The sequence below is a fragment of the Mesoplodon densirostris genome, chromosome 1 (genome assembly GCF_025265405.1).
Source record: "Mesoplodon densirostris isolate mMesDen1 chromosome 1, mMesDen1 primary haplotype, whole genome shotgun sequence".
Classification (NCBI taxonomy): Eukaryota; Metazoa; Chordata; class Mammalia; order Artiodactyla; family Ziphiidae; genus Mesoplodon; species Mesoplodon densirostris.
The window spans coordinates 90,064,858-90,136,946 of NC_082661.1; the positions used below are offsets into that span (position 1 = coordinate 90,064,858).

The 72,089-nt window shown below is 36.5% G+C and overlaps 1 protein-coding gene across 2 annotated transcripts; it reads right to left on the reverse strand.

The window, feature by feature from the left end:
- Positions 1–14,723: 14,723 nt before the first annotated feature.
- ANKRD50 (ankyrin repeat domain containing 50) lies at positions 14,724–58,605 on the reverse strand. 2 transcript variants are annotated; one of them, XM_060105740.1, is made up of 4 exons: positions 58,528–58,605; positions 29,395–29,624; positions 19,464–23,011; positions 14,724–17,729 (listed from the first exon to the last, which is right to left on the reverse strand). In XM_060105740.1, exons 2-3 carry the CDS (start codon positions 29,597–29,599, stop codon positions 19,467–19,469), a joined length of 3,750 nt encoding a protein of 1,249 aa, XP_059961723.1. In that variant the 5' UTR covers positions 29,600–29,624; positions 58,528–58,605; the 3' UTR covers positions 14,724–17,729; positions 19,464–19,466. The 2 variants fall into 2 exon arrangements, with proteins under 2 accessions (XP_059961723.1, XP_059961713.1); XM_060105730.1 differs by lacking the exon at positions 58,528–58,605 and adding an exon at positions 56,050–56,564.
- Between the last annotated feature and the right edge of the window lie 13,484 nt (positions 58,606–72,089).

Below are 72,089 nucleotides of genomic sequence, written 5' to 3' on the forward strand. Positions count from 1 at the left end.
TTGCAGGTAAAAAAAGTCTTCGTGTTTGTTGTTTCTTTACCTACTGAAATCTGCTTATGAGGTTATTAAATCAACATCAAATCTCATAAAATCACATGGCTTATTTTAACATCTACCTTCACAAAAAACATTTTTTTCAGACACAAGAGGTTTACATGTAGATATTAAAAACACACATGGATACATTGGTTCTTGTCCCTACTAAGAATCGCAGAGAAGCACAAACAGGAGCCACATTAGTGACAACACACGCTTCTTGTTGAAAACCCATCTACCTCACAGTTATAGGAATGTGAAAAAAAAAAAAACTTCAATGGGAAAGTCTTGAAACTCTATTGAAAAATATCTTGAAAATGGTTATTTCTTTGGCAATGATAGCATACCGTTCTATTATACATCCCTTAAAAGTTTGACACCACTGCTAAGTAGTAGTATCATATTAGAAGTTTTCCCTAAAGGAAATTGAGTTTTCCATTACTTGGAACAAACCAGCCAGTTTCTCAAAATGATTTGGATCTCCTTAAGTGTTAATGATTTGTGTGAGTGGGTGTATGAGTTTGATCTATCATTATTGTACCTATGTGGATATACCCTCATGTTGAATGCATGTTTTGTGCACACCATGTATTATTTTCTGAACTCCATGTATTGAGTTGAACATTCATGCACATATAACTAACTTGTGGTTTTTCTTCATATATAGTTAATCAAAGTAAAGAAAATTACAAAATTCAACTTATCTTGGAAATTCTGATAAAAATGTAATATTAATATGAGAAATTCTCTTAATTATTATGGCTAATTTACTTCCTTTATCACGTTCTTGAATTCAATTTTTTAAAAAAATTTACTGTATTAGTAAGGATACTTTAGAGAAATAGAATAATAAAAGAAAGACAGAGACAAAGAGATACAGAGATATTTTAATAAATTGGCTTATACAATTATGGGACTGGCAAGTTTGAATTCTGCAGATCAGACCAGCAGCGTAGAGAACAGGAAAGACTGATGTTTCATCTTGAGTCCAGAGGCATCTGGAGGCAGAAATTCTTCTTTCTCAGAGGACCTCAGTCTTTTTCTCTTAAAGTCTTCAACTGATTGAATGAGGTCCACCCACATTATGAAGGGTAATCTGCTTTACTCAAAGTCCACGGATTTAAATGTTAATCACATTTAAAAAATATCTTCACAGCAACATCTAAACAGGTGTTTGACCAAACATCTGGGCATTATAGCCTAGCCCAGTTGATACATAAAGTTAATGTCATATGTAATAATGGTGCTGTAGGTGTCTAATATAAAATTCATCCTCAAATTCTTAAGAGAAAATGTTCAGATTCAAAGTAATGAACAAATACCCACTATGTTCCAATTCCTAAACTATTGAACTAGGCTAGATCACAAAGGCTAGGTGTGGTTAAAAGACTGACAAGAATGATGAGTCATCTGTTTACCATTGTTTCCACTTAGATTTATTACCAAATCAATAAATAAGCAGTTCTGGAAGTACTCAAATCAAATATGTGAGCAGACATGACTCCCAGCATCTCCCTTTCCTCCTACAAAAGCATGACTGATGTGATCTCAGGGTGTAGTGTGTTTGCACTCTCAGTGCTGCTCAGAGCCACACACTCACCTTTCACAATATTGGCCTTGGAGAAAGCCACATCCACATTCAGTGGTCTACTTTATTATAAGGAATTTCTTGCTGTGCCATTTCCATGTGATAATTCTTATAATGTCTGGCCATGGCTGATCTTTACATTTAAAAAGAAATACTTCAAGATTCAGAGTGGTGATAATAGTCAAAACCTAAGAATCTGTTAATGTTAGATACATATCTAACACTATTATCACTAATGGGATTTTGAATAAGTCCACAAACACTCTTTAAAATTTCCTCCCCCAAATTATGTTATTGTTTTTAACATAGTACATTATTAAATAGCAGATTTAAATATGAGTATTTTCATAGAGGTTAAAATTAGGTTCAGAGTGTTGAGTAAAGATAATCAGATGACTGAATGGAATCTTCAGGAAATTTTAAATAGGTTGCAGCAAGCAGGTTATTAAAGAATTATTTATTAAGACTTTTAGCCTAATACACTGAGAAAACTTAACAAATATTCCATTTGCCATAATGATGCATTTATCAAGTATTTTTGGTAATTGTTAGAACCTTAGGTCTAGAGAATCCTTTGACCTAGTATTTGGGTATTTCATAATACATAAAGGTAGAGCTACTTTTCATTTACAGCAAGGTAGTATAGCCACAATGATTAGTCATATAGGTACTAAAGCTAGACTGCTGGGGTTCACTTCTAGCTTTTTGACTCATCTACTATATACTCTTGGGCAAATTACTTAAACCTCAGTACAAACCTTGGATGTCTCATATGTAAAATGATGATGATACTAATGCTTACCTTTATTGTGAAACTTAAATGGATATATAATATAAAATATTCAAGCCAAGTTACAAGCTGAAATTGCATATTTTAATATATAAAAACCTATAAGATTCTTCTGAAATAAAAACCATGAAAATTAGAAATGAAAATTTCTTTCAACAGGATTATTAGCAGACTGTATACTGCATAAGAAAGAGTTAATGAAGCTGAGGATGGTTCAATAGAAATTATTCAAACTATAAACAAACATAAAAAATTAGTGAAAATAAAACCACAGAATAGAGTATCCAACTCTGGGACAATATCAAACAGTCTAATATGTATATAGAATTGAAGCCTCAAAAGAAGAGAAAAAGGGGACAGAACAAATTTAAAGATGGTCTAGTCAAGATTTTTCCAATAGTAATAAAGAAAAACAAACCATATATATGCAAAAAGCTCAGAAAGTTCCAAGCAAAGTAACAAGAAAGAAAAACACATTTAGAGACATTCTCCTTAAAATACTAAAAATAATATGTAAAAAGATCATCTTAAAGGCAGCCAGAAGTTGCTGGGGGGAGTAGTGGGCAGGGTGGTCAGGGGAGGAATTAAATACAAACAAAGAATGACAGTGTTTCCCTCACTAGAAACTTTGGAAGCCAGAGGACAATGGAGCAACATCTTTAAAGTACTGAGGGAAAAAAAAAATCAACACACAGATGTATATACTCAGAAAAAATATCTTTCAAAAATTAAAGTGAAATAATAACTTTTCAAACAAATGAAAGGTGAAAGAAATAATTGCCAGAAAACACAGGCTATAAGAATTGTTAAAGGACTTCTTGATCAGAAGAGAGATGATAATAGATAGGAAATTGTATCTAAAAACAAAGAAATTGTTGTTTTTCCCTTGCTTTTAATATTTTTCTTTGTATTTAATTTTTGATAGTTTGATTAAAATGTGTCTCAGCATGTTTCTCTTTGGGTTTATTCTGTATGAACTCTCTGCACTTCCTGGACTTGATTGACTCTTTCCTTTCTCATGATAGGGAAGTTTTTGACTATAATCTCTTCAAATATTTTCTCACGCACTTTCTTTTTCTCTTCTTCTTAAAAAACACAAATACATGGAGGCTAAATGGTGTGCTACTAAATAACCAATAGATCACTGAAGAAATCTAAGAAGAAATAAAAAAATACCTAGAAACAAATGACAATGAAACCACGATGATCCAAAACCTATGGGACACAGCAAAAGAAGTTCTAAGAGGGAAGTTCATAGCAATTCAAGCTCACCTCAAGAAACCATAAAAATCTCAAATAAACAATCTAACCTTACACCTAAAGCAACTAGAAAAAGAAGTACAAAGAAAACCTAAAGTTAGTAGAAGGAAAGAAATCATAAAGATCAGAGAAGAAATAAATGAAATAGAAACAAAGAAAACAATAGCAAAGATCAATAAAACTAAAAGTTGGTTCTTTGAGAAGATAAACAAAATTGAAAAACCTTTAGTCAAACTTATCAAGAAAAAAAGGGAGGGGACTCAAACCAATAAAATTAGAAATGAAAAAGGAGAGATTACAACTGACACCACAGAAATACAAAGCATCCTAAGACACTACTACAAGCTACTTTATGCCAATAAAATGGACAACCTGGAAGAAATGGGCAAATTCTTGGAAAGGTACAACTTTCCCAGATTGAACCAGGAATAATTAAAAAATGTAAACAGACCAATCACAGGTATTGAAATTGAAACTGTAATTAAAAATCTTCCAACAAACAAAAGTCCAGGACCAGATGGATTCACAGGTGAATTCTATCAAACATTTAGAGAAGAGTTAACACCTACCTTTCTCAAACTCTTCCGAAAACCTGCAGTGGGAGGAACACTTCCAAACTCATTCTGTGAGGCCACCATCACCCTGATACCAAAACCAGACAAAGATATCACAAAAAAAGAAAATTATAGACCAATATCACTGATGAACATAGACGCAAAACCCCTCAACAATCAGAGAAGAAAACGAAATAAAAGGAATACAAATTGGAAAAGAAGAAGTAAAACTGTCACTGTTGGGCTTCCCTGGTGGCGCAGTGGTTGAGAGTCCACCTGTTGATGCAGTGGACATGGGTTTGTGCCCCAGTCCAGGAAGATCCCACATGCCGCGGAGCAGCTGGGCCCGTGAGCCATGGCCACTGAGCCTACATGTCCAGATCCTGTGCTCCACAATGGGAGAGGCCACAACAGAGAGAGGCCCGCATACCACAAAAAACAAACAAACAAACAAAAAGAAACTGTCACTGTTTGCTGATAACATGATACTATACATAGAAAATCCTAAAGATGCCACCAGAAAACTACTAGAACTACTCAATGAATTTGGTAAGGTTGCAGGATACAAAATTAATGCACAGAAATCTCTTGCTTTCCTATACACTAACAACAAAAGATCAGAAAGAGAAACTAAGGAAACATTCCCACTTACCATTGCAAAAAAAAGAATAAAATACCTAGGAATAAACCCTACCTAGGGAGGTAAAAGACTTGTACTCAGAAAACAATAAAATATTGATGAAAGAAATCAGAGATAACATAAACAGATGGAGAGATATACCATGCTCCTGGATTGGAAGAATCAATATTGTGAAAATGATTATAATACCCAAAGCAATCTACAGATTCAATGCAATCCCTATCAAATTACCAATGGCATTTTTCACAGAACTAGAACAAGAAATTTTACAATTTCTATGGAAACACAAAAGACCCCAAATAGCCAAAGCAATTTAAGAAAGAAAAACGGAGCTGGAGGAATCAGGCTCCCAGACTTCAGACTATACTACAAAGCTACAGTAATCAAGACAGTATGGTACTGGCACAGAAACAGAAATATAGATCAGTGGAACAGGATAGAAAGCCCAGAGATAAACCCACGCACCTATGGTCACCTAATCTTTGATAAAGGAGGCAAGAATATACAATGGAGAAAAGACAGCCACTTCAATAAGTGGTGCTGGGAAAACTAGACAGCTACATGTAAAAGAATGAAATTAGAACACTCCCTAACACCATACACAAAAATAAACTCAAAATGGATTAAAGACCTAAATGTAAGGCCAGACACTACAAAACTCTTAGAGGAAAACATAGGCAGAACACTCTATGACACAAATCACAGTAACGTCCTTTTTGACCCACCTCCTAGAGTAAGGGAAATAAAAACAAAAATAAACAAATGGGACCTAATGAAACTTCAAAGCTTTTGCACAACAAAGGAAACCATAAACAAGTGGAAAAGACAACCCTTAGAATGGGAGAAAATATTTGCAAATGAAGCAACACACAACGGATTAATCTCCAAAATATACAAGCACCCCATGCAGCTCAGTGTCACAAAAACAAACAACCCAATCCAAAAATGGGCAGAGGACCTAAATAGACATTTTTCCAAAGAAGACATACAGATGACCAACAAATACATGAAAAGATGCCCAACATCACTAATCATTAGAGAAATGCAAGTCAAAATCACGACGAGGTATCACATCACACTGGTCAGAATGGCCATCATCAAAAAATCTACAAACAATACATGTTGGAGAGGGTGTGGAGAAAAGGGAACCCTCCTGCACTGTTGGTGGGATCCTAAATTGATACAGCCACTATGGAGAACAGTGTGGAGGTTCCTTAGAAAACTAAAAATAGAAGTACCATATGACACAGCAATCCCACTAGTGAGCATATACCCTGAGAAAACCATAATTCAAAAAGATGCATGTACCTCAATGTTCATTGCAGCACTATTTACAATAACCAGCACATGGAAGCAACCTAAATGTCCATCAACAGATGAATGGATAAAGGAGATATGGCACATATATACAATGGAATATTACTCAGCCATAAAGAGAATCGAAATTGAGTTATTTGTAGTGAGGTGGATGGACCTAGAGTATGTCATACAGAGTGAAGTAAGTCAGAAAGAGAAAAACAAATACCATATATTAACGCATATATATGGAATTTTAAAAAGCGGTACTGATGAACCTAGTAGCAGGGCAGGAATAAAGACACAGACATAGAGAACGTACTTGAGGGCATGTGGGGGAAGGGGAAGCTGGGATGAAGTGAGAGAGTAGCATTGACATATATACACTACCAAATGTAAAATGGATGGCTAGTGGGAAGCAGCCACATAGCACAAGGAGATCAACTTGATGCTTTGTGACCACCTAGAGGGATGGGATAGGGAGAGTGAGAGGCAGGTCAGGGGAGGGGGAATATGGGGATATATGTATATGTATAGCTGATTCACTTTGTTGCACAGCAGAAACTAACACAACATTGTAAAGCATTTATACTCCAATAAAGATATGAAAAAAAAATAAAACAAAGAAATGAAGAGTGCTTGAAATGGTAAAAAAATGTGTAAATATAAAGTTTTGGTTTTTTTTTAATCTTTAAAAATAGCTGAATGTCTAGAGCAAAAATAGTAAGGATACATTGTGGGGTTTAAGTCACATGTAGATATAAAATATACGATAACAATAACAAAGTGTGGGAAAGAGAAAATGGAAACATATTATTATAAGGTTGTTAAACTATATGTAAAGTGTAATCTTATCTGAAGGAACACAGTGATAAGTTAATGATGTATACAGTAGACCCTAGAGCAATCATTAAAAAACAAAATTAAGAGCTATAAATAATAGCTAATAGTTGGAATAACATGGAACCATAAAATGATACTCCAAAATAAAACAGAGAATAAAGGAGCAAAGAACAAAGGAGACAAACATAAAACAAGTAGCAAGACAGTTGACAAACAGTCATATTAGCTATATTAAATGGAAATGATTAAATATTCCATTCAGAAGACAGATTGTTAATTGGATAAAAAGAAGCAAGGACCAACTATATACCATGTATAAGAAATCCATTTCAAATATAAATAAATAAATAGGTTAAAAGTAAAGGAGATTAGGATTGACATATATACACTACCATGTGTAAAATAGATAGCTAGTGGGAACATGCTGTATAGCACAGGGAGCTCAGTTTGTTGCTTTGTGATGACCTAGATGGGTGAGATGGTGGGGGAGATCCAAGAGGGAGGGGATATATGTATACATATAGCTGATTCACTTCATTGTACAGCAGAAACTAACACAACATTGTAAAGCAATTATACTCCAATAAAAAAAAAAAAGCAGAAAGTAAAAGGATGGAAGAATATACCAGGAAAAAAGACTTCAAAGAAAGTTGTAATGGCTGCATTAATATCCGACAAAAGAGACTTCAGAATAAGGAATTTTGCCAAGGATAAAGGGGTACATTGAATAAGGATAAAGGGGTCAATTCATCAAGAGGGCACAATGGTTCTAAATTCATAAACAAAATCTGAAAGATCTGAAAGGAGAAAGACAAATCTGCAATTATAATTAAAGATTTTAGTGCTCCTTGTTCATTCATCAATAGAACAAGTAAACAAGAAAACGTAAGAGCTTAACAATACTTACTTAACCAACTTAACAATACTTAACCAACTTGACATAATTGGCGTATATATAACATTTCATCCAACAACAGTATAAGTGTTTTTTTTCAACTGCACATACATGAAACATTACTAAGATAGGTGTATTCTGGGCCATGGAACAACCTCAACAAATGTAAAAAGATTAAAGTCATAAAAAATATGTTCTCTAATGACAATGGAATAGCCAAGAATGAATCAAAATGTATTTTTCTAGAAAAATCTGAAAGTATACCCAAATATTTAGAAAGCAAACAATACATATCTAAATACACTTGGGTCAAAAAGAGAAATCACAGGGTAATCAGAAGATACTTTTGACTGAATGCAAAAGAAAAACAATATGACATTTGTAGAATGTGGTTAAAGCAGTGCTTAGAGGAAATTTTGTAGCATTAAATTATTATATTGGAAAGAATATCTCAAATAAATCTAATGCAAATATTTTTTTCTGTAAATGGAAAGATAGTGAGTAATTTTGGCTTAATGGGTCATACATACAATCTCTGTTGCAACTATTTAACTATATTTTCATAGTGTGAGACCAGCCATAAGGAATATGTAAAACATGGGTATGACTATGTTCCATCTTATTGGAATAGAAAGTTCTTTGTCAGACTTTTAAAAAATTTTAGCCATTCTTGTGGATATATAGTTAAATCTCATTGTGATTTTAAATCAGTTTCTCCTACAGATTAATGTTGAGCCTCTTTTCACGTTTACTGCCATCTGTATATCTTCTTTAATGTAGTATCTTTGAATATTTTGCCCATTTTTTCAACTAGGGTGAAATTAGGTTTTCTTATTATTGTGTAGTACAAGTTCTTTATTTTAGACACAAATATTCATTTGATGAAAATACTATCCTTTCACTATTGAATTATTTTGGCATTTTGTTGAAAGTCAATGGAACAAATATGTGTAGATCTGTTCATGAACTCATTTCTGTTCCATTGATCTATCTCTATCATTATGCCAATACCATACTATCTTGATTACTTTTACAGTAAATCCAATTTTTTTCTTTTTCAACAATATTTTGACTACCCTAAGTCCTTTGCATTTCCATGTAAATTTTCAAATCATTTTGTTAATATCCACACAAATACCCTGCTGGGACCTTGATTGTTATTTCACTGAATCTCTTGATAATTTGGGGAGAATGCACTTCTTATGTATATTGAGTTCTCTGATTCATGAAGACAATATATCACTCTATTTCTCTCAGCAATATTTTGTAGTTTTCAGTGTATATTTGTTGCACATATTTTGTTAAATTTATCCCTAAGTATTTCAATTTTTTTCTGATGCTTTTGTAAATAGTATTTTTAAAATTTCTTTTTCCAATTGTTTGTTGCTAGTATAAATAATATTTTTGTGTTTGTGTACTGACCTTGTTAAATTCACTTAAATAAAAATGAGTGAATTCTGAAAGATTACCCATAAAAATTAGTACACTAACAAAGAACATGGGTAAACTGAAATTAAATGCTCAATCTATAATTGCTTCAAAGAACATGAATTATTTAGATATATACTTAACAAAACATTTACAGGATCTGTAAATGAAAAATTACAAAAGCTGATGAAAGAAATCAAAGATCTAAATAAATTTACTTAGCTCTAGACTAGCTAAAATTTCCACTGAGAGGCACAGGCCCTAGAAAATCTGAAAAAAGTAATATGGGAGGAATCATGATACTTTATATTAAGGCTTACTATATATCTACTGCAATCAAGATAGAGCAGTATTGTCAGAGTAAGAGACACACAATCAAATTCAATCAAATTGAGTTCAATCAAATTGACACAATTCTATCAAAAGAACAGAATAGAGAACCCAGAAATAGACCCACACAAAGATGCTGAACTGATTTTTGACAAAGGTGCCAAAGCAAATCAGTGAAGGAAGAATAAACTTTTCGACAAAAGTTGCTGAAGTAATTGGACTTTCATAGCCAAAAAAAAGAAAAAAAAAAATGAACTCAACCTAAACCTAAATGTAAAATGTAAAAACTGTAAAACATTTAGAAAAAAAGGACAAAAGTCTTTGGGGTCTAGGGCTAAGAAAAGAGTTCTTAGATTTGACAGAAAAAGCACAATCCATAACAAAAAAAAAATTGATAAATTGGAGTGCACCAAAATTTTAAACTTTTGCTCTGTAAAAGAGTATATGAAAAAAATGAAGACAAGCTACTGACTGTGAGAAAATATATTGCAAACCATGTATCTGACAAAGGATTAGTATCTAGAACAAATAAAAAACTCTAAAAACTCTACATTAAAAACCCCCAAAAAATCCAATTGGAAAATAGGCAAACAACACAAACATTTCACTGAACAGAATATATAGATGGCAAATAGACACATGAAGAGATGTTCCACATCATTAGTCATTGGAGAAATTCAAATTGAAACATGAGCTACTACTATATATTTATCAGAATGGCTGAAATAAAAAACAGTGACAACAAATTCTGGCAAGGATGTGAGGAAATTGGAGCACTCGCACATTGCTGATGAAAATGTAAAATGATATAGTTACTCTTGAAAAGTGTGGCTGTTTCTTATAAAATTAAACATGCAATTACCATGTGACTCAGCAATTGAAGTCCGGGCATTTATTCTAGAGAAATGAAACCTTATATTCACAAAAAAATCTATACACAGATATTGATAGCAGCTTTATTCATAACAGCTCAAAACTGGAAACAGTCCACATGCCCATCAATGGGTGAATCGTCAAATAAACTGTGGCATGTACACACCATGAAATATTCAGCAGTAAAAAGAAAAACAACTACTGACACACGCAACTTATATAAACCTCAAGGGAATTCTGCTGAGTGAGAAAAGCCAAGCCAAAAACATTACATATGCTATGATTCTATTTATTTAACAATTTTGAAATAATAAAATTATGAAAATGGAGACTGGATTAGTGCTTGCCAGGAATTAAGAATGGAGGGGCTGGATAGGAAGCAGGTGAGTGTAGTTATGCAAGCAACACAAGGGATCCTTGTAGGCACGGAACTGTTTTGTATTTTGACTGTTGTGTTGGATATAGGAACATACACAAATGATAAAACTGAATGGAACTAAATGTGCGCATGTGTGCATGCATGCGCTCACACACGAGAACATGTAAAACGGAAACTGGAATAAGATTGGTGGATCTTATCAATGATAATATCTTGCCTGTGATATTGTTCTGTAGTTTCCCCAGATGCTACCATGTGAGGAAATTAGAGAAAGGGTACATAGGGTATCTATTATTTCTTACAACCGCATGTGAGGCTACAGTCATCTTAATGACAATTTCAATTAAAAAGACTGACAATTCCAAGTGTGGGTGAAAATGTGGAGACACTGGCAATCTCATCCACTGTTGGCGAGAATGCAAAATGGTAGAGCCACCTTGTAAAGGGTTTCATTAATTTCTTATAAATGTGAAGGTATACGTACCTTGCAACTCAGCAATCCCACTCCTAGATATTTACCCAAGACAAATGAAATCATATGTTGACACAAATATCTAAATGCAAATAAGCTATTTCTGAAAAGGCAAAACTATTAAGAAATCAGACCAGTGGTTGTCAGAGGCTGGGGGTGAGAAGAGAGAATTGATTTCCATAGGACATGTACAAAGGAACTTTATGAAGTGATGGAAATATTCTATATCTCAATTGTGGTGGTGTTGATATTGTATACATTTGTCAAAACTCATCAAACTATCCTTAAAAAGGATGAATTTTATTGTATGTAAGTTACACCTCACATTAAAAAATTCAGCAAGACTTATGAATACATGATCAATATACTGAAATGATTTCTATATATAACAAATAGAAAATGAAATAAAAATACCATTTACAACAGCATCAATGAGCAACAAATTATCTAGGAATACATCTAATATATGCACATACCTCTACACAGAAAACTAAGAGACATTACTGAAAATAATGAAAGATACACAAGTTCATTGATTGGAAGACTAAATGTATAAATGGATCAATTCACCCAGCTCCAAATTGATCTGCAGATTCAATGCAATCTCAGTCAAAATCTCTCGGCAAGTTTCTTTTTGAAATGACAGCTGAGAAGCTGATTTTTAAAGTTCTATAGAAACGCAAAACAATGCTAAGAAGAGCCATGGCAATCTTGAAGAAAAGAGTGGGAGGATTCACACTACTAGATATTAAAACTTCTAAAGCCACAGTAATTAAATTTGTCTGATATTGGCTCAAGGATGGACAAAAAAGATCCACCCATATAAGAATACATGATTTATGACAAAATGATACTAAAATACAATGAGAAATAGATAATGCTGGATTAATTTGATAATTCATCAAGGTAAAACAAAAACCTATTAGAAGAAAACATAGGAGACTATCATCATGACCTTGGGCCAGGCAAATATTTATACAATAGGACACAAAAAAGCATTAACTTCTAAAAAATATTAAATAAGAACCTCTATTAAAACATGCCATTATGAGAGTGAAAGGGCAAAACACAGAATCAGAGAAGATATCTGCATTGTATATATTATAACAAGGATTTATATCCAAAACATAAAAGAATTTCTAAGAACCAAGAAACCTAAGGGGGAAAAAGGGCAAATTTCTTCACAAATCAGCATATACAAATAGACAAAAATCATATGTAAAATGTCCAATTTCTTTAGTCATCTGGGAAATGCAAATTCAAACCTCAAATGTAATACTAGAATACAATCAAACAGAATGACAAAAAAAAAGAGAAAAAAAGGAAGAAAATTAAACAATACCAAGTATTGACAAGGATGTAGAGCAATAAGAGACTATTGTATATGGCTGATGTGTGTAGAAATTGATACAATCACTTGGGAAAATTGTTTGACATTATTAAAGCTAATCATACACATACCATAAGATGCAGTAATTTCACTCATCATGAAAGAGAAATGTATACATATGGACACCAAAAATATGCACAAAAATGTAACTGCCTGCAGAATTTCCGAGAGCCCAAAACCAAAACAATCCAAATACTCATTAGTAGTAAAATGGATTTTTGAAAGTATGGTAAATTCACACAATGCAATATTATACAACAGTTATAAAAGACAAACAATACTATAGCAACAAAAAGGGGTATACCACCGTTACATAGTGTGGATAAATTTTAGAAACATAACATTAGGGAAAGAAAATGCACAAAAAGGACGTATTGTTTGATTCCATTTCTATGAAGCTTAAATAAATAGTCAGTACTAATCTATCGTGAAGAAAGGCAGAATAGTGGTTTTCTTTGTTGGGGGTAATGTCTAGGAAGTGGCAAGGGAGGTTTCTGAGAGTATGATTACGGCCTACTTCTTGATCAAGGCGATGGTTAAACAGGTCTGTTCACTTTATAAAAATGTATAGGACAGGAACTTAGGATTTGTGTTTCTTCCTGTGTATATGTCAACCTAAGTTTACAAACAAAGTAGGAGTAACAGACACTCATTAAAATTGCAGCATCAGTTCTTTTGGGACATACCTTTGTATCAATTTAGAACAAGAATAAGTAGAAAGCTAGATGTACACAGGGGCTTTTTCTAAACATTAAAAATATATTCTTCTAAGAATATGGTCATTAGAATGTAGCTAAATTTTGCCAGTGTGGTAACGACAGTGTGTATTTGAGTAGAAATCTAAATATGCAGTAAATTTCAAATGACTCCATTTTAATATTGGATAATTCTAATTTTACTATATTAGCAAGACAAGCAAGCAGAGACCCTATCTTAAAGATGAGATTAGTGCATATATTTGCATGATGAATAAAATTTTCCCAGAAATTTGGGAATCTATGCCTTTGATATGTATCTCACTACTATTAGTTGGATTCCTTCCAACTGTTAGGGCAAAGGAGTTAAAACATTACTCATTGCCAAGTTCCCAGTGTATTTCCTTGGACCACCAGCTAGAAAATTCCATGTAAGTTTATTTACTCAACCAGTCTGTTTTAAAATTCCTCTATGTACATCACCCACGTTTAAAAAAAAATTAAAAATTTTTTATAAGACTTTTATTATTCCAACAATTTTATAAAGAATGTGAGGTAAAGACTATAGAACCCTGTAATTATTGTAAAATTACCTAACAGAACATGCCTTGTTGGCCCTTTTAGAAACCTCTGTGGAGTACAGACACACACACACAATACTGTGTTCTGGTGGAAGAAGCAGAAGGTCTTGAAGAAGTGACTTAAGTTTACTGAGTGAAGAATACATAGAAAATTATTTAGAAAATGAATGACCATTGTTTGCACTAAAACCCCAAAATATCAAATTTAAGATGCCCATGATATTCTGAGGATCAAGGAGCACACACACACATGCACACAATTTATTGGATTACTGCAATTTCAGAGGCAGGAAACCTGACATGGTGAGATACAGTATGTTTTTGGGGGTGGGGGGAGAATATTAAGTCCTTATAGAAACTTTAGGAAGATACTAAGGCTAGATCTTTTTGTTTTTCTACCTTCCTTTGAAAGGTTTTATATACCATTTCTTTGTGAAATGTTTCCAAAATTCATTTGCTCAGTATGTACTTAAAAGAAGTTAACTTAAAACAACTAGCAGTTGTTTTTACTGCAAGCAGGTTCAAGGATGTTCTATTGGTTCAAGGATAAAATTAAAACAAGATATCCTCTGTAAAGCAAATATATTTATTATGCACTTTCATATACATAGGGATTTTTGCTTAATATAATACAAGGAATAAAATAAAACTTTTACAATGTGAAATTCAATGTACATTTTAGGCTATTTACATACCCCAAACCAAGGGAAAAATGAAAAAAGAAAAAGTATTTGTCTGAAACTACATTTGCTGAGAAGTGTAAGTGGAGGACATTTAAGTAAAACAAACATTTGCATAGGCAAACAACATTGGAAAAAGTACTTACTCCTGTTTTTTTAATCAGTGAACTATTATTGGTGAGGATCCCAGTAGGCATGGGGATGAGGGTGAAGGACATGACATAACTGGCTGTACCTTGCAGGACATACTGAGTTCTGGTCAATTTTCCTTCCAAAACCTTTCCTACAAACATGGAGATTTTATTTTTCATTGCTGTATTTTTTATCACTTCCTTTATTATCACCTCACGACTGTTAGGGAAGCACACATGGAATGGTATAAAACTGTTATAAGCACATGGCATCATGGTTGGTTGTGGCATCAGGTGATTTACAAAATTTAAACATTTTTATTTTAAAAATAGCTATTTAGGAGTTTTATATTTGTGGGACTATTTTTACTCTTAGTGAAGCAGAAGCTATTGTCGGTCATGGTATTAAATAAATCCCCACAGAAACAAATAAGCAAAGTAGGGCATCTTCAGCCCCCTTTTCATCCATATTCTAACTGAAAGCTATTGCTGTTCTATTCCAAAGCTTAATTAATATAAAAACATCCAGAGGAATATTTACTTTTGAAAATCATATTTTTCCAACAGGTTCTCTTCCTACCAACTGTTTCAAGTGTATATAGTATGGATATGAAAACATTTAGCTCTTCAGAAAACATAAATCCCTTATGTAATGAGTCATAACTTTGCCCTTTGGCCACAAGGTGCATTTTTGTAAAAACAATAAAATTAAATAAATACAATTCCAATAATTCTAGGTTTACTAGAAAAACTGGCAGCTTTCAGGGTTCTCTTTCTAAAGAAAAATACACCTAATAAGAAATTGGAGCTTCATCTTCTAAAATTACGTAAATGTACTGTATTTGAGATATGAGTAAAGTTGGTTATAATAATAGGATGTGTTCATATTTATTAACAGAATCATTAACACTTTTAAGGCTACTTTGCAAGAGTCCTATTAAGCATATTTAATAAATGTCCCATAGGGACAAAAATTCAATACTTGAAACATTCACATTCGAGTTATCAATATTGCCATGTCACCTTAATATTAACTGAACTTATCAACTTACCTCCTATTCTTGATTATGACTTACTGATGACATAAACACATGAGTTTTGCTGACTTTAAAAAACAGAAGCAAAAATAAAAGCCTTATAGGAAGATCAAGTGAAACATTTATCACAACCAATTATACATTTCTTTTTCTGTGAACAATGTATCATATGTCCTTCATATATGAAGATGACATTACTGATCTGTTACTAAGACATTTTCTAAAGATTTTTTCCAGTAGCAATGGTTTTGTGCTGAATCTCCAAATTCTCTTCCCTTATTCCTCCTTATGCACATAGAAAGAACAGAATTTCTGGGTTTTGTAAGATCCCAGGGCTTTTTCAAAGATCAAACCTACAACCTTGGTTTCTAAACAATAAATTTTCATCTTTCCAGACATGCACACAACCCACTAAGCTAGCTCAACTGGTTTAGAGTCCACCCAGGAGGCTAAAGCTCTGGGTCACATGCCCATTTTAGCAGTCAACTTTGTTTTCCTTGGTTACAGACTTCACCCTTAACCCTGGCATCCATCATTCTGGAAGCGATTGTCCAAAGAGAAAAATGGGAAAGAGTATGTGGACAGAAAAGTGCAAATCCATCACTACCATTTATCAAATAGCAGTAAAAAAAAAAAAAATACACTTGTGCTATGGCCGACAGGTTAGTGGTGTCATCAGTGAAGGAAAACACGTATTATATTCATCAAGAATATTCATCCAACTAATCTCTAAAATTGATCCAGTTGATTTTGAGTGGGGGCTATTTTGGTCATGCAGTGATTTACAAAATAGAAACAACTGAGAGAGAAGCTACCATCACAATTTACAGTGGTAGATATTTTATTTAACTGGATGGAAGAGAGAAAGGGTAGTCAATGAATTGTTCAGGGATCAAAAATCTACCCTCAGATAGACAGGTGCATCTCCCTCTACACACATGCCACTGAGGCCTGGCTCTGTCCCTGAGAATTTTCATGCCTCAGGAATGATCATCTGTCTTCTTAGAGGTGGAATGACAAGTGAGTGCAAGGTGAAACTGCATCCCAGTGAATGAAGCAGAACTTTATTCTGCCTATAGTCTGTGTGTGTGTGAGTTTTCTTTTCTTTCTTTTTTCTTTTCTTTTGCTTTTTTCTTTTTTTCGACACCTTTAGCCGAAGATTAGGAGGATTCTACTGGGAAATCCAAATATAAACTACTTAGAGCAGACCCCTAAAATACTAGACATTTTAAAAATCTTTCATGAAACTTTTTTCACCTCAATGTGGCATTAAATAGAAACACATTTTTAACCAGTGCTGAAGGTGTAGTGAACATAAAATAGATGCATGATTTATTTTATTGAGTGACATTTTTAAGGATACAGGAAACAAGCCATACACTACAACAAGGCAAATACAACTGAAACAGTATGCTTAAGTTTTGTTTGCCACAGAAAGAAAAAAATAAATACAAAGAACACTGCCTTTTCATATATATTTGATCATGGCACATGCACATTTATCAAATCTTAACTTAAAATACTTTACTCAAAATCTTTTTCAGCTTTTATCAGGGAACTGCAGTATGTATCTGCATTTTAAAAAAAAAGTGCTTACTCTTGGGTAGTGAATACAAAGCACACAAAATGAAATTTTTTTAAGTACAGAGGGTTACACTGAGAAGGCAGCCTTACTATTTAGGCACATTACAGTATTTAAGGTAACTGTACTGCAGATATCACATTCTTCATTTTTTTTTTTTTTCAGCAAATCAACAGGCATTTTATGTTTTCATCCAGTAGCTGAAGAATCACTCCAATCACAATGTCTTCTGTTTCACAGAATAGGAAACTAATGCAAAAGTTAAAAAAAAATTAATTTCTATATTATACTTATTATGTAACTACATCTAGTTTTAAAACCCTACAAAAGAATATATACATATATTTACTATGTAAAGCACAAAAGTAGACCTTTTAGAGATTCATTATTTAATGTATAAATCACTTTTAAAGATTCCACAAAGTGTTTACCTTAATTCATATGTTTTACTGTATAATATATATCTACAATTAACCTTTACAAAAGATAGAATGAGTTGGAGGGCTGTACCATCAGAGCTAAATATTTTTAAAATAAATCACATTGGAGAATGTATCAACTACTTTTAGACAAATTATTGTTGAATGAGATTTGACTTGTCTGTAGATTCACAGTGAAGGGTGTTTATTATTAGGAGGTATAGGAAATGTATTTATAATAATGTTTTACCTAAAACATCCCTAAAAATTTATCTCCAAAGACAAAAAAGCAAAAGAAAGATTTCAAGTTTGTTAAAGAAAAGAGTACAATTTTGTTAGAGGATGAAAAATGATTAAGCAAAGTGGGATAAATATAATTGTAGTATAAGTTAGCAAAAATTCCTAGTGAAATCTGAATTTATCCCAAATATGAGAAATGTACTTCAGAAAAAGTATCCATAATATAAAATTATGCATGTTTTCCCATTAACTTCCCCTATGTAATTACTGTAGCATCCACTGTAGTGAAAAGGAGAAAAAAAATGTTTTTATTTAATAAATATAACTTTGAGGTTTAAACATTTAATTCTTATGTCTAAATATACTGGGTCCTAAATACCCTCTTGCCAATACATCCATTTATCATCTTTCCACACCTTTTTTTTTTTTTTTTTTTGCGGTATGTGGGCCTCTCACTGTCGTGGCCTCTCCCATTGTGCAGCACAGACTCCGGACGCACAGGCCCAGCGGCCATGGCTCACGGGCCCAGCTGCTCCGCGGCATGTGGGATCCTCCCAGACCAGGGCACGAACCCGTTTCCCCTGCATCGGCAGGCAGACTCTCAACCACTGCGCCACCAGGGAAGCCCCACACCTATTCTTGATATGTGTAAATTTTACTTGGAAGATTCTTAAGAGATCTGTCATAATAAAAATTACCTTTCATGATTAAATCTTTTATTTCTTCCAGGGTGGAAAAAGGAAGGAAATTAACATTCACTAACTACCTACTAAGCACTATATACACTACCTTATTCAAACCCAAAAGGGAATATTACTGAAATAGCCCCTGCCTCTGTTACCATCAGAGAACTTTTAAGAGGGGAAATGACTGTATAGGAAGGAATTCTTAATCTGAGATCCATAAATAGCATATTAATTCACCCACTCATTCATTCACTTACACAACACATTTCTACTGAGAAACTACTATAGGTCCAAGAAGTATTCCAAGTACCTGGAATACAGTGGTGAACAAAAGAGATAAAAATCCCTACTCTCACAAAGCTTACATTTCAGTAGAGAGGAAACAAATAATAAACATAATAATAAGTAAAATATATAAAGCATGTTAAATAGTAAGTACTGTGGCTAATGTAAAGCAGGAAAGGGGGAAAGGGAGTGCTGGAGGTGGGAGAATTCAAATTCCAAAGAGTGACGAGAGAGGGTCTTGCTGAGAAGACGACAGGAATAGTGATGAGGTGGCCGTGTGGATTAGGGAAGAGTATTCTAAGTAGAGGGAACTACACTTTGGACATTTATTCTTTATGCTGATGAAATGTTACCTTTTATAACGGTGTTTCCTTTTTATAGTTGAAGCTTGGGTCAGAACCCTCAATCTGAAGCTTCAGGGCTTGTTTAAGGCTTAATTCCGTCTCCGAGGAAGGATATCCTTCCAGCACTTCCTGATGCCCTCTATCCTGTACTGTTCGTGGGACTGAAACCCTACCAAGAAAAACCTGGTTGCTCTGAAGATGATAATTTGGATTTGTCATTATTCCGTTTCTCTTCTTCTGTTCCCCACTTTGTTGGTGAATAAGAAACTGCTGTTGCGATCGACCGATTTCTTGCTGAGCTGAAGGTATAATTTTGCACTGCGATTCTGCTGGCATCTGTTTAGATGGTGCACTAGTCCCAGATTTGGCTGTAGGTCCTCTTTTATCAAACTGAGTCATTTCATATTCTAGAACCTTTGGCTGTGAAGAATTATTTTGTTTAGTTTTTTTCCCAGCTGACCCAGATTTGTTGGCATTTTCTGATTTCCCCCCTTTATTTGTTTTAGTTGACTTCAAACTGGGCTTTACTTGACTCCACTCAAACTCACTGCTCGGTGAATGATGGCTCTGTCCCAAGGACTGTGTTGTGGAAGACGGGGAAACAATTGACTGTCGACTTCTACTGCGCGGCAACGAATGCTGCTGAATTTGTTCTGTAAATGACAAGCTGTGAAAGCTGTCAATTGGCACTGTTTGAGCCGTTGCTGTAGATGAAGTAGTTCTCAAAGATGAATTTTTTGAGCTTTTCAGGGAATTATTTGACAATGACGACTTCTGCCGATCAACTGTCGAGTCTGGCGATTCTGAAGGAGAACTGAATGCGTGAGCTGGCCCATTCGGTAACCCGCGCAGCGAAGGCTGCATGTCCCCTCCACCAGTACTGCCAGAGCTATTTGATTTAATTGTTAATGACTGCATTTTTGAAGACACTGACTGTAGAGGCTTTTGCTCCATTGTGTGGACAGGGGATGGAGAACAGCCATTCAAACTGGATGCACCATATTTTTCTAATAATTTAATTATTTGAGAATGTCCATTTTTGGCTGCAACACGCATAGCAGTGCGCCCAAATTGATCAGCATGGTTTGGATCAGCACCGTGCTCTAATAAAACCTGCACAACATCAATGTGCCCTTCCTGGGCTGCAATGCAGAGCGCAGTTGCACCTTGATTACAGGTATGGTCCACCATGGCGCCATGCTCAATCAGAAGCTGGACCACTTTTACATGGCCTTGCCAGGCTGCAGACTGCAGAGCAGAGCGCTTTTCATTGTCTGCAGCATTGACGTCAGCATGGTAGGTGATCAGAACCTGCACCATTTCCAAATGGCCTTGCCAGCAGGAAACATGAAGTGCTGTCCTTCCTTCAGCATCACTTGCTTCTACATTTGCACCATTTTCTAAAAAATATTCAGCCATTGTAAGTTGGTTTTCTAAGGCCAAAATATAAAGTGTAGGCCTACCATCAGCATCTTTGTAGTTCACATCAGCTCCGTGGCTAAAAAGTAATTCAACAATGTCCCTGTGTCCTTCTAATGCAGCAACCCGCAGTGCATTTCTTCCATCATAACCTCTGTGATCAATGTTGGATTTGTTTTCCAATAATACTTGAACACAGTCATAATGACCCTCTTGCGAAGCTAATATGAAAGGTATCCGCCCATCATTATCGATTTCATTTGTTCTAGCACCTTGTTCAATAAGTGCTTCACATATTAATCTGTGACCTTCAAAAGCTGCCATGTGCAAAGGTGTCCATCCAGCATCATCCCTGTGATTTTCATCTAACCCCCTATCCAGTAGAGTACGTACAACTTCAACATTTCCTTGGGCTGAAGCTATGCTGAGGACTGTCCTCCCTTCACTATCAATGCTGTCCACAGCTGCACCCCAAAACAGAAGTGTGTTTACAACTGAAGCATGACCCATAGAAGCTGCTGCTAACAGGGGTGTACGACCATTGTTATCTGTGTGGTCGACATCTGCTCCCCCTTCTAGAAGCAAGTCAACCACATCGACGTGTCCTTCATAGGCAGCCACCAGCAGTGGAGTCATACCATCTTTATCACAATGATCCACTTCAGCACCTCGGTCGATTAAAAGGCTAACAACCGATGCATGTCCTTTACTTGCAGGAACACAAAGTGCAGCCACAGAGAGTGCAGTCCTGCCATCGACATCCTCGTGATTCACTTCTGCTCCATGGTCCAGTAGGTGTTCCACAATCTCCCTATGTCCCATGTAGGCTGCTGCTATCAAAGCAGTTCGACCTTCATTATCAGCTTTGTTGACTTCAGCACCATGTTGTAGCAAGTTAAGTACAATATCCTCATGTCCTCCCCAGGCTGCTGCTCTCAAAGCTGTTCGGCTATCAGCATCTGCACAATCCACTTTGACGCCAGCATACAGTAGTGCAGAAACGACCTCAGTATGACCACCCCAAGCAGCGGATCTTAATGCTGTCCAGCCATCCTGATCAGTATGATTAATATTTGCTCCACAACCAATCAAACAATTAACCACCTTGGTATGTCCTTGTCTAGCAGCTAGGGTAAGTGGTGTGTGCCCATGAGCATCTTCTATCTCTAAATCTGCTCCCCTAGAGACGAGTAAATTCACTACATCAAGGTTGCCACTGTAAGCAGCATTAGCCAGTAATGTTCTCCCATTTGAATCACACTGATTTACTGATGCTCCATTATCTAATAATGTCCGAATGGAATCCTCTCTTTCTAAGGCTTGTCGGACTATACATGATGTGCGATCATCTTCACTGTTGACATGAGCACCAGCTTTCACCAACAGCTGTAGCACTTCTTGCTCCTTGGGTATTAGTGTAGACAGGGAGTCTCTGACAGGTGTACCATTCCATATCATCCACAGAGCTAACTCAGCTGTCTCTAACTGTAAGTTTGAATTAATTAAGTGCAATGCAAATTCTTGTGCTTCCAATGGTGTTAAATTCTTGGCTTGACAGGTATAACTCATAGCCAACATTCGGTGTCCTTCTGCTGCATTACATAAATACTTCTGAGTGCAGTGTTTCACGTCCAGAAGCCACTCTGCAAAACTATAGTGAAACAGTATTTTAGTGTCTCCTAGTCCATCAACAAGAAGTTTGGAGAGGATATCTAACTTGCGCTGAAAGTCTTCCAAGCTTAATGACATACTTTTGGTCCATACTGCATGATATAATTCCGTTATGGTCAGAGGTCGGCAGGCGGCAAGAATCACATTCAAAATAGGCTGAACCTTTGCAAACTGTTTTCTTACAAAAAGTCTCTGACACAGCCAGAGATACAGACCATTTAGAGTTCCTGGGATGTCACGAATCTCTCTTAACATAATAAAATTTTCTACAACTCCATCGAGAACTCGTTCTAGATAAAGAAAACATCCGCTGCTCTTAATGTGCAGTTGATTTAACATCTCTGCAGTTTCTTTTGTGAGGTGTTGTCGCAAAGCTTCTTCTTGATCTAAGCGATGAAGAATGTACTGCTGAACATCCTTAACGATATATGCCTTCCGAAGGTCATCTAAACTTATTTTTCGAAAACCTAAGGACAAAAAAGTAGATGTCAATTGAAAATGATTATCAAAGTTGCCACATATTCAAAGAGAATGTCTTCAACATGTGACAAACTGAGAAGCAAATAAATCAATAATAAGTCAACTGATACTAATAAACCAGTCAATAGATACCTAGAAGTATATGAGTCAGTTTTCTTTTCCTTCTGGAAAAACACACTGATGGTAGATAAACAATTTCATTTTTCTATCCACAAATGGAACTATTTCTTATTCGTTTAGTGGCTCAGTGCTCCTCTCAACTTCCATGATAAGAGATACTAAATGAGCATTAGACATCTTACATACATAGCCAAGAACATCGGGAAGATTTTCTGATCCCACAAATGATTAGGAAAAAAAGTTGCAGGAGACATAAATAAGGTTTTTTTGTTTTTATAAGCTGATCTTTTCCATGTGCAAAATTTACATATTTCTATCCACATAACTGAAGGTACACTAGTCTTAATTATGTAATTGAATATTTGCATACAGTTAGAATATCACCTGTCACTGCCTTTAAATTACATTATTTTACATGTTACCAAATTAAAATAATTAAATCTTAGATTGTCAATAAACAGCTTGAATCTGAAGATGCAACTTGGTCAAATTATGCTAACAAAATTTCAGCACTGTGAAAATAAAGCAACTTAATAAACTTCAAACCAACCTAAAACCATACTAGTTACAGCTATTCAAAACTCACTTTAAGTACTTTAAAGGAAACCATCATTTTCCGAAGGGAGATGATGTCCTGTTTTATAGACATGGATATATTAGACAACTGTGTAATTCATCTTCCAGAAGAAAAAAACTGCTAAGTGAATGAACTCTCTTAAGAGGAATAAATCTAGAAATTCAGCAAAGATTAGTGATGGTCAATTAATACTGAGTAAAGTACTCTTACTCAATTGAATAAAACAAATGTATATATCACCTACTATATGCCAGGTACTATGTGAGGAAATGAGACTTTCACTTTGTGGTGAGAAGTCAGTGAGGACCAAGGCAGATCCGCATTCTGAAAGACTATTCTAACATCACTAAAGACGAAGTCAGGTGGCAAAACCCCTTATAGAGGCTGTGATAAAGTCTACATAAGAATCACTAGGACTTCACTAGTGACGCAGTGGCTAAGAATCCGCCTGCCAATGCAGGGGACACGGGTTCGAGCCCTGGTCCGGGAAGATCCCACATGTCGTGGAGCAACTAAGCTCATGCGCCACAACTACTGAGCCTGCGCTCTAGAGCCCATGTGCCACAACTACTGAAGCCCACGCACCTAGAGCCCATGCTCCACAACAAGAGAAGCCACCGCAATGAGAAGCCCGTGCACTGCAACGAAGAGTAGCCCCCACTCACCACAACTAGAGAAAGCCCACACACAGCAACGAAGACCCAATGCAGACAAAAAATAAATAAATAAATAAATAAATATTTTTTTAAAAAAGTGGTGGTGGTGGTGGGATGAATTTGGAGATTGGGACTGACATATATACACTAATATGTATAAAACAGATAAGTAGGGCTTCCCTGGTGGCGCAGTGGTTGAGAGTCCACCTGCCGATGCAGGGAACACGGGTTCGTGCCCTGGTCCAGGAAGATCCCACATGCCATGGAGCGGCTAGGCCCATGAACCATGGCCACTGAGCCTGCACGTCCGGAGCCTGTGCTCCGCAACGGGAGAGGCCACAACAGTGAGAGGCCCGCGTATCGCAAAAAAACAAACAAACAAACAAAAACCAGATAACTAATAAGAACCTGCTGTATAAAAACATAATAATAAAATAAAATTCAGAAAACAAAAAAGAATCACTGAAAACCTCAATAACCAAAGCAGTAGCAGCAACAGATAAAAATAAAAGTTGGATCTGGAAATTACTAATAAGAGCTAGATTGCATAGAGCTTAGTAAGTGTGGAGAAGGAAAGAGAACAGGAGTCAAAGTTGACATTCATTTGTGGTGTGGCCAAAAGCATGGAAAAAGAGACCACTAAAGGACAAATAACAGGTTTGGAGAGAAAGTTGATAAATTCAGTTTTGTGACACTAATCTTGAATTACTTAGATGAAATGGACAGATTTATTGAAAAACACAACCTACCAAGAATGACACATGAAGAAATAACAAATTTGCATACCTCTAAATCTATATAAAATGGAATCTGTAATTATATATATTTACATACATTCAATTGATTGATTAAACATATAACTGATTAGTCTCAACAGAATTAATTTCAAATGATAAATTTTAATTACACAAAAAGACACTCCTGATCTGAAGAATTCAAAACATGCCTAGACGTGTATAACATTCTAGATTTATCAGTGATATAAGATAACTTGCCTCCAAACCTTTTTTGTGTGTTCATTTGCTTTTGACTTTATAAATTCATTAAAACAATTTAAGCTGGAAAACACCTGGCATGTTGCTAATAAAAAGGATTTTAAAAAATAATAACTACCACCTTACATTCTACAGTGTTTTAAAGTTTCCAAAGTGATCTTGTAGATAATGATTGGCATGAAAGATCATATTGCCTATTATGAATAAATATCTGTAATTTAAACCTACGTAACTAAGATATCATGATTGAAACTTGAGGTAATTAAGACAGAATCTAGGCTAACCCTCCACAGTAACAGGTTTGGTTCTTGGTTTGGTTCTAAAAGAAATATAAGAGATCAACATTTATTGAGAGTCAATTATTTTTAAAGCAGCACTTCCAGTACTTATCATACATAACACTTCTTCTTATGTCAAGCCTGTGAGATAAGTTGCACCTGCCAATTCTAATTTGGAATGCATACATCTCAATTCAAAATCCATATATTTCATTAAAATATCAGTAGAAAGCAGAAACACGTAGGACATAAGGAACGCTGAAACAATTTTTTAATGAGTGAAAAAATTGCTATGTTCATGGACAGAAGAAAAGCATATTTTAAATGTCAAACTTTTCCTAAATTTTAACTAAATGTAATAATTTTTTGTTTACATCATTAGTAGTTATAATTTTTAAAAAGCTGTTCAAGTCAATCTAGTGGAATAAAAGTAAAAACACATATTTTAGAATAATATTGATAGCAAGGATGACTAGGAAGTAACCATACAAGAAAATTTAAAATAGTAAACCAATGTGACAGTTGCATAAAAATGCCAACAGACAGTTTAGAAGAGCAGACAGATGGTTCAGAAATACATCAATAACACACACACACACACATATATGCACATACGCCTACACTTAAGATAAAAGAAGCACTGACAACTAGTGGCACAGGGAGTTAATAAACAGTGCTGAGAAGATCTGTGATTTGATAAAGTATCCAGATAAGAGTCTTATTTCACACCATTTGGTAGAATATATACTATAAGGATAAAAATCACTAAATGTAAAAATAAGAATATACAATAGTAAAGGACAATACATTAGAGTGAATATAGGGACTTCAAAAGAATTACTACAGTTTTAAAAAGCTGAAGAAAATAGTTGCAGAGAATAAAAAAATATGAAATAAAAGCCCTCTTAATAATCAATAAGAATATCACTAACTTCCTGGAGGAAACCTAGGTAAAGGTGAGAAAGTAATAATACAAAGGAAAAAAAAGAGACAAATTGATAAATTAAGCATAAGGGGGAAGAATTCAATAGTAAATAAGAAGTATAAATAAAAATGAGATACTATTTTTCACACACTAAATCTGCAAATATGAAAATATATAATTCAATACTGGTGGAAGTCCCAAGAAACCAACACTCTCAGGTAGAAATATATGACATATATCTTTCTGGAAAGCAACTTGAAAATATGTATTCATAACTTTAGTAATCTTCAACGTTTACTCCCAAATTCCAAACCTATCATCAACAGAGATGTGATCTGATGCTTATTACAGCTCAGCATTTTTTTTTTTTTTTTTTTTTGCGGTACGCGGGCCTCACTGCTGTGGCCTCTCCCATTGCGGAGCACAGGCTCCAAATGCGCAGGCTCAGCGGCCATGGCTCATGGGCCCAGCCACTCCGTGGCATGTGGGATCTTCCCAGACAGGGGCACGAACCCTCGTCCCCTGCATCGGCAGGCGGACTCTCAACCACTGCGCCACCAGGAAAGCCCCAGCTCAGCATTTTTAATAATCAACAACATTTTAGAAGGAGGAGTATGGTAAGGGAACAAGACCATATTCGGTTCCTCCTTATTCCTTCTTGGTTCACTGCTTCTTCCACCAAGACATAGTTCAAAGAAACACAAATTCATTTATTTGCTTTGTTCCAAGCTCTGATCTAGATGTTGAGGAGATACAGTGGTGGACAAGACGAGCAAATTTCCTGGTCTTATGGAGGCTGTATCTTAGTGGAGGAGACACCCAAGTAAGAAAACAAATGTAAAATGTAAACAATTTTAAACAGTAATAAGACATAGGAAGAAAAATGTGTGACTAAGTAGTTGAGGTGGCAAAAATAGAAATAGGATAGAAAAGCATGGAGAAGCCTGCAGGAGACTGGTATTTGAGAAGAGATCGAAATGTTAAGATAGTAAGAAGTTCAGGAGAAGGTCATTCCAGTCAGAGGGAACACCAAGCGCAAGCCCCTAAAGCCGAAAATGCAGATCTGAAAATAACAAATGTGAACTGATGAAAATATATAGACAAGGGGAAATCTCATGTGTTGCTGGCAGGAGCATAAATTATTTCAAGCACACCAGATAGCAATTTGGCAAAATTAACTAAAGCTCAAAATGTACACACTCTATTCTCTAGTAATTCTGTCTAGGTTTGTAATGTAAACCTTTAGCACACGTGCACGCGATGTGTTCGGGTACGTTTATGAAGCATTTTTTGTAATAATGAAAAACTGAAATAATTAAATGTCCATGAATAGGATAATGGAAAAACTGGAGATTTATTCATGGGAAGGAATAATATACAGCAGTTAAAACCAATGAACTGGGTTTATAAGTAGTAATAGGAATAGGGCTCAAAAACAATGCTATAAAACAAAAGGATATAGTGATAATAATAGCAGCAATACACTTACGAAGCACTTATTATGTACTAGGCATTGTTCTAAGTGCTTCACATGTAATTTGTCATTTAGACTCACAAAAACTCTGTGGGGAAAGTAATAGGAATGTGTAATCCTCATTTTATAGATAAGGGCACTGAGCCACAGGTCATATTGGTAAGCTGCATAAGGTCACATAGCCAGTAAATGGGAATAGCTAGGATGGTGTATGCAGTGTTTCATTTATGTGAACTCTAAAAATATACAGAATACAAATATGAGTTGAAAGGACAGAAAATAAACTAATAATACTGGTTGTCTCAAATGAAGAAGGGAAAGAAATGGGATGACATAGACCAAAAGGGGCTTTAACTTTATCTGGACCTGACATACTAAGAGCTACATTAAGTATTAGCTGTTATCCTGTTAATCCCCCAACTTTTACCAACTAGGTTTTCAATAACAACAGAACAGAATAGTATAATGGAAATCAAATCAAAAGTGCTGTTACTAGTGGCAAGGGAATCTAAAAGAGGGAATAAATCTGGTTAAGGAAACCATTTTAACAAATTAGTAGGGTTTCACCATTCTGTAAAATGTATAGAACTATTTACAAGTGATATGGCTAATTAACCAATAACTTAATTATCTCTCCAATTACACTATAAATTCTGTGAGTGGTCCTTGTTTTATGCTCCTTTTACTTCCCATAGCACAAAGAAAAAAAGGGCTTTACATAATCTAATAGGAGTAATCACAACTTTATTGTGGGAGTAAAAAAGTAGAGTCAGGAAACAAGAAAAGTAAAGGAAGAAAAAAACCTGATCAGGTACTTCTATACATTGTATAGACTGTTTTCTCACACATCAGAAAAGGGTTAAAAAAAGGATCTACTTCAAGAGGTATCCTAAATGGCTGTTGACTCTGTCTCTCCTCTTAAACCAGGAAAAACGTCTTAGAGAAACTGCCACTGATTTTTAAATAGGCATATTCACTACTCAGTCTATTTAGAAGAAATATCATAAGCTGATGAGGACACATCAGCATAAAAAAATACAGCCCTACAGATATAAAGCAGCTAATATGGCATGAAATACTCGTAACCTTTACTAAAGATGTTAGATAAAGAATCTTGAAAAAAAAAAGGTACTATTAAATGATCTTGAAATATTCTATGGCTTGTTTTTAATACAACTTTTAAAAAGTACAGTTGAAAACAGCTGATAGAACAGATAGAACAGCTGACAGAATAGCAGAAGCAATGACCAGATTTTCAACTGAGTACTCTCCTCTAAGAAAGAAACACATGTATTATTTAGTTCATCAATGAAAAACATTTGAAGATGGCAGGAATTACGCTTACCGGTAAACATTTTAGTAACAGCTTTGCTCTGTTTCCGGGCAGAACAGAGAAGTAATAGCCATGGTGGAAAGAACTCGTGGTGACCAGCTAAAAGCTCTGCCACAGTCCCAGATAAGCTGGTAGACGTCTGTTCACCTTCGGTAACATTACACCCTTCATCCACAGAATCCACAAGCAGATAGAGGCTTTGCTGGGGAGGCTTCATTCCCAAAAGAGGGAGCAGGACACACCTGTAAAACACATCCATATGAGCATTTTGAATGTTATTGGCTATGATATTAAGGTTTATTATCCAAACATTAGAATTACAGGTTATAAATATTGTTTTAAGAAAAAAATTAATGTTTTAGAATAAAACTATTGTACAAGTTTCAATTCCTTACTTTAACGAGAATACTGGTCTTAAATAGTTCACATTTCCAATAACAACATTTTCCACAATAAAGTGTGTGTGTGTGTGTGTGTGTGTGTGTATTATTGATTCAGCATTCTTAAGAAGGGCAGTAGGAACCTGAAACAAGATTTCACTATTCCTTTCCTGAAATTTTTATCAATAATAGAAGCTTGAATTCTTTATCACAAAGCTAAAAATGTATTGGAAAGGAAAAAGAAACTGGGGATCACTTCAGCAATAGAAAAGATATCAAGAGTTCTCTAGAATTTAGAAGATTTTATCATCATGTCTCTCACAAAATGACTGCACTTCATCTAGTTTGTCATACACAAGTTTTATTTTAAAAGACTTTTCAAAGATAAACTACAGTCTAGATTCCATTTGATGTATGTTCAAATTTCAATGTAAAGAACAAATTATTAGGTTTAACCCCAACACATTTCCTACTCAGATAATTTATACTGAAGTTGAATGCAACTTTTTCATAACTGAAACAATACTCATTCATTTCCAACAAATATTTACATGAGCATTCCATATGCTGAATGAGGTACTGAAAGATACAACGGTGAAGAGGACAGAATCCATCTAATTACGAACACCAGAAATGTACAGATTATCCTTTCTACAACTCTCTTCTTAATCTTTCAATCCTGATAGCAACCAAGATCCAATGTATCACTAAGTCCTGTCAATGCTTCTTTATAAGAGTCTTCAAACCCACCCTGGTCTGTATCATCACCCTACTCCAAACTGCCTTCGTCTCGTTCACCCAGGAACCACACGTGCCTCCAGCCACTCCCTCCAGAGCTCCTACTGCAGCAAATCAAACTTTTCACAATGTTCCCCCAGACATACTAGCTTTTTCCATGACTTTTACTAGATACAATTACACAAGGGCCTTTTGGTTTGCAGTCTCCTCTGCCTGGTCTGGGCTTCCCTTCTCTCTTTATGTAATTAACTCCTCCTTGGTCTTCAATGGTAAGCTTGAGAGTCACTTTCTCAAAACCGAGACCCTATAATATGCTTTCACAACATCAAGTATTTCTCTTTCACAGCATTATCAAGTTTGTAATGTTAAACTTACTCACTTAATGTCGTTAATCCTTATCTCTCTCTTTAGAGGTTAAACATCAAAAGAATGGGGACTATGTCAGTCTTGCTCATGAGTATAACCCCAGAACCTAGCATAGTGCTGTACCCATAGGAGGTCCTAAGTAAAGACTTCACACTGTTGTAGCCTAGACTGGAAAACAAATAACTTCAATGTAGGCTGCTCAGTGCTACCAAAAAAAGCAGTAAAATTACTAACACAGTGGATAAGAAATGATCAACTCAAGGGAAGTAGATAAGAAAGGAAGAAAATGTCAGAGAAACATTCAAATATTAGGTGCTCAAGATGAGCTAAGTTTTGAAGGATCAATTAAAATTCTCCAGGAATAGTAATAAATTTTCAATAAATTTTACAATAAAGGCAAGGCAGGGCCATCCTGGCAGAAGGAATGTTATAAATTTAGGAAAATTTCCTTTATTGTACCTTATGTATATAGTTCCTCTACTATGAGAACAAAGAAGGTTGACGTAAAACCAGTGTTATATATTTACCTACGTATATAGTACATATGCACATATACAGTATATATATATATATTTATATATATAGTACATATAAAATATACTATCATAATATACTATAGTAATATCCTATAATCAGTGCCACTTGAGAGAGACCATAACCTTAACTACTTTTTTTTATTTTATTAATTTTATTAATTTATTTATTTGTGGCTGTGTTGGGTCTTCGTCGCTGTGCGAGTTTTCTCTAGTTGCGGCAAGTGGGGGCTACTCTTCGTTGCGGTGCACGGGCTTCTCATTGCAGTGGCTTCTCTTGTGGAGCACGGGCTCTAGGCGTGCAGTCTTCAGTAGTTGTGGCATGTGGGCTCAGTGGTTGTGGCTCATGGGCTCTACAGCACAAGCTCAGTAGTTGTGGTACACGGGCTTAGTTGCTCCACAGCATGTGGGATCCTCCCGGACCAGGGCTCGAACCCATGTCCCCTACATTGGCAGGCGGATTCTTAACCACTGCGCCACCAAGGGAGCCTCCACCTAACCTATTTTTGATCAGGATAGGGTAGGGGGAGAGGTCAGCAAAGTTAGGAGAGGAGCTTAGTCAGGAGAAAGTTCTAGAGTAAGGCAACAGACACAGGAAAAAAAAATCTAGTTAAGGCAATAGGACATGCACAGGCTGGGGGAAGAGAAAGACCAGTGAACAACATACCGAAGAAAATTACTGAAAGAGTAAATGCTGGGCCTTACAAACTTTATTTTGAAATGTGAACTCTGACCTAAGGGTACTAAGGAGCCAGTGAAGTACTTTAAGCACGGAACTGATATGTTTATATCTGTGTTTAGAACGATAAACTGGCTACAGTTGAAGGAAAGCCTGAAACAGAGTAAGTCTAGAAGGAAAGAGTGTGATAGGAGGCCACTGCTCAGAATTTAAGGGAAAAAAAGAAAAAACAATCTCCATCCTGAACTACCGTTACCAAGGCCATCACTGCTAACTTTAATTCAATGCTTTATTGCATTTAAGTACTTCACATTCGCATCAACTCACTTGATTCTCACATTAAGTTTTTAAGATGGGTACTACTGTAATACCCATTTCCAGATGAGGAAAACAAGGCACATGAGGAGAAGTCACTTATCCAAAGCTCAAGGAAGGGAGTGAAGTTCAGGGTCTGGTTCTAGAACCTACACAAGGGTAGACCATTCAGCCTGGTTTGCCTAGGACTTTACCAGTTCTAAGTGTTGAAAACCAGCCATTCCTCCTCCCTGTCCATGCCCCCCATGCCCCACTCCTGGGCAAACCAGGATGGTCAGTCACCCACTAGTCTACACTCTTATCCACGACAGTCTACTGTCTATCTAAAACCAATGTTATAAATAAGGTAGTAAGCAGCAAAGTCAGAATAAAGTAGACAGATCTGAGGGAAACTTGGTGGGTGAAATTGATAGGAATTGATGATTATTTCCGTCTTTTGCTTACTCCAGGTTGTGTGTTCTTCTTTTCCTAGTTCCTTATAATACAAACTGAAATCATTGTTTCATACTTCTAATATAATCCTTTAATGTCATGAATTTCCCTCAAGTATTTTTCACTATCATCCAATTCAAAATAATTTCCCTTTGATTTCTTCTTTGAAACAGGTTACTGAGAAGTGAATGGTATAGTTTTTAAATATTTGGGGGCCTCCCAGGTATTTCATGTTCCTGTGTTACCATTATTTAAATTCAATTGTGATCAGTAACATACTTTGTATAACTTGCACATATTTAAATTTATTAAGCGTTGTTCTATGGTCCAGAATGTCTAACTTAGTAAACGTGTGAGCATTTGAAAAGACTGTGTGTGCTATTGTTGGATGGACTGTTCTATAAATGTCCATTAGGTCAAGTGGTGATAGTGTTGTTCAATTGTTCTATATACAACTGACCCTTGAGCAACTTGGGGGTTAGGGGCACCGAGCCCCTGTGCAGTTAAAAATCAGCATACTGCTTAGAGAGGGTATGGAGAAAAGGGAACCCTCTTGCACTGTTGGTGGGAATGTAAATTGATACAGCCTCAATGGAGAACAGTATAGAGGTTCCTTAAAACACTAAAAATAGAATTACTATATGATCCAGCAATCCCACTACTGGGCATATACCCAGAGAAAACCATAATTCAAGGAGACACATGCACCCCAATGTTCATTGCAGCACTATTTACAATAGCCAGGACAGGGAAGCAACCTAAATGCCCATCGACAGATGAATGGATAAAGAAGATGTGGTATATATATACAATGGAATATTACTCAGCCATAAAAAGGAATGAAATTGGGTCATTTGCAGAGACGTGGATGGATCTAGAGACTGTCATACAGAGTGAAGTAAGTCAGAAAGAGAAAAACAAATATCGTATATTAACGCACATACGTGGAACCTAGAAAAATGGTACAGATGAACCGGTTTGCAGGGCAGAAATAGAGACACAGACGTAGAGAACCAAATGTATGGACACCAAGTGGGGAAAGTGGCGGGGAGTGGGGGTGGTGGTGTGATGAATTGGGCAATTGGGATTGACATATATACACTAATATGTATAAAATGGATAACTGATAAGAACCTGCTGTATAAAAAAATAAATATAATAAAATTAAAAAAAAAATCAGCATACTGCTATCTCTGCCTCAAAAACAAAGGAACCCAAGGGCAGTAAGCTAAAACAGTCAGGTATATATTTTTACATTTTTAAAAAATTAAGCTATATGTCTCTTTATATATATTTATCTTAGGTAACATATAATTAGATCTTGCATTTTTATCGAATCAGACAAACTGCATTTATATTAGGGTATTTACCATTTACATTTAATGTGATTATTCATATGATTCAGTTTAAATTTACTATATTCTTATACATACCATTTTAAAATATACAAGTATATCTTTAGGATATATTACTAGGATTAGAGTTGCTAGGTTAAGGGGCATATCTGTGTATATCTTCACAGATATTGTCAAAATACCCTCTAGAAATTATATAAACATACTCTCCCAACAGTTGCATAAGACTGCCTGTTTCCCTAGACCCTCCATTATAGCAATTAACGTTATTTTCCACAGATATGCAGAAAATGGCATCATTATGCTTTTAATTGACATTTCCTTATCATGAGGTCAATCTTATTTACAAATGTCTAGGAGTTTTATTTCTTTTTCTTTAAACTGCGTCTTCATATCCTTTATCCATTTTCCAAAAGATTAATGTTTCTCTTTTTTGGAGAGTATTAAGAAAATGATTTTGTTGCTAATATTTTCCATCATTTGTTACTTTTCTTTTGACTTTTTAAGGGTTTTTGAAATGTACAATTTCTCTTTTTTTTCTTTTATATAACATATCAGTCTTTTTTCTTTTATGAATTCTGAGTTTTATATGTTAACACATCAGTCTTTTTTCTTTTATGAATTCTGAGTTTTATATGTTTCATTTCTGAGGGGACTTCCCTACTCTAAAGGTTAAAAAAAACACTTCCTCATGTTTTCTTCAAAAGCTTTGAAAATTTATTTTTTAATCACATTAGTTTTGACATAAGATGTGAACTAGGTTTCCAATTTTTTTCCCCACAAGGCTCCACAGTTATCCCCAAACTATTTACTAAATTATCTTTCTCTTATTGACTTGATTTGAAATATCTCTCTTTTCACAGACAGAGTAAATCCCCATATATATTTTAGCTAAGTTTCATCTCATTCTGTTGTCTCACCATCTCTTTTCCAGGCACTTATATCTCTGCTTCATGCAACTGTTTAAGTCAGGCAATTGCTCATTAATTATGTTTTCATTTAAGACAATATGTTTGGCTACGGTTTTCTTTTTGTTCCATGGCAATATTTTTCTGGTGAGCATTTCTGATTTTTCTTTTTTTTTGGGGGGGGAGGAAGAGTAAAATGTAGAGCTTTATTGTGCCTTCAAACTTAAGTTGTTATTCACTTAAAATAGACTGTTAAAAATACAAGATTTTTTTTACTAGATCTTTATTAGAATATAGTTGCTTTACAATACTGTGTTAGTTTCTGTTGCACAGCAAAGCAAATCAGCCATGTGCACACACATGTCGCCATATCCCCTCCCTCTTGAGTCTCCCTCCCATCCTCCCTATTCCACCCCTCTAGGTCGTCACAAAGCACCGAGCCAATTTCCACCAGCCAACTATTTTACATTTGGTAGTGTATATATGTCGATGCTACTCACTTCACCCCAGCTTTGCCCTCCCATCCCACATCCTCAAGTCCATTCTCTATGTCTACCTCTTTATTCCTGCCCTGCAACTAGGTTCATCAGTACCATTTTTTTTAAATTCCATATATATGTGTTAGCGTATGGTATTTGTTTTTCTCTTTCTGACTTACTTCACTCTGCATGACAGACTCTAGGTCCATCCACCTCATTACAAATAACTCAATTTCATTTCTTTTTATGGCTGAGTAACATTCCATTGTATATATGTGCCTTCTTTATCCATTACCAAAACCAGAAAAAGATATCACAAAAAAAGAAAATTATAGACCAATATCACTGATGTACATAGATGCAAAAATCCTGAACAAAACACTAGCAAACAGAAGCCAACAGCACATTAAAAGGATCATACACCATGATCAAGTGGGATTTATCCCAGGGATGCAAGGATTCTTCAATATATGCAAATCAATCAATGTGATACACCACATTAACAAATTAAGGAATAAAAACCACATGATCATCTCAATAGATGCAGAAAAAGCTTTTGACATAATTCAACACCCATTTATGATAAAAACTCTCCAGAAAATGGGCAATAGAGAGAACTACCTCAACATAATAAAGGCCATATATGACAAACCCACAGCAAGCATCATACTCAATGGTGAAAAACTAAAAGCATTTCCCCTAAGATCGGGAACAAGACAAGGATGTCCACTCTCACCACTCTTATTCAACATAGTTTTGGAAGTCCTAGTCTGGTGCTGTTTTTTAGACCCCTTCTCCCTACTGGTTTTGAGATATATTTTTACATATCTTGTGACAGCTCTTCAGTAAGATAACTTCTTTCTGGATCAGCAATTGCAGGTTAGTGTGTCCAGTGTCCAGGCTTCTAAGAATCTCCTTATGACTCAGAGTTATGGGCATGAACAACTTCTTTGTGCTTCTACTTCTCCCCAACCAATTAAGATGAGAAGCTGTGGGGATGTACACAAGGCCTTTCTCACCACAACCCCCTCGCCATTACCCCCAAATATCTGACTCTTGCACATAGCTCATCTGTGTGACTCATTCTTCCCAGCCCTCTTTGTTCTTCCTTTCTGCTTAACTGGGTCCAGGGAAACTTCTAGCATAAGTCTATAACCTGTCTCCGTGGTTTCAAATGAGGGTCTTTATGCTCTTGATGATGTTCAGGGTATACATTTATTTCAAAGAGTAAATGTTGTGTCAGTTTTGTCTGCATCTCAGTTTGGTATTAACTTCCACATTTATCTTGAGGCTGGGGTTTACAGGTCTCTCATAGTTTCACTTTCTTGCTATTAGACTATTTCCCAGGCCTTACTCAGTCATGTTAAAACCATGGCTTCAAAAATGTTGAGTAATTTTTTCTAGTCTTGACATCACCTCTAAACTCGAAACTGCCTGCTACCATCTCCATGTGGATGTCCTACAGGCATCTCAAATTTAACATGTTTAAAGAAGCATTCTCTAAATTTACCCCCCAAATAAGTTCCTCCCCATTTTTCCCATGTCAGTTAGTGGTATCCCATCACTCCCCTAGTTTCTTAAGTCAAAATCCTAGGACTAATTCCTGAGTCCTCCCTTTTATTCCAGCCACTGTCCCCCTTTCAGTCCTAACACCAACCTTTCCTCCAGTCAGGGCCTATGTACTTGGTACTCCCTCTGCCTAGAAAGCTCCCCCAGGCTGAACTTCTCTTCCTTCAAATTTCAACACAAAGTTTATCTCTGAAGAGGTTTTCCTTGGTCACCGTGTCTTAAATGGCCTTCATCGTGTATTACTGTTCCTCTAACAACTCATCCTGTTTTCTTTGTAGTGTTGATCCCATCCTCGAAGTAATTTATTGCGTTATCTCATGTACCGCTTTCACTGTAAGGCTGGGGTGAAGCTCTTCCAATTCCGTGCTGCCTCCCCGGGATGGCGCCCGTCCTGTGCACTGCCAGATTCCCAGCACACAAAACCATTATTTGCACATCACAAACAGTAAAATCTGCTTCATTAATGAATGGTAATTAATAGGAAAATTGCTACTCTGAAACACTAGATAAAAAATTTTCTAGACTCAGAATTCCCATATTCAGTTTCCTTTCATTTAGTCCATCAAAAGCACCATATGGGGATACCTACACCACCAAGTGACACACAGATCCACATCTCTACCAGATTACATTTTATCATTTTATAAATGACAATCCCATCAAAGTATACACACAAAGCAAGAGTGCTTTAGAAGTCTAAAACAGATTTTCCTCTGTTTGTGAATATATATGTATATATTATCTTCAAAATGAGATAATGTAATAGTATTAGATTATCACATTCATACAAAGATAACCACCATCTTTAAAAACAGCAGTGTGGCGCAGGGTTTTACCTTTGTAGGTATATGTTATTAAATGTCTTACATTTCTTAGGTACATTATTAAAATTCAGGCAATATATATTACATTAATACTTTTATGAATTTAATTTAAAGTCCTTGAGCTAGCTTTCCCCCCATTTTCAATTCTATGTTAAAAATAAGCGCTGGCAGCATCATGCTTCTGTAGCTGGCCTTCTGATTTTCAGGCAGAAAGGCAGCTAAAAGACCATTAGGGCAATTCTGAAATGAAATCCATTTTTTTTTTAATACAGTGAATTTACTTACTGCCTCTTTCTCAAGAGGCTAATTAACTTTTAAAAGCTCCTACAAGTATTATAAGGAGTATACTATTAGACAGATACTACATGTACAATAGTTTCTTAAGGTTTTCACTGTTGAACATTGAGTTTCATCTCATTCTCTGGCTCACTCCCTCAGGTGTAGAGAACTAGTTAAGAGTCTCCCTCCGAGTCTTACAACAAAATAAGCCAGGCAAACTGCAAGTTCAAGACTTTTCATGAACCTATGAGAGTGCTTAAGTCACAGGGCAACCAACTAGCCCAAAATCTAAGGTGACACAGACATCTGCAGGCAGACACAGAACGCAAGCACTTACTTACCTGGGGCAGATGCACCTGGACACTAGAAAACAAACTGAATAAAAAATAGGCAAAAGACCTGAACAGACACCTCACCAAAGAAGCTACAGATAGCAGGTAAGCATATGAAAAGAAGTTCAACGTCATATGTCATTAGGGAATTGCAAATTAAGATAAGCTGTGACATATAAGTTAGAATGGCCAAAATCCAAGCGCTGACAACACCAAATACTGGCAAGGATGTGGAGCAACAGGAACTCTCATTCATTGCTGGTGGAAATGCAAAATGGTATATAGCAAGTTTGGAAGACAGTTTGGCAGTTTCATAGAAAACTAAACATACTCTTCCCATACAAAACAGCAACTGTGTCCCTGGTATTTACCTAAATGAACTGAAAAAGTATGTCCATGCAAACACCTGCACACATGGTGTATATAACTTCTTTATTCATAACTGCCAAACTTTGGAAGCAACCAAGATGTCCTTCAGTAGGTGAATGTTAATAAACTATGGTACATCCAGACAATGGAAAATCATTCAGCACTAAAAAGAAATGAGCTATCAGGCCATGAAAAGACATGGAGGAATCAAATGTATATTACCCAGTGAAAAAAGCCAATACGAAAAGGCTATATACTGTATGATTCTGATTGTCAAACATTCTTAAGGCAAAACTATGGAAATGTTAAAAAGATCAGTGGTTGCCCAAGGTTACGAGGAGGGAGTGATGAATAAGCAGAGCATAGAGGATTTTTAGGGCAGTAAAACTACTGTGTATGATACAATAATGGTGGATACATGTTATTATATATTTCTTAAAACCCATAGGATGTACAACACCAAGGGAGAACGCTAATGTCAACTATGGACTTTGGGTGATAATGATGTGTCAATGCAGGTTCATCAGTTATAACAAGTGCACCACTGTGATGCAGGATGTCGATAGTGGAGGAGGCTGTGTGTGTGCAGGGATGGGAATAAATGGAAACTCTCTACACGTTCCCCTTAGGAGCAGTGAACCTAAAAAATAAAGTCTGTAAATTTAAAAAAATAGTATGGTATTTGCAAAAGACAGACACATGAAAGTCTAGAAACAGACCAGTATAAATACAGGAAGCTGATTTTTCACAAAGTTGCAAAGGGAATTCAATTGAGAAAGGAAAGTTTTTTCAACCAAAAAAAAATTATACATAATATTACCAGATTACCCACTTTGAATTCTGCAGTCTAAAATCTCACTACTATCTGGTGAAATTTAGCATCAAAATATTATACATTTGAAGTTTACCTAGAAAGGTAATCCTAAATACCTAGCACTTTCCAAAACCATCTGGAAGTACAATGCTGACATACTGGCCCGTCATTTTATTAATGAAATGATTAAATTCTTTCGAAAGCCTATGCTTTAAAATAAATGTTTATTAAAAAGATGAGAAGTAGAAAAACTAAATCACTAATAATTCTTACTTAATATATCTTGTCTTAGGAAAACAAACACAGGTTTTACTTTTCTCTTTTTCTCCCGTTTCATTAAGATATATATTGGCATATTACATTGTATAAGTTTAAGGTATACAACACATATATGTACATATTGTAAAATGTCACCACAATAAGCTTAGTTAATATCCATCATCTCACAGTTAATATTTTTTTCCTTGTGATGAGAACTTTCAAAATCTAGTCTCCTAGCACCTTTCAAATATACAATACAGTATTGCTAACTATAGTTGCCATGCCGTACATTACACCTCTTATAACTGGAAGTTTGTACCTTTTGACCATCTTCACCTAATGCCCCCACCTCCTAACCCCTGCCTCTGGGAACTGCAAAGCTGATATCCATTTCAATGACTTGGGTTTTTTAGATTCCAAACACAAGTGAAATAATACAGCATTTGCCTTTCTATGTCTGACTTATTTCACTCAGCATAATGCCCTCAAGATCCATCCATGTTGCCAGAAATGACAGAATTTCCTTCTTTTACTATGGCTGAATTATGTGTATATATGCATATCAAAATTTCTTTATCAATTTATCTAAGTCAGTGGACACTTAGGTTGTTTCCCTATTTTCTTTTCTTAGGAATGAAATTACCCTCCAGTAAATTAAAGCATGTGAAAATGTGGAACAGGGTATAAGATATCTCAAACCAGTTAGGGATCAAATTTATATACTCAATAAAAAAAAAATCTAATAAGTACAATTGATAATTAAAATCAGGTCAGGAGCTTGGCCAAAATGTAGGGTAAAATTTCTCTCTAAACTTTGACCAAGATATTGTCCTAACTTCATGCTTTTATGCACTGTTTCCCCTTTGCTAAAATATAGCAGGGAATGATGGAATATAAAAACAAAATGAAATAAGAAAAACATAACCAGAGTCAAAAATAAAATAAACATTTCAAAGTATCAGAAACAGAAAAGAAGCATAATGCTGTGAGTGAACCGAAAACTTCAGCTTGTCAAACTAGTCTGCAATGGCAGCCTGGGGATTAGATGGTGGAAGAAAAAGGGGCGAGGTAGTAGTCCTGCCTCTACTAATAGGACTCAGACTCACTGTTTGAAACGAGGGGCTGGAACAGGGGCTCTCCTTATTACTAATGAAAGAAGGAAACAAAAAGCACAGACTACTGCCTAGGGCTATGGCTTTTAAGAAGCAGCAGGGAGGGCAAAAAATCAGCCTCCTTGGAGACAGGAACTGAACCTAAAATGATCATGGGTCAGTGACTAAATCTACAAAATCACTTGTATTGGCTTGGAGTGCGAGCTTCGTATCTCAATTATTGGCCCTCATCCTAGACTGCACTGAGGGTGGGGAGTGGTGGAGGCAGTTGGCAATCAGAGCAAGGAGAGCAGAGGTAGAAGTGGTGAACCAAACAGGAGAGTGAAAAAAAATTCCAAAATTTGTAGTGCTCAGAGAGAAAGCAGCAAACTCAACAATCGGAATATGTGTTCATGTCCAAATGAAAGTAACTTATAAAACTGCCAAAGAATGTAAAGAAAATGTAGTTGTGATATTCAGATAAATAAAAGAGGGAATAAAATCCATTTTTTTAAAAAAGGAATTATTTAACAAGCAAAGCCACAAATCAAATAAAACAGGAGAGAACCAGAGAAATCTTCCTCATAGGGACTTCCACTGCCAGATAAAATGCAGTAGGTGGCAGCAGCCCAAAACTCCCGCTGCAATAGCTAGAAAAAAAATGTTATCCGTTACAAAATTTACATTTTTAAATATATGAGAAAGCTGTTGAAGCAAGAGAACAAAATGAATTAGAACTCCAGAGGATGGGAGTTGATCCAAAATGAGCAAAACAAAAACAAAAAACCAAACCACCTGCTGCTTTCTCCTCAGGATACACTGATTTTAAGTATGGACTGAGAATCAGGCTTGGGCCACCCTGAGGGACTCTACCAGAGGAATAAAATCAGCACAACTTTCAGAGGTCAGCTATGTCTCTTTCAGAGAAAGTGCAAATCTGAGGTGTCCCTAACAAGAGGCTGATTTTCTCCAAGGTAAATTTGCTAAATTCTGGGTTGCATTTAAAAAGCTAGGGAACTAGGATGAGTGTGTCTAAAAGCCATCATGAAATCTCCCATAGTCTGTATGTTGAAGACAAAATTCTGCTAATGGGAGGATACTTGCTTTAAACACAAAACACATCCTCTTCAAGACACTTGTTAGAATTTGAAGGTATAAAGGGCAGGAAGTCAAAGGACTAAATAAATATTTCTTGGGGAAGAACTGAATTATCAAGTCCTTTTGGAACTCTCAATCAAAAGCTTAGAAGGTCCACACCAAAATAATAGGAATAAACTAGCAGTCTTACTAAGACTACAAAGGAGCCCCACCCCCACCTCCATCCCTGATTATATCATCCCCTCACTCTCTCTGCCCGAATGAGAAAAACGAAAACCTTCTCTGATGAAAGATATTATCTGGAACTCTAGTCATTTAACACACTGTCTGACATACAATAAAAAATTATCAGACAGAAACAAGGCAGAAATACATGATTGGTAATCTAGAGGAAAAAGAGACAATAAATACAGACTTAAATAATCTAGATACTATTGTTAGCATGATATTCATGGATTAAGAGATTCAACACTGAATTAGGAGATATATTCATGGATTAGGAGATTCAACACTGAATTAGGAGATATATTTATGGGTTAGGAGATTCAACACTGCAAACAGGTCAATTCCCACAAATTAATCTAAAGATTCAATGCAACTCTAATCAAAATCTCAGCCAGAATATTTGTACACTCAATCTCTCATGTGGCTTCCACTATACCCTCAAAAGGGAACAAGAGTGAAAAAACAAACACTGTGTTATGTGTTAGTATTATTTTAAAAATAATTTTGACCTTGCAGGGGCCTACACCACACTTGGAGAAATACTAAACCATCCATGCCCCACTTGCCTAGATGATATTTTACACTTCGTTCTTCTCAAACCTCCATGATTTCCTTACTCCCCACATTCACTTGCAACTATTGGCCTTGTTTCCTAGATAATAAAAAAACTATTTAAATACGTATAAGTAACGTTTAATATAAAAATGTGTGCATGCACACACACACACACACCCTTCTAGGCATATATAATTAGAAGAGAACTTCCACAAACTCACTGGAACATCTACTCTCCCAACCCATCTGCACGTATATCTACATACACTGCCTTCCCTCCTCTAACTATGGATGAACCATCTGTACTCCTATCCCATCCACTCTAATAACAGATCCTTCCTTATCATACCTTCTCAATGATTTATTTCCAGCACTTTACCCTTTCTCTCTCAAATCATCAATCTCATCTTTCCTTTATCACCCTCAAACACATATCCTTCTCCAGCTATTATTCAACTTTGCTGCTCCCCTTCTTTACAGCAAAATGCCTCAAAAATTCTGCCGATATTTACTGTCTATTTACTCCTCTCACTTACTCATGATCTTATTAAAATCAAGGTTTATTTTCCACTCCACCTATACCCCAAGACCTCCATGTTACTAAAATCAATCCTCAATTCAGCAAATACCTGACTTAGCTTATCACTTCCTCCTTCTAATGACACTGTCTTCACTTTGTCACCTGGCTTTCTGCTCCTATCATACTAGCTACTTTTTCTTCATATATTCTCAACCTTTGAATTTGGAAGTACACTAAGGTTCAGATCTTGGATCTTCTCTCTTCTCTATTTACATTCATTCCTTACATAAGCTACTTAATGCTCTTAAATACCATATATATTCCATTGAAACCAAACTGATATATAGACAGCACCTCTCTGTTGAATCTAGCCTTGTAAATCTAACTGCTCACCTAACTTCAGACGTCTAATGCTGAACATATGCAAAACGAAACTTCTGACCTCAAACTCCACCTTGCTCCTGTTAGTCTTCTTCTTTTCAGTAAAAGACAACTCCATCCTTACAATTTCTCAAGCCAAGTATCTTAGAACCATCCTTTACTCCTCTATTTTTCTCATATTCCACCTTCCAATGTGCTATCAGGTCAATCTTAAAAATAATCAGGGCTTCCCTGGTGGTGCAGTGGTTGAGAGTCTGCCTGCAGATGCAGGGGACACGGGTTCGTGCCCTGGTCCGGGAAGATCCCACATGCCACGGAGCGGCTAGGCCCGTGAGCCATGGCCACTGAGCCTGCGCGTCTGGAGCCTGTGCTCCGCAATGGGACAGGCCACAATGGTGAGAAGGCCACGTACCGGAAAAAAAAAAAAATCAGAATACAACACTTCTCACCACCTCTACTGCTTCACCTTAGTCCAAGTACACTGTCTCTCACCTTGACTGCTGCACTGGCCACTTACTGGTTTCCTTGCTTCCACATTTACCACCCCAGTTCTCAACACAGTAGCTAGTGTAATCCTTTAAAATCATGTCATATGATGTTTCACTACTCTGCTTAAAAGACTTAATGGCTTCCAATCTCCTCAAAGTAAAAATGAATGTCCTTACAATGGCCTCCAAGTCCATATATTATGTGGCTCCTAACTACATCTCTACTTGTCTCATATACTCAACTACTTGCTCACTCTGTTCCAGCCACACAGGCACCCCCTTGTTTCTCTTGGATAATATTAAGCCAACTCCCACCTCAAGACTTTGCACCTGATATATCCTCAGTCTGGATACTTCCTTCAGGATGCCCTAACCTCCTCTATATAAATAGCAACACTCCTCCCTCAACCTACTCAGCACATCACTGCTACCATCCTAACTCTGCTTTGATTTTCCACGTAGCACTTATTGCATAGTGATATGCTATGTATTATATACTATCTTAACTTTTCATTTTTCTACTAACCACCCACCCCAACCCTCAAAATGTAAGCTCCATAAACACAGATGATATTTGCCACTTCTTTTTTACTAATACATCTCAGTATTAAGAATGGCATCTGGGCTTCCCTGGTGGCGCAGTGATTGAGAGTCTGCCTGCTGATGCAGGGGGCACAGGTTCGTGCCCCAGTCCGGGAAGATCCCACATGCCACGGAGCGGCTGGGCCCGTGAGCCATGGCTGTTGGGCCTGTGCGTCCGAAGCCTGTGCTCCACAACGGGAGAAGCCACAACAGTGAGAGGCCCGCGTACCGCAAAAAAAAAAAAAAAAAAAAGAAAAAAAAAAGAATGGCATCTGGTGCATTCCTGGTATCTAATACATATTTGATAAATCAATGAATGAACGAATAAACCAAAGTAAAACAGAGGACTCGGAAATACATGCATATGTGTGTGTGTGTGTGTGTGTGTGTGTGTGTGTGTATCTCACTGCAGTGGTATTACAAATCAATAGTGAAAGTGAGCCATTCAACAAATGCTGCTAGAACAATCAAGGAGAAAACAAGTTTTTAAATATTAAGACCCAAAAAGGCCAAAGTGTAAAGGAAATCATGAAAGGAAAAGATTGAGGGATTTCCCTGGTGGTGCAGTGGTTAAGAATCCACCTGCCAATGCAGGGGACACGGGTTCGATCTCTGGTTCCGGAAGATCCCACACGCCATAGAGCAACTAAGCCCGTGCGCCGCAACTACTGAGCCTGCGCTCTAGAGCCCACGAGCCACAACTACTGAGCCGCGTGTCACAACTACTGAAGCCGGCGGGCCTAGAGACTGTGCTCCGCAACAAGAGAAGCCACCACAATGAGAAGCCCACACACCACAACGAAGAGTAGCCCCCTCTCGCCGCAACTAGGGAAAGCCCGCACACAGCAATGAAGACACAACGAAGCCAAAATAAATAAAATAAATAAATTTATAAATGAATAAATAAAATTATTAAAGTTATGAGAACTAAAACAATTTTTAAAAAGAACAGATTGATATATTTGACTATATTCTTTTTTGTACATTTCAAAACAAAAATTTCACAAGCAAAATGAGGAGCCACAGGATCAAGGATATTTAAAATAAGGTACCATTTCACATTCACTTTCCAGAACATAAAGAACTCTGACATTATGGCAAGTATTGGTGACCTAGTAGAGTAATGGAAACTCAAATTACACAGTACTACAAGAGGATAAACTGATGTAATTTTAAAGGGTAGTTGGTACTATCTCCTTGGAGTTGAAGATGGATATACACACCTTATGATCCAAAATTTCACTTCTAAGTATTCAACCTCGAATCACCCTTCACTACTTTATTCCTAGTATATGCACACCAGAATACCCAAGAATGTTCGTAACTGTTTTGTAAAGTTGCAAAAGTTGAATACATCTTAAATGAGTATCAACATGACAACAAACGAATTATAGTATAAAGAATGAAATTATATACTGTATGGTAAAGTGAATCATGTAGATCCACATAAAAAACTTGGCTAAACATAAAAAAAAAAATGTTACACAGAAAATGTTGCAGAATAGTGCTAGCAACACAGTAGTATTTATACAGAACAATGGTTTTCAAAGTGTAGTCTGGGGATCCCTAGGAGTCCCCTATTCCGGGTCATAATAAAACTAAGACGTCATTTGCCTTTTTCACTCTTGTTCTCTCTCAAGGATAAAGTGGAGTTTTCTAGAGACTGCATGCAGAAACAGAACCATGATAATCCAGCTGTCTTTTATTAAGCCTAATATTAAAAAGATTTGCAAAACAATGTAAAACAACGCCACTCTTTAAGTGTTTTTTTTTTTTTTGGTCTTGGACAGTATAGTTATTCTTTCATTAAAATGTTATTTATGTTAATAGATGAAGATTTATTATTATTAAATATATTAATACATATTTAAATATCAGTTTAAATTTTAAATAAGCAAATATTTATAAATACAACCCACATAAACAAATTCTTTGGTGTCTGCAATAATTTTCAAGAGTATAAAGGGGACATAGAATAAAAAAGTTTGAGAATTGCTGATGTGGAATCCAAAATGTACAGAACTAGAGCATGTAACAAGTATGTGTATATACATATATATCTCCCTATGTACATAAACTGGTCAAACTACATAGGCATAAAAAGTAAACTCACAGGAGGGGTCACCTACGGGGTATGAGTAGATCAGACTTAACGGGATACCTGGGTGCCTTCAAATGTGGATTATTTTTTCTTTAAAACAGAAACAGGAAACCCAGATTCAGAGCAAATACGGCAAAATGAGGAAGTACATGCATCTTTATTTTTCAATTTTATTAACTTTCCTGTATAACTGAACCTTTGGGGGTAGGAGCAATCTATCATTTCCTCTGTAAATCTATTTTCTACAATTTATTCCCCTTTACTACCATTATTTTTCCCTTTCAATTCCTGTGAAGTCCTCTGTTTGCAAGTTGCTTCTCTCCCTAAAGCAGCAATTTAACAAACATATTAGCTGAGATTTAAGCTACAAAAGTTTTTTCTCCTTTCTAAGTGAATATGAAATTTAAATGACAATGGCTGAAAGGATGATAAGAATTTTACAGATGAAACTATGGATTTATGACCTCATATGACTCACATCACATAACATAAATCTGATGCTGTTAAAAAGATTTTCCACTAATAAAAATTAATTTCAATATGAACTGTTGACACTAATGAAATCATCAAAAATACTGGTTTTAAATACTTTTCGTCTATAACTATATAATCTATATGTATAGTATTATTCCACAGGAAAACAGAATATTTCAAAGCTGAACATGGTTGAGCAATACAAATTATCAACGTGACAAAATTATAACGTTTTAAAGTAAAATAGTTACTCATTAATTCAGGAAATACTGAGTCTCTGCTATATTCTAAGCCCTGGAGATATAAAGACACAAGACAGACAAGTACTCTGCTCATTCCAGGAGGTAGACAGAAAGTCAAAGTGAACAAATGCACAAAATAATTCCCAATCATGATAGACACTGAAAATTAAGAAATAAAGAAAACAAAGTGGGATGTTGTGATTTAAGAAAATGACTGGGTGGGGAGACTTGTAAAGATTCAGTGGACAAGGGAAGATCTCAGAGGAGGTAACATTAAAGCTGGTACACTAAGTGATACCAGAGCCAGTAGCCATACAAAAATCTGTTGGCCAGAATGTGACCTATTTCAGAACAATAATAAGAACAATGTGGATGAAGAACCAATGAACAAGGCTGAAAACAGTGCAGGCTGAAGTCAAATGCTAGGTAAGGGCTAGACCATGTAAAGCTTAGATTTTATTCTGAAGGTAGTGAGAAGCTATCTGCAGGTTTTAAGCAGAGTTAACATGATCTGATTATCCTTAACTGCTTTGTGAAGATAAGAAGGACAACAATAGCAAGAAGAAGACCAGTTAGGACACCACTGAAAGGGATAATGGGAGTGGCAGCAATGGAGATGAAGAAAAGTTGAGGTATTTGTTTTATCTTGGAAACAGAACAAAAGTACCTGAGGGATTGAGTGTAGGGGGTGAGTGAAATTGAGGAATCAATGAGGACTCCTAGACTTTTGATGAAAATTAATGATTTCCTATTTGAAATATTAGTTCCTTAATTTTTGTATTGTTAGCTATTTCCACAACAGTGATATACCACAACCACTCCAAAATGCAGTGGCTTGAAATAACAATCATTTATACTTTCTCCTGTGTCTATGAGTTCGTTGTACTCCAGGCTTGGAGTCAAGCTTCCGGTTGGGTCTGGTTTACTCCACATCTCCCTCATCCTCTTTGGACCAACAAGCTCGCCAGAACATGTTCTTCTGAAGTTAATGAGACACAAAAAGGACAAGCCCAATCACTCATGCACATGTTAAGCCTCTGTTTGGGTAACGTCTACTAACATCCCACTGGCCAAAGCAAATCACACGGCTGAGCCAAAATCAAAAGGCAGAGAAGTACACTTCTCCTCTAGCAGAAGGACTGCAATATCACATGGCAAAGACCAAGGATACATGGAGAAAAGAAGAACAAAAGCAAATAATTCAATCCACACCAGTTTCTATATATTCAAATCATGAGTCACAACTGTAGAAGGTCACCAGTTTTTGGAATGTTCCAAATCATTTCTCAAGATAACCACAAGTAAGATATAATTAGTTCTCTTAATTAATACCTATTTTTATTAAGTAATTACATGAACATATTCAAATTCTACTTTATTACCAAAGACTATATTTAGCTACACTACATGTGTTGTAGAAAAAAAATGACACTAGGGATATTTTTGAGATTAAGATAACATGAAAGAAAGAAACTGATTTGAAATTTAAAACAATTGTATAGTATAGTCAAAGACATCACTAGAACAACTAGAGAGTAAAGACAGGCAAGCAATCAGAATACACTTCAAAGATTTTTTTAAGGGGAAAAAATAAGTATTTACTTATTTTACTTTATAAAATCAAACCATTTCATTGTATAGAAGCCATTATACTTCATAGATATTTTCTAAAAAGCAAAATTGCTAAAAGCAAAATTGCTAAAAACAAAGTTAAGGGCTAAAAAACAACCTAAAAAAAAATCTGCAAAATATATAACAAACAAAAGGTCCATATCCTTACTATGTATATCAAGTTCTTACTAAACACTAAGAAAAATAAGACTATTCTTATTCATATCTCTCGTCGACTTTAACATTGTCTCATATGCTTAAAAATTTCTTGAAAGAATAAATGAGCTTAATGTGTCCTGGTGAAGTTTGGAAACATGATACATACTTTAGATGGAAGAGAACCAAATTATGAAGAACTTTTAAAGCCAAGCAGAGAAATTTAAATTTGTTGTAGAGGTTATCACAGGCTCAGAGGAATGACCTAAAGAAAGCACTGTTTTACTACGGTTAATTGGCCAACTGTTACCAAAATGAATTACATATAGAGAGGCTAAGATTAAGTAGAGCACCCAGGAGGTGATGAACAAAAATTCTAGATTAGGGGAAAAGAATTCAAGAAGCATTCCAAGAAAAAGATTAAATACCGTAGAACAGAGAAATATAATAGAAAATAATCAAAGAAAACTCTAGAATCTAGCCTGGGCAGTGCTTCTCAAACTTCAATGTGCACAGAATTCACTTAGGAATCTTGTTAAAAGGCAGATTCAGTTCAGTAGATTCGAGATTCTGCATTTATAATAACCTTCCAGGTGGTGCCACTATTGTTGATCTTAAGATCATACTTTTAAGTAGAAAGGGTCTAGGAAATAAGAGTAATTATGGAACAACTTAGATAAGAGAGTCAGTTTTCCCAGAACCCAAGACAACAATCAAGCCTCATATTACATGCTTTCTTATCAGCCTGTGTCCCTCCTTCTTAGTACTTACCAAAGCTCCAGTTTTACATTTATTTTTGTGATTATTTGTTCAATGTATTTCCCCCCACTGAGCTCGGTGTCCTGTTTGGCTCACCACTTTAGTCCTGTTATCTGGACATCAGCACACATCTGGCACATAGCAGGTGCTGAATATTTGTTTAAGAAATGAATGCGGCTTCCCTGGTGGTGCAGTGGTTAAGAATCTGCCTGCCAATGCAGGGGACACGGGTTCAAGCCCTGGTCCAGGAAGATCCCACATGCCGCAGGGCAACTAAGTCTGTGTGCCACAACTACTGAGCCTTTGCTCTAGAGCCTGCGAGGCACAACTACTGAGCCCGCTTCCCACAACTCCTGAAGCTCACATGCCTAGAGCCCGTGCTCCGTAATAAGAGAAGCCACAGCAATGAGAAGCCCGCGCACCGCAACGAAGAGTAGCCCCCATTCACTGCAACTAGAGAAAGCCGCGCACAGCAACAAGGAACCAAAGTAGCCGAAAATAAATAAATAAATTTATTTTTTAAAAAAATGAATGAATGAGTCAACGAAGAGAAATGCTAAAAGAGACGCTGGATTGAACAGAGGAAGGTAAGTGAGAGACACTCCAGTGAAAAGATATATGTTGATCAGAATGAAGACAAAGGCTGTCAATGTAGATCTGATTGCTATCACATTAGACATGAGCATTGGTAGCCATGTAAGTAAAGGAGCGTATATACAAAGAGAGAAGATCTAAGGAAGCTTTGTTGGACAAACAGCCAGAGAGAACCTAGAGGAAGGGCCACCAAAGAATACAGTCAGACAGGAGATTCTGAATGCAAGAAAGCACAAATAATGAAGAAAGTCCTAACATATATCATCTAAAGATCGACTAAAGATCGACTGAGTAGTGGATTCAGAAGCTATTATGCTTAAACATCTTTCTGTGAACATGTAGATGTAGAAGTCCGATTTTGGTATGCTAAGAAAAAATGAGGTGATAGGGAAGAAGTAGTAGTACTTGCATGTACAAATTCAAGATAATATAATAGCAAATTGGGGGGGAGATAAAAATTATAGTGTTTCTCTACTCAGAGAAATAGAAAATATGTTCACCTTTGCAAATGCCCACAGGAGCCAGGCTGGCATATATAAACAAACGAAGTAGTCTCGGGATAGAATAATAGAGAGTGGAGGAGACGGAATCAAATTAGAATGTGTAGGCCCCACATAAAGACAGCAGCTGACACAGCGCCACCAGATTATTGCTTCAAAAAAAATGAAAAGCTAATACTGTCAAAATTTCCAATTTTTATTTTTCAAGAAAACCCCCAAATCTGGATAGGTGTGTGAAATTTCCTGAATTGGATAAAAAATATATTCAACCTATAGGGCACTACTTTACTCTTTCTGATCCAAATAAAGTCTGAGTTATCAAGAAGTAAATTAAAAAATGGCCAAGCAGAATTAAGAACGTGGCTGATGTTAAACAGTATAAATACGGAGCAATATGTTATGCCACTACAGAACTGATTAAATGTTGAGGACTAGTTCAGCAAATGATAAAGGTACCAAGAACCAAAGGAAGCAGCACTTAGACATGAAGTATAAAAGAGAGAGAAAGGCTGTCTAGGGTAAAAGGAAAAGATTTTAGGAAGGAAAAGTGCAAGGGTTTGAATGCATGGAAGTCCATATCAAAGTCAAAATAACATAAGAGTTGGAAGCAACAGACAATTCAGTGGAAACTGACACTATTACACTAAAAGAAATGTAGAATTTTGATTATGAAAATTATATTTTCATTTATTTTATTCAAAATGTGAACTGTAAAGACACTTTTACAAGACCTTTTAATCCGACAATATTTAAGAACAGATAATGATGGTTATCTTAAATAGTCTTAGATATTCAAGACAGATAATGAAAAGGAAATATTTTGCCTTGAAAATACTCCACAACTGAGGGTAAGAAGGAGGCACACGTTCCAGTCCCATTCTGTTCTTTGCCCCTTTGTTGAGTTTGCCAAAAATACTTGGAGTATACTCTTAATACTACAGTTAAGACAGAAGACAGACATCTGGCCATGTAAAACTATCTGGACCAATCCACATTCATACATGCTAAAGAGCAGACAGCAGGTTAATAAATTAATAATCACTGTACCAGTCTGGTCTGCATTTAAAACTGACCTAAGTGATATAACATTTCGATTTCCTTTCTTATGCAAGCACTTCAGCTGTCCTTCAGTCAGGTTCAAGCACATTCTAGATAGGTAAGTAGTATTATTCACTCCTTCAAATGATAATCATTTAGCACTTACGATATGCAAAGTGCTGTTCAAAGCACTATGGTAAACATAAAATATTAATCAGTCATGAATAATATCACGAAGAAACATATGCCTAATAGAGGAGATTACAGAACATGTATGCATAAATAATTACAAAAGAAGTTAAAAATCTAAAGAGATACCAGTGAAGAACTATAAAATGTTCAAGAGGGAGATAAAAAGATTAGAAAGAAAATTTCACCATTCAAGGATTCTTATTCAACATAAAAACAAAGGTCACAGTCCAGTCTTCCAGCTCCCAGTCCTTTTCTAACAAGTCATTGCTGTCTTTCAACACTTCTCACACGACTTTTCTACTAAACTCTCAAAGTTTAGAGTCATTCATCCTTAATTCTTCATCATGATTTTATTCCATTTACACTTAATTTATGGTACCACTGAAGATGTTTAATTAATTCCTATCAACATTACACAGAACAAAATCTTTTTACTCGACTCGGAAAAATTGACATCACACACAGAAATGACTCACACCTGGCCTTGCAGATTGTTAACCAGAAATAAAAGAGAATGATATCCACTAGGAACAAAGCTTTGTACTTCCATTCCACATCCATCTAACTCTCCAAAAAAGACCCTTGGGGGTTCAAGGACCATGATAGTAAAGTTCAGAAAGAAGTTTCTGGTTGAAAAAATAACTATCTTCAGTTGTGCTTCTAAACCAATCACAGGATCTAAAACCACTAGCCCCTCCCTCATTCCATAACTTAGGTGCCTTGATCCTTCTGTCAAAAACAACTGGAATTTGTTTTACAGTTAGAGGACTACTAGGAAACTCTACCTCTAACATTAACTCTAGAAAAGACAATTCATCACAAAAGGCAAAGTTTTGCAATAAAAGCCTGAAGCGGGAGGCAGAATGAAAGAAATCAGCATTTGGTTCTCAAAACAAGTAAAAATGTAATTGTCATCAACTTTGTTCCACCAACAGAAACAGATAAAATATATATATTCTAAATGTAGTAACAATAGCTTTTCACTTTAACCAGCGAAGAAAAATGGAAAAGAACAAAAATAAGAAATTAATGTGTCTTCATTCATCATTCTCTTCAACAGATGATCTAATTCCATTTGTGTTAAAATGTTCATGTGCTGCTTCTACAGTAGGTATCTATATATTGATACCCGAAGTATCAATATTATTTCTTTTTATAGAAATAAGATAAATATTAGCCTAAGAACTTAAAGCTCCATGAAGACAGGGTATTTCGTCTGTTCGGTTCACTGATTTATCCACATCTGAATTCCACGTAACACACAGACAGTTCTCAATAAATATCTCCAGCTGAACTGTGCTTAAAACACAAAAGGCTCTCAATAAACATCTGCTGTAAGAATGAATGAATGGATGTCAGAAGAAATTTCTTGACAACTAAATCTCAGAATCAACAGACTATACTCTACCATGTCAGAAGAAAAAGAAGTAGCAATATTTAACATAAAGTTTAACATGAAGTTCCTTTCAGTCTTTAATTATCGTGAAGAAAATGTGATTTCAAAAAACTGGTAATTAACAAGTTACCACTTAGCTATGTGACTTCGTGTAAGAAGTTAGCTTGCAGCATTACATACTGTATCTAGTATCATTAAGGGTAAAAAAAATAGGGATAAAAAATTAGGAAGTAAAACTGAAGAAAAGCAGATAAAAAGCATTAATTACTGAATCACTCTGAAATTTCCCCAACTTTGTGGATCTGTGAAGAACTAAGATTTACCTTTATCAATTTTCTATTTCTATTAAATTGTTTCATACATGAATGTATGAAGCCATCAATATTATCAAGTGTTAGATGTTAAGAAAGTAACAATACACAAACTGGTTTGCAAGGTTGTTTTTGTCAAAAATGAAAAAAAAAATACTTTTCTTTGTTTATATTTCATCTCCCATCATGTTATAATTACCTCCAGCTCTGTCTCCCTCAAAATATTGCAACTCTTTGAAAATAATTATCTTTTGCTCCATTGTCTACTTGTTGAATTACATCTAACCCTGCTTAAATAAAATTCCTATCAAAAATACATTCCTATCAAAATTCTCTAAAGGACTTATCTAACAAGTCAATCAATCACTAATAAAACCCACAATGAAATCTTAACTATCTGTCCAAAAGCAGAGGCCTAGATCATCTAATGCCATAGACTATGTAAAAATATTTCTTTTTAACTTTTAATTGTGTTCTCATGTCTGCATTCGACTATGCTTATTTTACTGCTTCGCAGTCTTGAAGGAAATGTAGCTCTGTGAATTATCAGAAACAGCTTTTCCAATATCAGAGTTACCTAATTTATTTAATGATTCATTACTTTAATGAAAAAGAAAATGACCCAAGTTTTTGAAAGATCCAGTGGAAGATTAATAAGAGCACCAAAATGGTCCAAGTGGAAAAACTAGGCTTTCCCTCACCAAGTACAGACTGGGAATACAAAGTGATTAGCTCCTTCTGTCAATCAGAAAATCAAAATTAATAAAAATCAATTTACACACAGCTCTATTTGCTTCTTATTCCCCTTCAATGAGTAACTAAAATTCACACAGGAAAAAAAATTACAGAAAATCCATCTGAGTAGAAGGATCTTTTTCAAGAAAATCTCCGATACTATAGAGAAAGATTTGCTTAGAATCAGAATATATCAAAAATATACAGTTATTAGACTTGATTTTAAATATTTAAAGGTATTAGAAATTTACATAGCTAATTCCAATAAAACAAATTGCATAATTTAGTTAGACTAAGTTCAATTTAGACTATAAGCTCTTTGAAACATTTTCTAAGGTGTCAATAAATACAGTTTATGAAATTACTTATAAGAAATGAAAACTCAGCTCTTCAACTAGTGATAGTATCTCCAGAAAAAGCAGTAAGTCAAGAGGAAAAGAACTGTTTATGTGCAGAGACTTAAGTCTCTTAAAAGTTAAGTTTAATATTAAAGACTGCATTATTGATTCCATACACAGTGATTCCATATTGAACACTGTCCATCAAACCTGGCATCTCATACTTGTGATACAGGTATTGCCTAACCTATTTCCTCATTAATTTAAGAATGATATAACAATTCTAATGCTGATTTTGATGGCTAACAGCCGAAGATAACAGATTTGCCCTGAGTTTTACTGGACGGCACTTACACATTAAAAAGTCTGCAAGAATACCACACCTCTCAAATTAAGTTTCTTCAGTGCTTCACGTTCTGTTACTAAACAAGTAGAAGATATACTTTTAATCCATATCCTTCCAATACAAAGCTTAATTTTATTTCCTTCAACAAAGTAAACAGGTGTATTCATAACCACAGATTATCCCCAAATATACAGCGGTAGTAAAAGCACTGGCAAAGTTAAGAAACAAACAAACAAACAAAAACTAAAAAAACTTTAATTTTTGCACAGAAACCAGAACACCATGACATTCTTATTGTTACCTTTTAAATGCTTCAGCTGGGTTTCTCTCACATTCCCCGGGCTGTAGGAGGCTCTGAACTGCTGGATCCCTTAGCTTGTCCTCATATCCTTGGAGAAGTCCACTGCGGCAGATCTGGGCAACCAGACCTCTAATAAACCCTCCAACACACAAAGTATCAGAGTCCTGGGCTTTGCAGAAATGAAAGGCCAAAGCCTGGCGATGTAAACCTCTCTGCAAGCTTGTAGGTGAACTTGGCCACAACAGCTCAGTGCATAAGGCTGTCTTGCCACTGCCAGGCCCTCCTACCAATAACACACCCCAGGCAGCTCCTTTTCCAGAGACAACACTAGCATTATTCCCAGAATTCACTACAAGGGGTGGTGTGTTGACAGCACTGTTGCAGCAGTTAGTTTTCTCCTGGAGGCAATGCTGAAGCTTGTGGAAAACCCACTCCCTACAGTAAAACTGCTTCCCCTGCAGTAAACTCGTTTGAGCCATTTTGCAGACTTTCTCTTCCCAAGGATTAGTCATAATAGGTTTCTTAGCGTCAACATTTGCTAGAATCTGGGCACATCAACACAGGTCTTTACATCCATTAGGACGTAACTTGCGTATTAAGTTGACTTTGAATGACAGAGTAACCAGTTACAGTCAAATTCAACAGCCACATAGTCCATCTGCCAACAGCATGTGCATGACTTGATTTGGCTCTTTATTCCTGATAATCAGCAGAGAATATATTAGTTTATATGAATTGTTGAACTGATGGAAAACTGCCTGGTTCCGAACCTTGGCCAACACTTTTCCTATATCTTGATGGGTCGCAAAACGCCATGGTTACATCTGGAGTTTATGTGATTGTGGATGTTTCAAGTATGCAGATGAGACAATACATCTGGAAAACTGAAGAGAAAGCCCAATCTTTCAATTTGTACAAAATGATTTTCCAGATCGCAAGCGTTAAGTCTGTATCTGAAAATTAGATGCAGAAAAGGTGTCCATTATAGTAAATGCTACCAAAGAGATTACATTTATACAGTAGATTGTTAGCACTCTCTTCCTTGTTGAAGGATAGTCACTCAAAGTACTCGACCCCGCCAGTTTTAAGTATATGGGCAACTGCCAGGGAGGGAACTGTTTCAGATTACTGTCTCTTATGTGGCAAAAATGGCAAACCACTGTTAACACCTCCTTAATTCAAAGCATTCATAAAATGCATTTTTCAAGATAGATTCTTAATGAACCTGTTCACAGGCTTCTCGGTTTAAGATGTCCAGGTAATCAATAATTCCCACCAGTAACTAAAATAAAACAAAAATATCTCAGTGCAAAATATCACACGCTAAAAGCTTACTTATCAAAGAATACAATTTACCAGTTACAGTAATCTCAAAAATCCATACACTTCATCTTTGGCACTTTCAAAAAGTTGGAAAACTACCCCAAAATCATAATTACATTTTCCTTTCTGTATTTTTCTGCCTCTATAGTTAGGCTTTCCAAACAGCTACATTTTAATCAAGTTACCCTGGATTTTTAAAACCTCACTGTAGAAAGGAGAAAAAAAAAAAAAAAAAGACTTTAGGCACATGCAGTAACATCCTTAACTCTAGCCAAAAAGGTTTTTCCGACCAGCTTGGGAGAACAGCGCCAGTTCAGGAAGCTCCATTAACTTGCACAGCCCAGCCAGTCAAGGGCTCTGTTTACGCGACTAGCCACACTTCTTTGTTGATAGTTTGCAAAACCTAGGGGATGATTATCAGGGTTGTGGCTAGATGGGAATGGGTTGGAAAGAAAAAAAGGCGGTGAGCTTACATGAATGATAAATCCAAACACAAGTACTATGGGAATCCTTCCTTCCTCTGAGCCGAAGGGGGGAACGTTTCGGAGGGGGATTAGGAATGAAAAATCTACTACTGTGGCCGGAGAAAAGGCTGCGGGGCAGACTGCCCTCCAGGCAGGAAAGGGAAAAGGAGCAGAGGGCTTCAGGACTGGTGGGTGTTCGCCTACAGTTCCGGCCTCTAGTTTCAGCTGATAGACAAAAGGAACTCCGGGATTCCCAGCGACGGGAACCACCTTTGGTTTCAACAGCCCCAAGGAGCCACAGGGGGGCCACCTTGGAGAGGCCACGGACGGAGGTGCAGCCTCCACACCGAGATCTTCCTTACAGAAGGCTGGGAACGCCTCGACACCCCGCCCCGCCCCGAGATCGGGGTGTGTCTTTTGAAGGGGGAGGGGGTGCCCGACGTCCTTGCCAATCCTTGAGGAGGGGTCGCCTCCGGTCGGCGTCCAGCTCCGCGCCCCTACCCCGGGCGCCGCTCCCGCCCCCGCCCGGCCCGCGGCGGAACGACGGGAGAAGTCGGGTCTGGGGCCGGAGGCTGGACAGGGTGGCTGGGTGGGTGGGTCAGGTCGTAGCCCCAGGCACATGTCCCCAAGAATCCGACCTGAGCGTGGGGCCTCGCTTCCACCGCCGCCGCCGCCGCCGCCCCTCGGTTACCTCGGTCCCGGCCGCCGCCGCCGCCGCCGCCGAGGACTCAGCTTCAGACACTTGCTTCGCTGAGAAGCCGCCGCCGCCGCCGCCGCCAGCGCTCCCCAGACTCCAACTGCAGCCGCTTCCTCCGCCCGGCCTGGAGCACGCTCCGGGTTCCAGATCCTCCTCTTGGCCCCCGGCAACTGCCAGTTCCAGCTGCCCCAGCAGCCTTGGCTGTGCTCCTCCCAGCCCCCAATGGCCAACCGCCGCCGCCGCCGCCGCCGCAGCCGCCGTCGTCAGGGCAGTGACTGTCGCAGGCAGCCCCGGACCGGCCGGCTCCGCCCCGCCCAGCAGCCCCGCCCCCTCGGCACAAGCCCCGCCCCTCCCGGCCGCAAGGCCTTTCTTCGGCCGCCGGCTCCGCCCCCTTGCCTCGCCCCTCCCCCACCGCGCCGTCCAGTCGCCGCCCGTGCCTGGGCGTGTGCAGCCGCCCGGGACCCGCTGCCTGCGCAGCGGGGAGACCTTTCTGGAGGCGGCCTCGGGGCTCCGCCTTTCTCGGGGACGGGGGCGGAGAAGGGGGCGGGGGCTGCGTTCTCGCGTCCCCGAGCTCACGCGAGTCGCTGCCCCCCCCTTCACCACTCGGCCCTGAGCCTTTCTTTGTCTTCCAGGCTGAGGGACTCCGCTGGCTTTGGGGGCCGTGTCCGATGCTAGGAGGGGCAGTTGAGCTGGGAGAGTTGCCCCTTGCCACTCCCTTAACCCTCTTGTCCCCAAAGGCCACTCCAGGCCCGTTGTATTCCTCAGTCATCCGGGTCCCCTTTCAATCGATTAAATTCCGGTGATGCTTTAACCTTCTCAGTCTGGGGCTAAAAGAAGCAAGTAAAGACCGGGTAGAAGGTTGTAAAACTAAAAATCGTAGGGGTGTGGGGCGATGTTCCCACCTGCCTCATGTGAAGGACATGGCCAGATGGAGGAAAGCAATCACGATTGGGTCTCAGGCCCCTGCCCTTCTGGACCGATTGATTACTCACAGAGGCCACTATATGAGAAAAAGACCATGGTCGAGGTCAGAATGCAGAATAACATGAACTGCCCTAGAGGACCTGACCACAGGGCAGTTACTTTTGAACTAGACAAGCCAGTTGTTTGCATTCATGTGGACCTGGATTAGATTCCAAATTTCTGCTGGGAAAGTACTGTCAACTGATGGAGTAGGAAATGTATCTTTATTATTTTATTATTTATGCTAAAACTATGAGCTTTCCTCCCATTCTCCATTAATTTAAATGTGCTTATTTCTTAAATGTTGAGCCAGTCTCCCATCTGTTTTTAGGAATTCCAAAGTTTAGCTCTCACTCTTAACTAGAAAAATGGATTGTGCTTGTGCTTACTCTTCCATTCTGTTTATTCCCTGGCTATCCATGGCATTTGAGGTTTGTTGATCTTAATCTTTAACTTTAACACATTTGCAAATTCTGAGATTCTTTTCCAAAACACAAGCAAAAAAGGCAGAAGAGTATAAATCCTCAAGAATTAGAGTGTTGAAAATTGATTTTTAAAAAGATACAATTTTGATATTAGTTTGCTTAAGCAATTTTAATTACCACTTAACTTGTTTTCCATACATTATTGTCATTGGAAAAGTTGACTCCTTCAGTTTCATGGTTGTAAAATTATATGTTTGGAGAAAATTTTAAATAAGAGATATGTACATCGTATAATCATTTCCATTAAACTATTTGCTAATACAATAATTAAAATAATTTCTGCACAGTAGGGAGAGAAGTTACAGAAACTTTTGATTTAGTGAGCCTATTTTTTTAAGGTAACTAACCATCATGGAATGGCTTTTTGCTTTCCCTAATAGAAAAACTTCTGAAAAACAGGGACTGTGCCCTCCACACCCCTGTAGGTATATAGCAAGTTTCCTTGCATGTAAAGCATGTCTGTTCCTTTTTGTCACACTCACTTACTTAGAGACTTACTACAGGTATGGTATTATGCTGGGCATAGTGCTAGGTTATAAAGATGGATGGACACAGATGGCAAAGGAAACTTGGGACTGTTCTAGCCATTCTTTCTTGTCAGAATATCCATTTATCTCACCAGTTATTGATATGAAGCAATGATGTTTTTTAAGCTCTTTCCAACTCCTCTCGGCCAAATTACTGTCTCTCTCACCAAAAGTCTGAAATCTCCACTGTTTAAAAAAAAAAAAAAAAAAAAAAGTCTGGCTTAGTGGGCCTATTTATTGACCAAGCCAGGGCATTTTTGAGAACAAAAAGACAATAAAAACAATTAAAATTGTATAATTCTTAGATATTTATTGACTGAAAACTTGGTTCTATTGTATTTGACAGAGATATTCTACACTGAAATCTCCACTGTTAAAAAAAAAAAAAAAAAAGTCTTGCTTAGTGGGCCTATTTATTGACCATACCAGAGCATTTTTGAGAACAAAAAGGAAACAATAAAAACAATTAAAATTGTATAATTCTTAGATATTTATTGACTGAAAACTTGGTTCTATTGTATTTGACAGAGATATTCTATTTAAACATTATTTTTCAAAAAATAACAATAAAATATATATTAAAACATAAATATATATTTACATACCAAATTTTACAAAACATCTTTCTACCAATTACCTGAATGCTAAAAATGACATAGGCAGAGTATTTATGTATTTACTCTCAGTGCATTTTCACATACTTTAATCAATTTTGTAGCATATTTTCTCCACCATCAAGTACTGGTATTTTTCTAAAGAATGCAGTTTCTTAAATATGATTTTCCTTATTTTTAATTTGTTCATAAAATTACCTGAAATCTTCTTCACAGTTGCATAAATTTGAAATTATTGACACCTTCAACTAATGCTTCTCGGTGGACCATAATAATTCTAATTGAAAAATTTTCCTGTAAGTACTGAGGTACCTAGTAAGTTCAAAGCAAACTCTGATAAACAAAATATATTCTTATAAAATACATTCTAATTTCTTTTCTTCAGCTCAAATGTACAATTTTTTCAGCTCAAATCTTTTTTGAGTGTGTGTTTTTTAAGAGTAACATCTTTCAACAAATATTTTTACAAAATAAAGCTCCTCATAAATTTTCTTTATATATGTTAATGTTGACAGTTTCAATTAAGTTTAGATACTGCAAAATTATATGTCTTCTGATTTTTAACCCATTTGGATACAAAATATAATTTTATCCAATTAAAAACAGCAGCTCCATCAAGATTCTCCCCACAAGTTGAGATATCCCAAAGCCCAATTATAAATTTGAAAATGGGGTCTTTTATAATATTTGTACTCTCATCAATTAATACATTTAATTCCTTCTTTGACTGGTAGAGATAAATTTCAGTATCTTCCTCTTTGAAACCTTTGTTTTCAGTAATTACGATACTTTAAAAATCTGCAGAAGACGAACACTGATTTTGGAGTTTCAGTGATTCTAAATGAAATGCTGTGAAAATTTAGAGGACTCATTTTAGTCCTCTAGTTTAACTAGTGTAGGTCACTCAGGTTTATTTACAGAGTAATTCATCTTTTTTAATTGAAGTAGAGTTGATTTACAATATTATATTAGTTTAGGTATACACATTCAATATTTTTATAGATTATACTTCATTTAAAGTTATTACAGAACAATGGCTATATTTCCCTGTGCTATACAGTATATTCTTGTTACTTATCTATTTTTTACATAGTAGTTTGTGACAAAGTAATTCTTTAAGTAGTTATCACTGGCAGTCTTTCAGATTATGTCACAAATTTAAAGAAAGCTGTTCATTGTAAAATCATTCAGCCTACTTGATATATGCTCTATTACAGGGTGACTCAGCCTCTGTTTCATATATTTCAGATATACCTTACCTTTAATTTTCCGCGTTTGCCACTGATTCTCAGAAGTGGCAGCCTGGTGAGTTCATGCATGTCAAAGGCAGCAGCAGCAGGCCAGGTCACACCTGACTAGCACACCAAGTACCTGGTAGGATCAGCAAGCTTGAAAGGTTCACTGACTACTACCAAGACCAGGAGTTGGCTATACCTAGCCTCTCATATCAAGCTGAATTTTGTTTTTTCAGCTAGTATCCTGCACACTATTCTTGAGAGGAAGGGGTTAGTTACTTTGCATCTGGAAAGAGTCCGGAAAAGAGTTATTGCTGGCAGTCTTTCAGATTTCCCTGCAAATTTAAAGAACACTGTTCATTGCTAATGTATCTCACACACTATGAAACACGACCATGGTAGAAGCTGGAAATAAATATGAAGGAAGGTCTACTAAACCTATTCCAGATTATTTTAATACTACTAATAGTAACAGCGCTTGGTTTACACAAACATGCACAAGTTATGTTAGTTATGTTAATTGGACTTGATGTGGCCCTAGACTATAGAAAGCCTTTGATTGACAAAGTAAGCATAATGATAGGAACATCCAGCTGTGGCTGCCCTCTTAAATACCCTTTTTAAAAGAATGCTTATTTAAGCCTTACATGTTAAAATTACTGTTGCCAGCTGTATTTGTTCCTGTTCTTGAAGACAAGCCTAAAAAGTGTTTTTTACTTACAAAATGTGTAAGGTATAGGCCTTTCTTTCAAAGAATTAAACAAACTCCAAAATAAGATCTATTTTGCAGAATTACCAGCCAAAGGGAATTCAGACACACTAGCTGTAGTTACTGAGTAGCTGCTTACAAGGCTCCACCTTATCTACAAGCTTTTAGAATAAAAACTCTCAATAGACTCCAAAATTACACCTACGGTACACATGACAGAATGAATCCGGAATTCATCTTCTGGTCCACCTCTCAAATACAGCAAGGAATTTAAAGAAGCAAATTAAGATCCTCTAAAATATGTCCCTCCAATGGATTCTTATAATTGCATTTTCCTACTTTTTCTTCTATAAGCCAATACCCAACCACAGAGTCACCATCATTCTTTTATCAAATCTTTCATCTTAATAAAGGTCATTCATGAAGTAGTCTCTGAACCTCATTTTAAACATATGAGGACAGTCGAAACTGATTTAGCAATATTACCTTCCTGACTCCCATGTCACATGGTTATATGTAAAAAATAGCAATAATTAGATATAATTATAGTAACTTGAAACTAATGCTAAATGTCATTGATCAAAGTAGACTTGCATAACTTTATTATGTCCACTATGCATTCTTTGACCAAATTACAGTGAAATATTAATATAATTAATCTCGATTTGCTGTACATAGTTATTAACTTGATAGGTTCCCATGTAAATGAGAGATATTATTGTCCTCAGTCTCTCTGCTCTTCTAGAAGCATTCCCTATTTTGTCTTTTTCCAGGTCTGTTACTCACTAGGCCAACAGGCCTTGGTATTAGCAACCTCTGGGAGATAGGTTTGTATTAATTTGGAAGATAAGTATTATATACTAGAAAGTATAAAAATAAGCTGAACGAAGCGTCTGTGGGAGTAACTCATCTTGGAAGGCATTTTTCTAAGGTCACAGAGGCTCCTGGGAATCCCACGCTTCCCATCCCACACACGTTGCCAGGGAACTCGTTTATATTAATGGTGATGGTGCAGGCAGAGACAGTTGTACAATATAGCAGTGCAGCGCCAAGAGGCCCATGGCAGGGCAGTTAACTTCCCAGAAAGCTCGTTTGTTTTATTATTTTTCCATTAGGCTAGACGTCAAATGACCTCCAAAAGGTAATTGATAATTTCCTTAATAGTCAGTTTTATCTGGGTGCCTATATTTCTTATTAGCACGCTTCAGTTAGCCTAAAATGTGATCATTCCTTTAGCTCGTCCCTTATGTGTTCATTTAATTTTGAGTAAGCCCTCTCTGTTTTTAAAAATTCTTCTGACTGAAAAATGTGACTAAAATCCCAAGTCTGGAACTGAATTGTTTGAGGTCCACCATCTGCCAAGTCTTTTAACCATGAAACACAGCAAGCACCCTATCAGAGATGATCGCTATTCTAGAACCATACTGAAAATACCATCCCAAATTATTTTCTGAAAGGCACCTGTATAGATCCCCATGCTCCTGAAAAAGGAAGCAATGTTTTTATGCCTTTCTTCCAACTGTTAATGCTACCAGTCCAGAGTAGGTAGGACAGAGACACCCCCAAGGAACCATACCTGATGAAATTTACACGCTTAAGCAGTTGTCTCACCACTGTACCTGGTCTGACCTGTGACTTGCATTAACCAATGGAATGTGGCAGAAGTGATGTTATATTCACTCCAGACCTAGATCTGAAGAGGACTGGCAGCTTCTGTGTCCCGTCTTGGAATGCTCAACTTTGGGAATCACTATTGAAGAAGTCTGGCTACCCTGCTGAAGAGACCATGTGGAGAGACCACACAACAAGGCCACATGGAGAGGACCAGAGGTCAGATGGAGATTGTGGAGAGGTTCAGCCAGCCCAGCATCTTAGTTGGGCCTCCTGATGACTCCAGCCCCAGCTACCACTAACTGCAACCTCACGAAGAACCCCAGGTGAGCCCACTGGCAGCATTGTCCATCTGAGCCCAGTTGAACCACAGAACCATAAGAGATATCAAAATGATTGCTATTTTAAACCTCTAAATTGTGGAGTCATTTGTTATATAGTAATAAATAACTAAAACACTACCTGATGGAAATAAGAAATATCCTAGTGTTCTGCAATTATTACGTTATTTCTCTGTCTCTCTCTTCATCTAGTCTTTTGGGCAATTGAAATAGTTCTGAAGAACTGAAACATTATTTATACCATCCTAGTTTTCTATCCATTTGAGAACTAGAGAAATGAGACAGAAGTGAACTTTTAAAAATTTTATAGACTGAATGAGAATTTATATTTATTTCCAAGTTTCTTTTCTGCCCACTGCATATTTCTTATCATATTAGAAACCTTTACTCAACAAGAATATCTCTGATTCTAGCCTGTCAGACAGCCATATGATATTTTCAAACAAAAAACATCTGGTTCTAGCAAAGTGCCTTAAAATAAATGAGAATCAGAAGCTGCCCTCTCAATTTGCCAACATAGTTTTATATATAACTGGGATGGTGTGTCAGGGGGTAATCTAAATCAGAAGCACATAATCTCAATAATGTTGATTTAATTTCTGAATGCCTAGAGATTGACTACTTCAAAATTCAAAAAGAATAAAACATTTTGGTTTAGCATTAGCCTTAAGTAATAAAAAGGTTTTGTTTCATTTCTGTTTCTTTTTTCTTAGGGGATTCTATATTTTGCTAAGAACACATAATTAAGAAACTTATGCAGATAAAATATAGATCTAAATTTTGGGCGAACAAACTCATTAAAAATCAAAATTTTACTTTTAATGCTAGAATATCTAACATGGGGACAAACTGGTTTACCCAAGGATCATACCTTTATGTGAGAATCTCATCAAATTGGTTGTTATAATCAAAAAAGGATAATAAAACTGAATATTTTTCAATCAAATCAGGTGAACTGAGAGCTCAGAGGAGGTGGGAAGAGAAGTGGCCAACTTTATCCTAGGAGAGGTACACTTTGAGAAGGAGAAGTAATCCTTTTTTCTAAGAGTTCACATGGAAGAAAGAAAGGGAAATGGTTTGGAGATATTTTGAGAAGGAGTGTATCTGAAAAAGAACATTGTCTGTAAGGTCAAATCATGGTTGAAACATTAGGAGGTTCATGGCTTTAGGGAAGTATAGTTTGGGTAAGGGTCACCACATACAGCTTCATAGGCTGTTCACTGCACAACTGCAGGTTACACCATTCAAATGGACTATGATCCACTTCAAACGGACCAGATTGTATCAAGGTAATGAGTGCAGTTAGAGATTGTGTTTGAGCACGTGTAACAGAACCCACATCCAATGGTTTAACACATAAGGGCTTGTTTCTCTTGTGTAATAAAAAGCCTGATGACATGGCTTATATAGTAGCTCAACAGAACTTGGGAAGCCCCCTTCATCTTTCTCTCTGCCATCCTAAGTATCTTTACTTCATTGTCAGCTCATGGTAGTATGACCAACCTGTCCTGGTTTTAAAACTGAAAGTAACACACTGAGAAACCTCCTTAGTTCCTGGTAAACCAGGACAGTTGGTGACCCTACATAGTCCCAGTATGACATTCTACCTCCAGCTTCTCATATCCATTGGGGCCAGGAAGAAGATGAGGGGAGAATTAGGGAATAAGAAATGGGTGGCACCTATATCAGGAAAGTAAAACTTTCCCAGTAATTTTCAGCACACATCTAATTTACCAGAACTACAGAAAGTAGGCTGGGAAATAGATTGTATTAGCCAGACACATTGTTGCCCTGAAAAAAAATCAGGGTTCTATTGTAAGAAGTAGAGACAGTTCATTGTGAAGACACTTAGTAATATCTGAATAGCTTTGTGACTTTCTCTAGGAATGCTCAGCATCCTTGGAGCAAGAATGAAGAAAGCAGACAAGGAGGGCAAACCAGGGCTGGGGATTGTCAAAGAAAAATAGCAGAAGGCTAAGGAAACACATTATTTTCCTATATGCGTGTCATTATTGAAATGGCCCATTATGCAGTGCATACTGGGGAAGAAGTTCAATAAAGCTATGCAGGACGTCACCTATTAAGAAAAATGATAGAAGACTAGAAGTTTATAATAAAATATCAAGATTCTTTTTAAATTCTAGGGAAAAAATTGACATGAGAAAGTGAATAATTTCTTTCAATTGGCATCAGATTATTTCCCTTCAACTTAATATTCACCAAGTAGTTCTATTTTATTTATTTTAACATTCTGAACCTTAGGGAGAAAATTTTACTAGAATTTGTCTTAAAATTATGATATTTCTGTTACACTGATAATAAATCAATAAAGACATTAACAGTGAAAATCTAATATAAAAACAGGTGGTGAGTTGATAACTGAAAGATTTTTTTAAATTTTATTTTAATGAAAATGCATGAGGAAAGCTAACCATTTTAATGTCACATGACAACTGAATAAATCATGGATTGAAGAGCAGCACCATTTATCTGTAAACCATCAGTGACAAGTGAATTGAGATCACCTTCTATTTAAGTTAGACCACACTTAAATTCATATTATATGCATTCATTCAGACAGGGAATAAACAGGTCAAAGAAGATATAGAATAAATGATCTAAATATATAATTATTTTTAAGTCAAGACACAGTGATTGTAGAGTGATCAATTTCTCAGAGGGAGAATTCTCCCCCAAGAGAGCTTTTAAAAGTTCAAATTGGAGATTCTATATGTTTGCATAAAGAAAGTCAAGAAATTCCACTGACAATGTGGTAAGAATTTGGGCTGAAGAAAAATAACAAGGTAAGCTTACTAGGCCCTTAAAGAAAGCAATTACCTGTCAATGTAATATGTGTATCCTGGTTTGCAGTCTGCTGAGGCAGGTAACCCTTTTGCTTCTCAATCTAGAGAACAAGATTTCCTAGATTTAGGCTCTATTTCCTACATTGGCATAGATCAATTTTACCCCCACAGGATTTCTTACTTTTCTGTGCCAAGGAGGAAAAATCAAGAAAAAAGAGAAATCAGGGAATAATAGGGCAGAGCAAATATTACCTGCAAAAGTGGCTACCTAACCCTGAGAAGCTGAATATGAATTTAGGCCTGTGAACTCTTGTATTGATAAAAATAATCGTGGAAACTTTGACTTCTTCAAAGGAAGCAAAATCTCTATATAATTTTTACTTAATAAAATTTATTTTTAAAATATATCTATATATATTTTGCAAAGGAAGGAAGGAAGGAAGGAAAGAAGGAAAAAAGAGGGCCATTGCTGAGAACAAGTGATTTCTGACCATAATCGACCCCATTATTTATTTCCAATATGGGCAGTAGGGTGGTTTCCATTTCCCATTAAATATATTTTTATTACAAAATATTGTAAAATAATACATTTTTCTGAAACTCAATGTTAAGTCCTTTTGACTTCGAGAGCAGAAGAGAGATATCATCAAATGTTGATAAATAGTCTCCTTTTTAAACACATTTGTCCAAAAGGCTCTGTAGTAAAGGGAAAAGTATTTCAAGGTGAACTTGCTTTTTGTCTCTAAACCAGTTTTTTGTGGAGTGTTAGATTTTTATCCAGCAGTTATCTGTTGCTACATCACATACCCTAACCTAAAAAGTGGCTTAAAACCACACTAATTTATTATTTCTCACAATTCTCTGGATCAGCTGAGTGGTTCTTCTGCTGGTGTCCCCTGGGCTCCCTCATTTAGGTGCATTCAGCTGATTTCACTCCCATGTTTCAGTCATCATTCTTTGGCTGCAAAGAATGAGGTGGCCTTCTCCCCAGGCTTCTTCATAGCAAGGTAGCCTTGGAGTACAGTGAGAGCTAAGGCAGAATCTGGAAAGCCTCTGAGGCATTGCTCTGGAACTCAAACTCACCCAGCATCCCTTGTGCCAAATTTTATAAGTCAAAGAAATTCACAAGGACTGATTCAAGATGGGGGAAAGACTACCTGTTGATGGGATGGTCCTGTTTCTTTAAGTATGACAAATAGAAATCTTTAAGAATTTGACAAACAACATAAACTCTCCACCAGAAGAAAAAAAATGTACACATACACAAAGTCTGTGTTAATTTTAAAGGAATGATACCCTTCTATGTCCTAGGACTCCAGATTAAGAAACTAAGAAATTCTGATTTAAACAGTTTCCCCTAAATTCAGTGTGCCACCTAACAGGAATAAACAGGAATACAGTCAAAACAAATTTTTAAAGTATGTCCATCTGCACTGACATTTTTCTCAGTGTTAGGTTTTGTATTTATAAAAAATTATGTTTTTACTCAACAGGGCTTTGGGGAGTTAAGGTGCAGAAAACATGAATATCACAGTTGAACAGAGACTGATAATTTGTTTGACCTTGAATGGAATGTCACTTATATAAATTAATACATAACAAAAGACAATATTCTCTTTTCTAGTTCTATAAAGATGTTCTTATTTTAATCAACTTGTCATTCTATCTCTAAATTCTTTTACTCTAAAAATGTTAAAAGCAACTTAATTTTATCTTCTTTAGTTATTGGTGGTTGAAGGAAGTTCCCACAAACAGGAAAGTGAAGTAGAATTTTGACTTAGTATCAGTCTTCCCTTAGTTTTAGTTAATTATTAAAAAATTAACTGGTATGTGTTAAAATATACATCAATGTGAACGTTTTTCAAAAATAACTTCACACGAAGTAACTGACATCAGTAATATCTTCTCAAGATATTGAGAAATATTTCTTATTTAACATAACCTTTGTAATGTTAACAAGTATTATAACACATGGTAGTTTAATTTGGCTAACTTCCAATTAAAGTGAATAAAGAATATTTTATTTTTTACTTGTATTTGTTTGTATACATTCATTATTTGCTTCCAGAATAATTTAAAAATGTTACATAAGTAAGTACCTGGCATTCAGTCTATAATCTGTAATTGATAAGATAAAAGCAAGACTTTCAGATAGGTACACAGGTTACATAAAGGAAATTCTCACACAGTTCCTGAATTCAAGAGGAACAAGGTTCTGGTTATTTGATAACAAGAGTAAGAGGTTGGAGAGAAGAACATATTTTAATCAAGGTATGTTCTCAGGCCAAGGCAGAAATGATTATTGAAAAGTTCATGTGGGGAGGTTACATTAGAACTAAAGTCCACAAATTATACACTGAAAAGAAATGAAACATCACAGTTGAAGCCTCACAGTAGAACTAAACCCAACCATAGGTGATAATTTTAAGGTAGAATCTTTCTCTTTTTTTGATACAAAAAGATTGAAGTAGAAAAGGGTTTAATACACCATTGTTGCCTTTGGAGATGGACAGGGCTGTGTTCAAGGATTAGAGAGTGGCTGCAAGAAGCTGAGAGTGACTCCTGGCCAACTGCCAACAAAGAAATGGGGATCTTAGTCCTATAAGTGCAAGGAACTGCATTCTGCCAATAACAAGAAGGAGGCTGGAGGAGAACTTTGAATTCCAGATGAAAACACAGCCACTCGACATCTTGAGTTTAGCCTTCAATTCCTGGAACCAACTTGAGCCTGCCTGGACTTCTCATGTACAGAAATTGTGAGGTAATAAGTGTATGCTGTTTTAAGCTCCTAAGTTTGTGATCATTTATTTTGGAGCAATAGAATACTAATACAGATTTTGGTACCAAGGGTGCCACCATAACAAATGCCCAAAAGTGTGGAAGGGATTTTGAAAGCAGGCAGTGAACTGAGGCTGTTAGAATTGCGAGGAGCATGATAGAAAAAGCCTAGACTGCTTGAAAAGACTGTTAGTAGAAATATGGACACTAAAAATGCTGCTGGTGAGCGCTCAGCAGAGAATGAGGTACGCATTACTGGAAACTGGAGGAAAGGAGATCCTTGTTATATAGTAGTGGGAAATTTAGGAAAATTGTTTCCTGCAGTTATATAGAAAGCAGAACTCGTAAATAATAAACTTGGATATTGAATTGAGATTGTTAAGCAAAAAGGAACCAAGACATGCTGATTTAGGACATTCTAAGCCTATAGAGATGGCAAAAGATGCTAAAATTAAGAGGTTACTCCTGAAAGTGTGTACAGAGTAAAAACTGTAGGTGTGGCTACACAACATTTTGCTGCAACCCTGAAAAGATCAAAGGTTCAGGGTGTTCAATCACCCGAGGTTAAAGGTGTGCTTCATAGATCTCAATCAAACCAGAAGACCTCTAAGAAGCTTATTGGCAGTGTCCTTCAGCAATCTCAGCTGAAGCCAAAAATAGAAAAGAATTATCTCAGGAAAAAAATCTGTGGATGAGCCTTTTGTCTAATGGAGTGATCCCCCAGAAACCCACATAAAGCCACAGGGTACTTGGGAATATTTTATCAACAGGAGCACTGCCAACTGAGACTGTAAGGGACAGAAAGAGTGTGAAATAAAAGGAGACTCAGCAGCCCAAATTCTCCTGGCAGGAAGCAGGGTTACTACTCAGCTCCAAATAGGATCTATCTTTCATGATAAAGAAAGGATGACTCACAGCTAAGATCTCAGCAGGCAGGGAGGAAAGCCAGTGAGGATATTCCTGGGCCTTGAAACCTAATGGAGCCTACCAAGCAAGACTGATTCCATTTTCCCTAATTGGGGGGCAGAATGTTTATAACTGTATTAGTTTTCTATAGCCATGGAACAAATTACCTCTAATGTAGTAACCTAAAAAACTCAAATCTACTGTCTCCCAATTCTCTAGGTCAGAAGTTTGGTATGGCTCTTCTGGTCTTGCTTCTTAGAGTCTCACAAAGACAAAATCAAGATGTCAGCCAGGCTTACTCATGTAGAGCTCTGAGGAAGAATCTACTTTCAAGCTCCTTCAGATGGTGGGCTGACTTCAGTTCCTTGCAGGCCCTCATTTTCTTGCTAGCTGTCAGCTGGGGGTCTGTCTTATCTCCTAAAGACCACCCACATTCCTTTGTCTATGACCGACTCTTGCTTCAGAGCCAGCAAAGCCACATCACATCCTCCATGTGCTTTGAATCTCTGTGGCTGCCTCTCCTTGATTGCAAACTTTGTCCTGTTATTTGAGTGTATGAGGCCATTTTAATTGTAAGCAATCA

Bases quoted from the DNA above. Each gene is read 5' to 3' on its own strand.
- ANKRD50 (XM_060105730.1), bottom strand. From the start codon at position 56,561: ATGACTAATCCTTGGGAAGAGAAAGTCTGCAAAATGGCTCAAACGAGT. The intron at 29,625-56,049 runs GTAACAATAAGA...TGTGTTTTACAG, and splicing joins CCAGCTGAAGCATTTAAAAG to GTGTGTCCTGCTCCCTCTTT. The intron at 23,012-29,394 runs GTAAGCGTAATT...TTTTGTCCTTAG, and splicing joins TGTTACTAAAATGTTTACCG to GTTTTCGAAAAATAAGTTTA.